Source organism: Ursus arctos, unplaced genomic scaffold (genome assembly GCF_023065955.2).
Source record: "Ursus arctos isolate Adak ecotype North America unplaced genomic scaffold, UrsArc2.0 scaffold_23, whole genome shotgun sequence".
NCBI lineage: Eukaryota > Metazoa > Chordata > Mammalia > Carnivora > Ursidae > Ursus > Ursus arctos.
In genome coordinates this window covers 32,788,006-32,860,094 of record NW_026622908.1, presented here as the reverse complement: position 1 = coordinate 32,860,094, position 72,089 = coordinate 32,788,006, and the positions used below count along the sequence as shown (strand labels likewise).

Here is a 72,089-nt window from a genome sequence, read left to right as displayed (position 1 = left end):
CCAACAGAACAAACCTTTTTTCCGCACTAACCCTCGCCCAATCCCGAGCACATTTCTCCTGACGGTTATCCCTGCTTCATGCGGTTGTTGCAAGGATGCAAGGGGTTAATACAGTCAAACCACAGAGACTCCGGTTCAGTTCCCACTTCGGGGGCTTGGAGGTCATCACTCCATGCTAGGTAAAAAAGCTGAACAGGCTGAAAAGTCAACAACTCCTCTTGGATCCAACAAGAGGGAGGACACAGGGCAAACCACTGCCCCCAAGACTGGGGAGAAGACAGGGGTCGCCGCTTCCCGGAGCAGAGACTCACAGGTAGAAATCATTGCCCACGATATCGTGAGATTTACCTACAGGAGTTCAACCAGCTTCCCACAGTAAATATCAGAGAAAAATCCCCTCGTGTTTCCAGCAGTTGCAGAAAAGGAACCACTCTTAAAAGTACCAGGACACCTGTTCTTCCCAAGGCCTGCGCTCAGGAGAAACTAGTTAACCAGCATCTAGCCTGCTGGGGTTTTACCAGAGACTAACCTGGTAGGAGGGAAACACCTGGCTCCGGTCAGCCACAGCCATCCCGTCCCATCTAAGAAGGGAGAAAAGAAAACCGAGGAACGCTTGCGAAGTTCACTGTCCAGAGACAAAGACTCACTAAACACACTTACAATAGTGTCTGGCATCCTGGAAGAATTCAGTAACTTTCATCCCACATGTACGTAGAAGCTTCAGGAGTGCAAGGGCTCCTTCCTCCCTCCCCTCCCTCCCCCCACCTTCCCAGCCAGGTGGAGCGTTTGGTCTCTCGACCTCCCTCCACAGGAAGGACACAGGGCAGAAAGGAAGAGGGGCTGGAGGTGGAAGAAAGCCCAGGACCTGTTCCTCGTGGACACCTTCACTGCCCTCTCCCCGCTGGCAGCCTGCTGGAAATAGGGGGTCAGAGGTGCGCAGCCAAGGCTGGGGGCCAATGTCTCATGTACACCCGCACCCCGCCCCAGGCTCCACCCTAGTCCACACTCTCATATCAGTGGCCTTTTTTTGTTCCCCAAGTTCAGCCACCTCTCTAAGGGCTGAGTGTCCTGCATCGAATAAACACAAACGCAGACGGAAAACACAAAAGAGCGTACTCACCACAAGCTAGGTGATCAATAAACATTTGAGGAGTGAAGGAATCCATCTGGTGTTTAGGAAGAGTATTAAGGTATTAAGCGTCTTAGGAGAAGGGCAGGAACACGGGGCGGGGGGGGGGGGGGAATAGGTAGACAAAAAGGAAGAGAAGACAAGGGCCTAAGGAGTGTGGCAGCCACCTGCACAGGAGACCCTGACACAGGATGTGAGCAAGCAACCTTCCCAGCTGGTATTGTTACTGTCTTTACTGATAAACATGGAAATTGAACGGTTGAGGAGGAGGGGGTCATTGAGAGGTCATGGCCACTGGTTGGCCCTCCAGCTAGATCCAGGCAAATGCAGGCTTCTCACCACCACCCCCCTTGGAATGTTTGATCTGCCCACCTTCCCACAGCCGCAGCCACTTCCAAGCACTCACCTTGAGAGAGTTAGTGATACCATCTGGACTGAACCCGGTTATGGCCTCCGTGTAAACTTTTTAAGATTCTCACAGCAGGTGCACAGATCTACTGGCCTGGATGCCACTCAAGGCAGCCTCGTGTGTAACATCCCTTGCTCATTAAACCTGCCACCAACTGATCTGGAGCGGCCTCTTTCTTCCGTCTCTCCCTGCCCTCCATTTACAATGGCCCGTTTGCAAACCAACATTAAGTAAGCAAGACATTCAGTGCAGCTCTCCTATTTCCACCCTGCATAAACTTGGTTCCCTCTAGCAGCAAAAATGAAGGAAGACAGAGGGGGATTCATGGAGACCACAGTCCCTGCTCTGCTGGAGGGAGAGAAGTGCTGACAACTTAGCTCTTCCTGGGTATACTGTCCATCCCCAAGGTCGCCACCAGTCCTTGGTCCATCAGAACCTCCTGGTCCATCCTACTTAGTGTCCATTCACTCAGTTATTAACCTTGAAAATAACTGCCAGTTCTCTTGCCAGCAAAAGTGGGTTAACTCCTATGGAGCAGAGAATTGCAACCGGACATAAAAACGCTTTTATAGAGGAAGGGGTGGGGCGGCTATTATAAACACAAAGTTCATTAGAGTAAACTGGCAGTTCTAAGCATAGTGTCTTTTCATTGGCTGGGCTGTGACCTCTCTCATTGGCTGGGCTGCTGCCACGGGAGAGGGAAAGCCTTTCTCCTCCTTCTGGGATAGGGAAGTAGTAGTGATGTGTTTTTGGAGTAGTGCTGGGGTCTGCAGCCGCTGGCTAAGAAAGAATTCCTGAGACGTCTTTGGTGCAAAAAAAAAAGTGATTTTAGAAAAGCAGGTGAACAGGACCCATGGGCAGAAAGAGCTGCTGCGGCTTGCTGCCCCGGGATTGTGAGGGGAAACTGAATATATACTTTGGGGATGGAGGCAGTAAAGACAAGGGAAGTTACAAAAGTATTTTCATATGCTAAACAAGACTCACAGAATACCAGAGGCCTTCTATCTTCCCACCACGGTTATTTTTCCCTCTAGCAAGGCATTAAGACAGTTGGGAGCTTTCTGGAGGAACTATACTCCACCTGCCTCAAGTATTTGTCAAAGAGTCGCAGGTTATAGGGACATTTATATTATCTATGTTTCCTTCTGCCTTGGTTTCCCCCATCAGTGTTGGCATGCAAGATGGTCTTTTCCTGTGGGCATGGTGTCGATGAGATACTCAACCTTCCTAGACGTTCTCTCATTTGTAGACCTCAGACGCTTCCTGCATGAGCCCTTAAGTATCATACTAAGAACCTCCTGGACTGTGACCCCCTTGAGGGTAGAGAGTACATCTTGCTCTTATTTGCATCCCCAGTGCCTCACTCATTGCAGACACTCAATATTTAATGAATGAAGGGTTGAAGGAGTATGTGGGATTATTATTGTTATTATACATTGGTCATTACAAGCATTAATTTGGAGATGCTACAAAATGGGAGATTTCCCAAGTTCCAGGCTGGTTGAGATTCCCTGGACTGTCACTTCTCCCCCATGCTCCCCTCTACTCCAAACAGTTTCCTCATGGCATTTTTCACCTCATTGTTCCTCAACGTGTAGATCAGAGGGTTCAGCAAAGGTGGCATGACAATGTTAAAGAGGATGACAAGCTTGTCAGCAGCCAGGGTGGTGGAGGGACGAATGTACATGAACATGGGGGGCACAAGGACCAAAAGGACAGTGATGATGTGTGAGCCACATGTGGACAGAGCCTTGCGCCGGCCCTCAGATGACCGGCTTCTCAGGTTCAATAAGATGACCACATAGGAGATGACAAGGATGATAAAGGACACCAAAGAGATCATGCCACTGTTGGCCACCACAATGAGCCCCACCACATAAGTGTCTGCACAGGCCAGCTTCAGCAAGGGATGAACATCACAGAAGAAGTTGTCGATCTCATTAGGCCCGCAAAAGGGCAGCTGGACTGTGAGAAGGGTCTGTAGGATGGAATGGAGGAAGCCAGCCACCCAGGAGGCCCCGGCCAGCAGGCCACACTTCCACCGATCCATGATTGTCACGTAGTGCAGGGGCCTACAGATGGCCACATAGCGGTCATAGGCCATGGCTGTCAGGAGGAAGATCTCAGTGCCACCAAAGAAGTGGGCAGAAAAGAGCTGGGTCATGCAACCATTGAAGGAGATGGTCTTGTGCTCCACGAAAGTGTCAGCAATCATCTTCGGTGTGGTAGCTGATGGATAGCACATGTCGGCAAAAGACAGGTGGCTGAGGAAGAAATACATGGGTGCGTTGAGGGTCTTGCTGGCATTGATGGTGATGATGACCAGAAGGTTCCCCAGGACAGTGAGCACGTGGAAGAGGGAGAAGACCACAAAGCACACATGCTGCATTTCCCTACTCTGGAAAAGGCCGAACAACACAAATTCAGTCACGTTATTCTTGACTCCCATGGCTTCTCTGCCCTGAGCACCAACAAAGTAGTTAGCTCTGCAAGGACACAAATTGTGTGATATAAGAAAGTTTCCCAAATTCAGGGAATCAGAAAACTGTATTCAGGTCTCATAATGGTTCTAACACCAAACTGCAATTGAGGGAGAAGAGATCGCCACACCTACAAGCAATTCTCAGAAACCACATGAGTGTCCTACAATTCAACTCAATTCTGACACTACGTACCTGGAGATAGTTTCAGATCCCCCAGGTTAAGAGTTCAGGCCTACAAGACTGGCCCCTGCCCCGCACTTCAAATGCCAGTTGCCACCCAGGTTATCACCTGTGCTTCTGACCTTATGGCTATAGAGCAAAGATTCCAATGATCGTACTCCTTGGGTTTGATTAATTTGCTAGAGCAGCTCACAGAATTCAGACAAAGATTTATTATTAAAGGATATAACTCAGGAACAGCCAGATGGAAGAGATGCATAAAGCAAGGTTTGCTGTAAGGGCATGGAGCTTCCATGCTCTCTAAGTGCATCACTCTCCCCAAATCTCCACCTGTTCACCAATCTGGAAGCTCTCCAGACCCCAACATTTTGGGGTTTTTATGGAGGCTTCATTATTTAGGCATGAGTGATTAAATCATTGGCCATTGGCCATCATTCAACCATCAGTCCCTCTTCCCTCCCCCATGTTCTAGGGATGGAATTGAAAGTACCAACCCTGCTCTGAACATTGGGGTGCAATGTCCACAATAGCCAAACTGTGGAAGGAGCTGAGATGCCCTTCAACAGACAGATAGATAAAGAAGATGTGGTCCATATATACAATGGAATATTACTCAGCCATCAGAAAGAATGATTACCCAACATTTGCACTGACATGGATGGAACTGGAGGGGATTATACTAAGTGAAATAAGTCAAGCAGAGAAAGACAATTATCATATGGTTTTACTTACGTGGAACATAAGGAATAGCAGGGAGGACATTAGGAGAAGGAAGGGGAAAATGAAGGGGGGAATCAGAGGAGGAGACGAACCATGAGAGGCTATGGACTCTGGGAAACAAACTGAGGGTTTTAGAGATGGGGGGGGTGGGGGAATGGGTAAGCACAGTGATAGGTATTAAGGAGGGCACATATTGCATGGTGCACTGGGTGTTATACGCAAATAATGAATCATGGAACATGACATCAAAAACGAAGGATGTACTGTATGGTGACTAACATAAGAAAGAAAGAAAGAAAGAAAGAAAGAAAGAAAGAAAGAAAGAAAGAAAGAAAGAAAGAAAGAAAGAAAGAAAGAAAGAAAGAAAGAAAGAAAGAAAGAAAGAAAAGAAAGGAAAGAAAGAAAGAAAGAAGAAAGAAAGAAAGAAAGAAAGAAAGAAAGAAAGAAAGAAAGAGGAAGGAAGGAAGGAAGGAAGGAAGGAAGGAAGGAAGGAAGGAAGGTAGAAAGAAAGAAAGAAAAGGAAGAAAGGAAGAAAGAAAGAGAAAGAGAACCAATCCTGCAATCCCAGAGTTGGTTCCCCAGGCAACCAGCCCCCATCCTTAGGGGACCTAGGGGCATTCCAAAGTTCACCTCATTAATGTAATGAAAGACACCCTTATCTCTCACCACTCATGAAATTCAAGGGTTTTAGAAGCTGTGTGCGACAAATGGGGACAAACACCAAATAACTATTTCTAATTATAACCCACAATATCACAAGGTCCCAGCTATGCTATATGCTAACTGTGAACTTTGGCAAATCAATTAACTTTTCAGGACCTCAGTTTCAAAGTTTAAACAAAAGGCAGCATTCCAGTTCAAGATGGTGACATAGGAAGACTGAACCCACCATCTCCACAGAACACACCAAATTATACCTATTAATAGAACAATTCTAGAAGAACTGGGGGCTGACTGAACAGCTCCTGAACAACCGAAGATAGAATGGCAAGAGAGACAGAGATGGGGTTACAAAGAGAAACCCACCCCTGACGCTGTAAGTGGGAGTGGGGAGGAATAGTAAGGGCCCGGGAACAGATTCCTCTGTCCTTGGGCACAGAGAAATCCCTTGGTTTAAAAGAGCAACTAGTGTTAGAGGCAGTTAGCTAGGTTCTAACAGGACACCCGGAGGCCAGTAAAGAAGTCCTGGCCAGGTACTGGGAAAGTCAGAGGCCAGTCTTGGTAGCTTTCCAAAACAAAGCCACAAGAAGCCAGATCAAACCAGACTGACTCAAAACTTTCTCCTACAAACAAAAGGTAAAGGAGTTTATCATCACTAAAGGAGCCTTACAAGAAAAGTTAAAGGGGCTTCTGTAGGTGGAAAAGAAATGGCCATGATTAGATATTTAAAGACTATGAATAAAAAGATGTAAAATATGACAGTGCCACATAAAATATGGAGAAGGAAGTAAAAATAGAAGAGAAGGGAAGAAGAAAGCATTTTTTTCTTTTTAATATAGAATGTGAACTGATGAATTACTGAACGCTACATCTGAAATAATGATATACTGTATTTTGGCTAGTTGAATTTAAATTAAAAAATAAAATAAATGTAGAATGTGTTTGAACTTAAATGACCATCAAATTACTAGGCACTGCTATATACTTAGGATGCTATCTATGAATTTCATGATAACCACAAACCCAACACCTACGATACAGACACAAAAAAATAAAAAGAAAGCCAAAAAAAACAAAATAGGTATTCATCAATCACAAAGAAAAAGCAAGAGAAAACAAAAGGAACAAACAAATTTTTAAAATAGCAATAATCACACACCTATCAATAATTACCTGCAATGTAAACTGCCTAAGTGCTCCAATCAAAAGACATAGAGTGGTGGAATGGATCAAAAAAACAAGATACATCTATACCCTACCAACAAGAAACTCACCTCAGGCCTGAAGATGCATACAAACTGAAAATGAAAAGCTGGAAAATATTCACCATGCAAATGGAAGTGAAAAAAAAAAAAGGCATGAGGCAATACTTGTATCAGACAAAATACATGAAAACAAAGATGGTAACAAGAGACGAAGAAGGGCATTACATAATGACAAAGGGATCAATCCAACAGAGGGTATAACAATTGTAAATATACACACACCCATCACTAATTCCTCCAGAATTACAGAAGACACCAAAGAAACAAGGATGGTCATTAACTCCAGACCCCAACTATTCTTCTCCAACCTGAACATCTTCAAACACCTCCCTCCTCTCCCCCAGGAACTCATTTTGTCCTTGTTTCCTCTTCTCTCACACTGTCTGAATCCCTCATGCCATCCTTAAATCATGAACACACTCTTGGACCTCATAGTTGATGAGGTCGTGAATCAGACCAGCAGAGTATGGAAGGGGCTCCCCCCTCCTGCTAGCACGTCCCCAACACCATTACAGAGCTGCCGCAGGCCAGACTCAGTCCATGAGCTTCACACATTCTCCCAGTTCCCGCTCAGCACAACCCTTTAAGATAACTATGATAATATGCTCACTTCAGAGATGAGGAAAAGGAAGCTCAAAAAATTAGTGTTTAAGTGACTTGCGAGATCACCAACAAGTGGAATTACCGTGCAGTCTGGGAGACACTGCAGATCTTCTTGTCAGAGAGCTCTCAGCGCTCTCCCCTCCCCCCCTCCCCCCCCCACCCCCCCGCAATGCTGGTGTGCTGCACCTTCCTCCCTTCCCTAGCCTCCTACTACTGGAAAACTTCAGAGATTCACGGTGGACTTAATATTGTCCAAAGGAGGTAGCGGACCACCATGAAAAAGGCACTGCTCTGGAAGCCGAAAGACCCCAGTGTAAGTCCCAACTTTGTCAATGGTAGCTGAGTGACCCTCTCTTTGTGTTCTATTTCCCCACCTATACATAAAAAGCTGGACTAAGTGCTGTGATTCTAAGCTGGAAACATAGAAATAACCCCAAAAAATTAATTTCACTGACAATGATAATCAATATTTGATGAGTTAAAAAAAAAAATAGCAGCACCCAGGTGGCTCAGTTGGTGGGCATCCAACTCTTGATTTCGGCTCAGGTTATGATCTTGGGGTCTTGAGATCAAGCCCAGCCTCAGGCTCCCTTCTCAGCATGGAGTCCACTTGAGATTCTCTCTCCCTCTGCCCCTGCCCCTCCCCTTGCCTGTGCTCACTCGAGCGCATACTCTCTGTCTCAAAATCAGTAAATAAATTTTTTTTTTTTTTAAACTAGAAAAAGCAAGTAGGTAGCTTTCTGTCATTACTAATTCCTTTCACTGCTTTGCCTGGGATTGGTTGCGTGTTAGAGGTCCAAGTTCCACGTTTACCATGCCCTGGGCTGAATGAGATCTCTTACCAGTTTTCAGATACATTGTCTGTCTTGAAAGAGAAAGGAAATTTGTAACGCAATCTACAAACATTCCTACTTTAAAAGATTAAAATGTAAATAAGTCTTTTAAGAGTCCCTCAAGCTTCGGGTATCAGAGGATTCATTTACAGGGAAGAACACCTTGCCTGGGGGCCTGGGCTTTGGGAAAAGCCTGCCAAGACCGCACTGCAGTGAAATACACCCTGGAATTGCTCCATTTCCAAAAAGTTAAGTGGTGTCAGGGACCACATACTAGGACAGCCTGTTTGAAAGCCTGGGGAAGTGGACCAGCTCTGTGAACTCTGACCCCTCCACTTCCCTGAGCCATGAACAGTAACCTCGCCCTGGTCTGGGCATTCCTATGGCAAGCCTCTAAGGAATAAGACTTGTGAGGACACACTCTGAGCTTCAACTTCCCACAAGCACAGGGAACAGTAACCATAGCAGTCAGTATAACATGTGCTTGCATTTATCGAGCAGGACTGTATGCCAGGCCCTATACAGCACGCTTTAAAGGCATCATCTCACTTAATCAACCAACATCACTCTGAGAAATTGCTGTGATTGTTCCTATTTTTTCAAATGAGGAAAATGAGGGTCAGAGCGAATAAGTGACTTGGCCATGTTCTTGCACTAGGAAGGGTCAGAGGCAGCAATGCAACCCAGGGTGCCTGACTTCAAAACAACCTTCTTAATCACTAGACAACACTCCTGACTAGGGAAGCGGGAGCATCTGATCACCCAGAGAGGACACGGCCTCAGCAGCTAAAGTGTGAACAAGAAAATGGCTGATGGAGAAGGATTCCAGAGATACCACAGGAATCTGGAAAAAAAAAAAAAAATCAACTCACACTTGGTGCATGTGGAGGCAAAAACCTGAGAAATACTAAGAGACTGGCAGCAGGACTGTCATCTGGACACTGAGAACAAAACAGAGAGAGCCAAGCCAGGGAGGACATCTGTTTTCTACAAGGATCCTTGGTCAGTTCAGGCTTATTCCAGCCAGAGAGTCCCCCAAACACCAACACTCCATGAAAACTGACCTTAGTGAGCCCCAACCCTCCTCAGAGGAGCACTGGAAGTCAAGAAGTCAAGAAGTCAGAGAAGTAAAAGGCTGCAGTAAACTTTTAAACACAGAAGGTTCAGGGAAGCTCATGTGGAATCACCCCAGCCAAAGCCATGGCCAGAGTTGAGCTCCTGTTCTTTGGAAGCCACAGCACATTCATGGTTAGCAAGAGTACCTTGGGACGTGCTAATGAGACCCCACGGGCATTGCATCCCAATTAGAGGAGTGGGCCATAGAGACAGCCGTCCCCCTTGTCACATTAACTTAGTGGTTCAAACTTTACAGGCCAAGGGAGCTGCTGTTTTTATCCTGACTTTGGATGTCTATGCTGAATCATCCCAAATTCATTCATTCAACAGTAGTTATTAAGCAGTTACAATATCTAGGACATGGTTTTATGCCATCTCCTACATGGGGAGGTATCAAATATAATATGTACATATAAATAGCCGGCATTAAATAGGAACTGATCTGTTTTTTATTGTTGTTTATTAAGTAACAGAGACAAATTTGAACTAAACTAGCCCTTTGACTGTTGCCTTATGTTAACATAGCATTTTGAAAAGTATTTCCACCCTGTGAGGATAGTAAGACAGACAAGGGGCAATATTATAGGGTGTTTCAAAGCATGAACTAACGAGTCAAGCTGCCTTGTCTAAAGGCTGTCTTTGCCACCTGGAGGATATATAACCTTTAAGTGGCTTACCATCTCTGGTATGCCAGTCTCTCATCTGCAATGTTTTCTTTCTTGGGCTTAAATAAATCACTATACAACTCCACAATAATAGCAAGAGATGTTAACACCACCACCAACAATCCCCAGCAAGTGGAAGTAGGATTCAATTTTTAAAATCATTAAAAACATGGATCTGAACAACCTCATATGAACCACCTTAACCTACCTGATATTCGTAGAGCCCAACAACTTAAAACTGAATACTTACTCTTTCAAGCATACATGTTCACCAGGACAGACCTTATGTCAGGCCATGAAACAAAATGTAAAAAGAATGATGTCATTCACAGTGGAATTAAACTAGAAATCAGGGAGTACATGCACCCCAATGTTCATAGCAGTAATGTCCACAATAGCCAAACTGTGGAAAGAGCCGAGATGTCATCGACAGATGAATGGATAAAGAAGATGTGGTATATATATACAATGGAATATTACTTAGCCATCAAAAAGGATGAATAGTTACCATTTACCTCGACCTGGATGGAACTGGATGATATTACGCTGAGTGAAATAAGTCAATCAGAGAAAGACAATTATCATATGGTTTCACTCATATGTGGGAATATAGGAAACAGCACAGAGGATCATAGAAAGGAGGGAAAGCTGGAAAGTCATCACTGAGGCAGAAAAAACAGGAGAGGCTATTAACTATAGGAAACAAACTGAGGATTGCTGGAGGGGACGTGGGTGGGGTGATGGGGTAATTGGGTGACAGCATTAAGGAGGGCAGGTGATGTGATGAGCACTGGCTGTTATGTGATGAGAACTAGCTGCACACAAGTGATGAATCACTGAACACTACATCTGAGACTAATGATGAACTACATGTTGGCTCATTGAATTTAAACAAAAAAGAAAAAAGTGTAACTAAGTCTGTACCTTGAAAGATAAAAGATATAAGAGAAAATTTAAATACGATCAAAGTAGAAGGAAAGAAAGAAGATAGAAATTAATCACATAGAAAACAAAAACAGAAAACATTTTTGATAAAAACCAGACAATGATTCTGTGAAGATATCAAGAAAACTAAGAAATCTCCAAATGGGCTTTGAATTTTAAAAAAGACAAAAATAAAAACAAAAAACCAAGAAAGTATAAATTTTTAATTTGAGAAAGGAAAAGATGAGCACTACATACACCTCAGAAAATAAAGGATAATGAGAATATATTTTTAACCTTAAGTTTCAATATTAATGTCATTTGTTGATTTAAGGTCATCAAATTCTACAGCTTAGGTTAAAGTATAAATTCCCCCCCAAAAAATACAACTTATATAACTGACCCAAAATGAGACAGAAAATCTGAATAGCCCTATATCTGTTAAATAAATTGAATTCACAGTTTAGCAACACACACACCAAAAAAATTCCAAGCCAGGATGAATTCATTGGTTTCATCAACCACTTAAAGGAGAAATAACACCAAACTTACACAAATGTTTTTAAAACTAGAAGAGAAGATTTCCCCAGTTATTTATCAGACCAGCACAATTCTACCACCAAAACCTAACCAAAAAAAATGCTTTAAGAAAAGAAAATCACAAACATCACTCATGAACACAGATGCAAAAAATCCTGAATAAAATACATTTAAATCAAATGCAAGAACGTATACAAGGGATAATAGATCATGACCGAGTGGGGTTTATCTCAGGAAAGCAAGGTTGTTTCAACATTCAAAAATCAGAGAGGTGATAGGGCACCTGGGTGGCTCAGTCAGTTGAGCATCTGACTCTTGATTTCGGCTCAGGTCATGCTGGGTCATAAGATAAAGCCCCACATCAGACTCTGCCCTGGGTGTGGAGCTGCTTAAGAGTCTCTCTCTCCCTCTCCCTCCGCCCCTCCCCTGCTCGCTTGCATGTGCACACTCTCTCTCTCCTCTCTCTATTAAAAAAAAATCAGAGAGGAGGTTCAAGACAGCAACACAGGAATATCCTGAACAACTCGCCTGTGAAGAATTCTGGACTCTGAAACAGAGTTGGTCAACAGCTCATGGGGACAAAACATCAAGGGCTTTGGAAGAATCCTTGACCTGCATGCTCCTCCCCTGCCAACTGAACACTGTAGCACCTACGGGGCCGCACTCTCCTGAGATTTAATTTTAGGAAATGTATTTGTGAGCTCTCAATTCATATAGATTTTTTTTAAGATTTTTTATTTATTTATTCGACAGAGATAGAGACAGCCAGCGAGAGAGGGAACACAAGCAGGGGGAGTGGGAGAGGAAGAAGCAGGCTCATAGCAGAGGAGCCTGACGTGGGGCTCGATCCCATAACGCCGGGATCACGCCCTGAGCCGAAGGCGCTTAACCGCTGGGCCACCCAGGCACCCCGACAATTCATATAGTTTTTGGACTCCTATTTCCCATTTTCCAACCTGTATGATATTCTCAAGAACGGTGCTTCTTTCAGCATTGTCACTAGAAAATAAGTCTCTTTCTGGCCAGCACGAGTTTTGATCCCACATATCACGTAACTCGTGCAGCTCAATGCCCGTGTTTTGCCTGCCTGAGAAGAGGAGCCTGAGCCGAAAGCACCCTCCTATCTTCCTGCGTTCCACCCCCCACTTCCAGAGCCGGCATCTCAGACCCTGCTTTTCTACGGACCCAGAAATCCCTGGGAACACGCCTCAGGCAGTTCGCGCTACGTAGTTTTTAAAAAACACTTTTTATGTACTCTGCAGTGATCCCGGAGGGAAATACCGACAATAAGGAGATGATCAGCCCTCAGATTTGGGATTCAGAGATGCGGAAGTGTTTATGTTCTGGTGATCTCTAAAGAGAAGCGGAGGAATGCACACAGAGAGCAGAGGCTTAGAAATCAGGCAGACCTGGGTTTGAACTCAGGCTGCGTGACCGCAGTCAAAATATTGATCTCCCCGAGACTCAGTCTCGTCATCTATAAAACAGGAGAGTCATACCCACCTCACCACAGTGTTTTAGGATTAAATGAGATAAAATAGTAAATAGTAAATAGTAAAATATACACATACATACATGTTCCGTTTTATTTATAAATATTATTCTCAGAAACAATATCAAGAGTGAGTGTTTGTCTTCAGTGATAAAATATTGCGATCTCAATTACATAATTGAGAGGAAAAGAGAGATACAACAACCACTTTTATATCTAAAGCACTAAAGGCATCCAGAAATTTAATTGGTCAAATGTTTATTGAGCTTTACTATATGTCCCTTAAGGCAAGATACAAAGGTAAGTACAATCCAGGCCACATTCTCAAGAGAGTGACAGTCAGGGGTGAGAGGAATAAGCACTGAAATATATGAAGTAAAAGCCTTAAAGGACTCTGAGTGCTGTGGGAATTCAAAACAAAGCAAAAGGGCATACCTGAATAGGATCATTAGGGAAGCTTCCTAAAGGTACCAGCATTTCAGACAGGCATTGGAAGATAGGTAGAATGTTAACAGGTAGAGATGGGAAAACTATTTGAGGTGGAAGGCACAAGGTGATGTTCAGAAAACAGTGAGTGCAACAAAAGTGTCATTGAAAATAAATAAAGAACATTAAGAGAGGGCCAGGCCTTGAGGGTGCTGCATATCAAGGAGGATTGATTCAGAAGGCAATGAGGAGTCATAGAAGATTTTTGAGGGGGAAAAAAGATAAAATAAGGGAATTATTTCCAAGTGATGAATCTGGAAGTATATGGGGGAACAAATCATGTGCTGTGAATTAGGGTCAGTGTTGGGGTTACGGTTTGGGAGCACATGACCATGTTGTGTGGTGTAGGACTCAAAAAAAGATCAAAATATCATACAACAAACAGGGAGGACTCAAGGGCAGTTAAACCATTAATCAACAGGCATGCCCAGAGTGAGGACTGGGAAGGAGTTAGGGGGCTCAGAGATGCAGAGTGACAAGGTAATATGGTGGTACAGGAAAGTGGGTTATCAGGGTGCTTTGTGGGAATGGACAAGAAGCACAAGAAGTCAAGAGGCTGAAGACAGAGAAAACTAATGGGCCAAACAAGAAAGGCATCAGGAGGGAAAATAAGAGAAAAAGGACAGACAGGTATGAACAGAAGAGAATATCAGACACCAAAATGTTAATGATATGTGGAAAACAGAGCTTGTGCCTACAAGTAGGTATCATTATCTAGTGCTTTCAAGTCACTTAAAATGGAACCTATGGTTCCATTTAATTTTTTGAAGACATGAGTTTAATGCTAATGTGAGCTCATGTGAATCTGCTGGGAGGAGTCAAAATGCCTTCTGCTCTGTGGACTAAACCCTTCTAGGTCAGTTGGGCTGCCCAGAACCCACTGGGCAAATCTTCAGTATATCAAGTTAATAGAATTTCCAAGCATTTGAGTGACTTCTATTTCTCTCCCTACCTTCCTCCTCCCCAAATCCAAAGGTTCAGGCTCTTCCAACACAAAAGACACAGGGACACTGACCCCCAAGGCAGCCCTCCTCCTCTTCCACTAACCTCCTCATTATTCCCAGAAAGACCCTGGCTTTCTGGAAGAGTTCATTCTTTCAAAACCAGCCAAGCTGCCTCAAGGTCACGGTCAAATGTGGAAGTGCAGCAGCAGAAGACCCCTAGACCTCATTCTAGAGGCTCCTTCAATCCTGTCCAATCTCATAAAGATGAGAAAACTGAAATTTAAAGAAAAAAGGTGACTGGCCCAAGGCCAACCCATCATTTAAAGGTAGAGGCAGAGTGGGATCTCACTGCCCCAGCTTCCCATCCCTTACTCCTCCAGTTTCCCCTAACTTAATCATCTATTTCTCTCCCCAAATCACTGTTCTCCTCATCAGTCTCCTCATGGCATTTTTCACTTCAGCATTCCTGAAGGAGTAAATGAAGGGGTTTAAGAGAGGCGTGAGCACTGTGTAAAACACAGCGACTATCTTATCTGCAGAGAGGGTGACACAGGGCCTCATGTAGACAAAGGAACAGGGAATGAAGAACAGGCCCACGACCGCGATGTGAGAGGCACAGGTGGACAGAGCCTTGCGCCGACCTTCTGAGGTCCGCGTCCTCAGGGAGCACAAGATGACCACGTAGGAAGCAAGCAGTACCATGAAGCTGATCACTGAAATGGAGCCACCATTGAGGATGATGAGCACACCAATGAGGAAGGTGTCTGAGCAGGCCAGCGTCAGCATGGGGTGGACATCACAGAAGTAGTGATCAAGGACCTTGAGGCCACAGAACGGCAGCTGGAAAATGAGGAACGTTTGCCCAACAGAATGCAGCAAGCCCCCACCCCATGCTGCACCCACCAAGAGGCCACACACGCGCCGGTTCATGATGACGGTGTAGTGCAGGGGTTTGCATATGGCCACGTAGCGGTCATAGGCCATGACTGTCAGGAGAAAGATCTCAGTACCACCAAAGAAATGGAGGAAAAATATCTGAGTGATACAGCCCTTGAGGGAAATGCTTTTCCTTTCAATAAAAGAGTCAAGGATGAGCTTGGGGGCTGTGACAGAGCAGTAACAGATCTCCACAAAGGACAAGTAGCTGAGGAAGAAATACATGGGGGAGGTGAGCACTTTGCTGGCCATGATTGTTGCCACAATGAGGCCGTTACCCAGGACAATGGCCGTGTACATGAGGAGAAATACCACAGAAATGGTCTTCTGTACATCCTGGTTGGGGGAAAACCCCAAAAGAATGATTTCAGTCACATTGTTTTTAGCTGCCATGTCTTAAAGCACAGGGGCTAGCAGCCTAGAATCGAGAATCAAAGAACTCTCCTCCAATAATTATAAAAATCCTTCTCAGCTGTCGAAGACAATTGTCATTCTCCCCATCTTGAGTCCCCTCTCAGCCTCGGGCTCCTACAAAACATGTTCTCCTGACACAAGTAGACAAAACAATCATGAAATGTTTGATATCATTCTCAAAACAGGACTGAGTTGGTACTAATGCTGCCTCGAAGTGTTTTCTCTAATGCAGGCAGGTCTACATTAGCTGATGAATCCGCACAACAAAAATGAGAGGATATTTTCTACACAAGAAAATTGAGCCTCAGAGAGTCATCACTCCTTCATTGCCTCACAGCTCATACCTGAATTGAGGTCTGAATCCTTCAAGACTTAGATGTTTCCACTATATCTTATGCTCCTGAAGTCGGTCTTATACTGGTTGTATAATTTAGATTCCAGATCAGGCTTGTCTTTTACCTTCATGTGGAACCAATTCCTTACAGACCTTGTATAGACCTTTTATAGACCTTCTCAACCTCAATTATCCCACAACCTATGGAACTAACCAGGCTCCACAGTAGGCTGGGGGAGGACAGTCACCAACTTCAATCACTGTCCATAAAGGGAGAGGTGGTGGAGGCAGATGTGAGTCACTTGCAGACTGCTTCAATAGTCCAGACCAATGGCTAAGAAACAATTCAGAAGCCACATCAGTCCCACTGCATCACAGTCTGTTGTTCCACGGGGATGTCCCAGCGGATGTTCCAGCATGCGAACTCAGGGCCTCAGAGCACAGCAAGTTCGCAAAGGGAAAGAGGCTGAGGTGGGAGCCAGGACTGCCTCCTAAGGCAAAGGTATGCTAGAGAGACCCCAACATGCATGGCAGCAGCCTCTAATGATGGACAGGGCGTGAGCAGACACAGACGACCCACGATCACGGCCCCCCAAGTGGTCATTCCCGCAGGGTGAAGCAAGCCTGCCAGCAAACACGAAGGCATCCAAAGTGGATATTCCCACACTGGACAGCCAGCTTGCAAGCCAGGCATGCCCTCCACGTGTGGGCAGTAACCGTGCCACTGTGACCTGGCCACAGAACCCTGAGTGTGGAGCCAAAGGACCTGGATACAATCCCAGCAGAGCTGCGTCCTAGCTGTGGGACACTGAACAGGTACAGAGACCCCAGCAAGCCTGGGATTTTCATCTGACAAACAGACATTATAATATCTTCCCACGGTGCTGTTTTGAGAACTGAATGACCTCACATGTTTCAAAACAAATGACAATTGTGTAGCAGTATAACTGATAAGAGTGTCAGAATGTAATTGACGATGGTTTAACTCTGCTTGTCACCCTGTTAGTGCAGTGCGTGATGGGGACAGGGAGGGCCCCCACCTCATAAGGCAGGCCTGACACCCACCTTTGCTTGGGTAATTTTGCAGCAATTCTGGGTTCTCAGTTGAGCGTCTTACAACAAGCCTACGAAACAAAGGGTGACATGATGAAATGGGACTGAATATGCTAAGCAGCATGGTAAGCCCATCACAGAAAGAGAAATACTACATGAGTCCACGCATGCGAGGTCCCGACAGTGTAAGTTCATGGACACAGAGGCTACGATGGTGGTGCAAGGGGTTGGGGGAGGGGATGTAGAGCTAATGGGTCCAGAGCTTCAGTTTGGGCCAATGAAAGTTGTTGAGATGGAGCGTAGCCATTGATGCACAACGTGAGTGGACCTGAATACCATGGAACTGGACTCCTAGAAATGATTTAGGTGGTAAATGTTTATGTTATATATGTTTACCACTATTAATTCATTAAACAAATACAGATGACTCACATTCCCCCTTCTCCATACCCACCTCCAGGACAATAGTTGAAGCTTGGCAACTTTGTTGCCCACCCACCTTACCTCTGTCTTACCCTATTAGGAAGCCTGGGTAGTTCCAAAGGATGTGGAATAATTGAGTTTGAGAAACTCTGACACTTACTGTAGAAAATTCATTCCACATGACGGGGTAAGGCAAGACAGATAGGACAGCCTTGTGTGGCAATCCACATAAGGCAGTCTTCAAGAGCAAGACAGACAGTGGAAGCACCTACATGTTGGAAAACACACACCTCAGTTCAAATATGAGCTGTGTGGCCTTGGGCAAGTGACTCAACCTCTCTGAGCCTGTTTCCTTATCTATAAAAGGGGCATAAGACTATCCTCTCACAGTTGTGTCCTTCCCTTCCCTCCCCACAGTCTCCACCGTATACTCACCTATCCACCCGCCAAGTGCCAATATTTCCCACTCAGATGTTTATGCACAGAGCAGGAATCATACATGAGCTTGTTTCACCCCAATGGCAAAAATGGCTCTATTACTAGGCAAATAATCCCTGTGAAATTAGATTGGAGAGTAAATGCTGTCTGTTTCTATAATTGCTTCTGATTTCAGGTATCAGAGAATTCCTCTCGGAGGATTGGTAAGGACAGCTTTAGATTTCAGATTTTCAAAAAAGAATAGTTGTATATTTATTTCCAAATCATGGAAGGTATCAGAGCAAGAGGTATATACAATGTAGACATCAGATTTTTCTCAAAAATGTTGAGGTTTTTAAGTCTTTACAATGGAAGAAAGAAAAGGAAATTAACATTTTCAAAGCTCTGAGTAGAAATGGAAAACATGTGAGAGATACCCTCATAAAGACATCGTCAGAGTGCTAACCCATCAACAGTGCAGTGACACCCACCTGTGCGGTGACTTTAATTCTGACTCTAACCGGCAGAGCCAAGGAAGAGACTCTGAAAGGTAAGTATGTGTTCTTATCAAACAGCAGCTTTGAGATTTTGTGGGTCAAAAAACATAATGGGGATGCACGTAGAAGCGTAAGACAGAGTGGCCCCCCGCAAAAAACTTCTGTGAACATTTTTCAAATCTTCACAATAAATCTGCCCTACCTTATGGTTTCTTATTATACCTTTCCTGTCATGGAACTCCTCATCCTGTGGTTTTCCAGCATCCTTTGCTTGCACTTTTCCTCCAATGGTATCCGTCACCAGAGGGGTCAAGCAGGGTCTCTCCTGCTAGTTCCCTCACTGAGCCACACAAGCTGCTAGATTTGGAAGGAAGCTCATGGATTCCTCCTCCCACAGAAGGGAAATCTGGACCCAGCACCACATGGCTGCTCAGGCAGAGCCTGGACTAGACCCACTTCACTCTCCTCTCACCCACCAGCTCCTCCCCTGCTGCCCACCCATAGCCGGCTGCCAGTACAGGAGCAGGGGGCAAAGAGAGAGGAGATTCCTACTTGTAACACAGGCAAAGCAAAGCTAGACCAAGATCTAAAAAATATACCAGAGGATAATGAACAATAATGTGGTCCGGCTCAGTTCTCCACCTTCCTGAGGTGTAATTTCTGTGCCAACAGCCTGAGGACAGCTCAGAGGCCCTGGCGGGAAGAGGATGTTTCCAGAGTCAGCCAAACTGGGCTGCCAGGGAAAGAAGCCTGTGCGTGCCAGACATGCCTCGGTAATTGGAGATCCTGACTCCAGCACTTTGTCAGCAAGGGTTATATAATTCTCGAGCAGTTTCACATGCCCCGGTCACATCTCTCCAACATGATAGAGGATGTAAGCTTTGAAGGTTTTTGAAGTGTCTCTTACGACCTGTGTCACACCTTCTTCAGAGTTGGGAACTCAGATGTTAAAATGAGTTTTTTATTTGATCCCTGAATCCTCCATCTGCTACTACATCTATTTCAAAAGCAAGTTATCACTGGGGGTGTCTTGTTAACAGCACAGAGGCTAAAGGATATGTAGGGATATTGAGTATATTATAAAAAATGTTTTTTTAAATAATTCCAAAGCATGCCTCATAGAGATGCAGTGAATGAACTTACCTTGAATATTGTTTACTGCCTTGATTCTTAACTTTACCTTTTGAATCTTTCATAGTCAAAGACTGATTCACTTCAATAAGTCACCCCAGGAAAACATATTTGTTTCACTAACAATCTCTACAGATAAACTGATCAGAGAAATAAAAGGAGAATGTTAACACTCATAGATCTAAAACTTGGAAATCTGGATTCAAGATGGTTCTCAGCGAAATACAGCTTCTGTATAGCCTAATCTCCATCCAGGCTCAAATGGGACTAATGCCCTCACTGCTACAAGAGAAGGACAGATGTGAGAATATTTCAGGCCCCTTGAATTTTTCAAAAGAATTCTCAAAAATGCATGAGTCAGTAGTTAATTAGAAGCTAGCCTTCCAGACTGGCCATGCTGCTAGTAGCTCTGGTGACAATCACTATAACGTCTGCTCTCAGCCAAGATACAGACTTACTTCCTCACCTCCCCTTTAAGTAGGCAGGAAAGACTTTAACAGGGCGATGTCTAACATCTGCCACATCAGCTGAAAGAGTGAGCAAATCTAAGAAAGTCTACCCTTACATGGAAGTGTGTGGAAGCCAGAGTAACACCGGGAAGGTGCCCATGTATATGTGAAAGACTCTGCCTGACGGTCTGCCCACCCACGGTAAGGACTCAGTGAATGAATGGACTCAGCATCTATTCCACACGTAAAGGTGCCACTAAATTCTGATCTTCCTCTGTGGACTCGCCAAGTACCATCAATGCTACCACCTCCGTGTGCCTCCAGCACTTCCTAACCTCCTCACTAAAATGTTACAGGGGAATGGAACAGGGCCAGTCGACCCTAAAACCCATCAGAATGAGGTTTGAGGAAAATATTTGCTGGACTGTGAAGCTGGGAGCATTTAAGGTGTAGGAGACGTTAGACTTCGATCAGAGAATTGAATTCCCTGAACTTTTTAACATCTCGTGTCTGGGGACTCTCTGAGAGGAGCAAAAGTCAACTTCCCAATTGCTTCCTTCAGAGGTTAAGGAACATATCTCTAATTAATCCAATTACGAGGTTGGTACTTCTACTTGCCCCACATGATTCACCCCTTCTTGGCTTGGCCCCTAGAGGTTTCCCTCTGCATTCTCAAGCAAGTGGCAGAGAAGAACTCAGTATGGCAACATCCGTCTGTCCCCACCACAGACTTCCTCAAGAGGCTCTTGGTGGCCTATTTTGACCTCATCCCTCGTTGGACCAATGATGCCAGTCGGTTCCAGGGAGACTTGAACCCAGTGGGCCTGGACCACTTCACGCACATACTCCAAGAGGTCACCTGATCAGAGAATGCTTGACATGTAAAGACCTTCCAGATCACCTTCTCCATATTATTCACTTCAAAGGTGAGAAAACAGCCAAAAAGGAAAAATTATTGTGCAGAGTTACCGCATGCACTGGCAGCATGGCTGACCCAGCTCCTTCATGACTCCTAGCACAAGGGTCTTCCAGCTGCTCATTCTTAAAGTTCTAAGTCTTTTACCACAAATTGTCCGCACATGGTTTTCATGTGAAGGGCTTCAGGAAGACTAGAGCTCCCTAACTGCTTGACTACTCTCTTAGAAACAACACATCACCCTTCTGTTGGGCAGTATTGTGTCTTTCAACCTTTCTAACATCTCACAGATAGAGTTAACAGTCTACTATAATAGCTATGAAAGCAATTCAACAGATTCAATAAACAAGGCTCAGAAAGCTTAGGAGAATGATTCAAACCCATGCAACTAATAAACTGTCCATCTTGGTTAAATGACTAGCTGTAACATTTCCTGCCCAAACAGGTACCCCATTAGGAAACAAAGAGCCCAGTGGGAAACCAGAGTAGGAAATGCCCCCCATGTGCTTCTGCTCTGTGTAGTACTGCTGCTTCATCATAGTTCCATCTCTTGGGGCAAACAAATTATGAATCTATGGTATACATGAGGTCTCTTCCTCCTAACCATAATCCATCTGAAACACTACAAATTTTTTTAAAGCTCCAGGAATTATCACTACATTAAGAAACCTATGTTAATTCCTTCTGCATATACATCAGAAACTCCCTAATTCATTAGTTTCTTAATAAATGACACTGGTTACTGTCATAGGCTCAGCCTTTCTCAACTTCTCACTAAGAAAATTCTGGAAAAGAAAATAACGTTGAAAATTCTCAATATCTTTGACAGCTGGCTTACAGTCAGAACCTGGGAAGGCTTCTAAGAGTAACAAAGGTTGGAGGAATGGAATAGAGAAATACAAATAGTGACCCATGCATGCATTTCTGCTGGCCTGTAGGACATAGAGAGAGAGCACTTCTTTCCTGCCTTACATCACACCTCCCTACTGCACACCCACACGTGTGCACATGAACACACACACACACACACACACACACACTGTGTGCTTAGAAAGGTAATAAAAATAACATTTGGTTTATTTTAATTTTTCCAGCTTTATTGAATTGTGGTTGACAAGTAAAAATTGTACGCATTCAAGGTGTACAACTGGATGTTCTGATATATGTATACATTGTGAAATGATTATCATAGTCAAGCTAACCAAACAGAAAATCTGCAGTTGTGTACTACAATGAATGAAAAGAAAAGAAAATGCAATAGAGAACATTGGCATCAGAATTGATCAATCAGAAGAAAGAATCTAGGAGTACAAGACAGGACTTTTGAATTTATGCAGTCAAAGAACATTAAAAGAAAGTCTAGAACTACTGCAGAAGGTAAAGAGAGGGAAAAGAGGCAGAAAGCCTATTTAAAGAAAGAATGGCTCCATATTTTGCAGATATGGGAAGATATTTGGACATCCAAGTTCATGAAGCTAATAGGTCACCCAAAATTTCAATACAAAATGATCTTCTCCAAGACTATTATAATGGAACTATTTAAAACCAAAGACAGAGAGAATTTTAACAGCAACAAGAGAAAAAAGAATCCTCTCACATAAGAGACTTCCAAGGCTATCACTGGCTCTCTTGGAAGAGACCTTCCAGGGCAGGGGAGAGTAGAAAGGTATATTCAAAGGGCTAAAGGAAAAAAACTGCCAATCAAAAATACTTGATCCAGCAAAGTCATCCTTTGAAATGAAGGCAAAATACAGACCTTCTCAAACAAACAGATGCTGGTAGATTTCATCACCACTAAACTGGGCTTAGAAGAAATTCTAAAAGGAGTTCTTCGAGCTGAAATGAAAGGATGCTAATTAGTAATGTAAAAACATATGAAAATGCACAACACACTGGTAATGATAAGGATAGGTCAAATTCTGAATACCCCAATACTGTAATGTGGTGGCATATTAACCATTTAACTCTAGCATAGGGTTAAAGTGACAAGCCCACAGCTAACCTCATACTCAATGGTGAAAAGCTAAAAGCTTTTCCTCTAAGATTGGGAACAAGAAAAGGATGCCCACTCTCACCACTCCTAGTTAACATAGTACTGGAAGTCCTAGCCAGAATACATGGGCAAGAAAAAGAAATAAAAGGCATCAGAATTCAAAAGAAAGAAGTAAATTGTCTCTGTCTGCAGATTACTTGATCTTATAAATAGAAACCTCTAAAGACACCACCAAAAAATTGTCAGAACTAATCAACAAATTCAGGAAGGACATGAAATCAACATACAGAAATCAGCTGTGTTACAATACAGGAAGAACAATTGAAATAGAAATAAATCCCATTCATAATAGATCAAAAACAACAAAGTATGTAGGAATAAATTAACCAAGGAACTGAAAGATCTGTACACTGAAAACTATAAGACTTTAATGAAAGAAACTGGAGAAGGACACCTGGATGACTCAAGCAGTTAAGCATCTGCCTTCAGCTCAGGTCATGGTCCCTGGGTCCTGGGATGGAGCCTCACATCAGGCTACTTGCTCAGCAAGGAGTCTGCTTCTCCCTCGCCCACCACTCCCCCTGCTTGTGTTCATGCTCTCTCTCTTTCTGACAAATAAATAAAATCGAAAGAAAGAAAGAAAGAAAGAAAGAAAGAAAGAAAGAAAGAAAGAAAGAAAGAAAGAAAGAGGAAAAGACTCAAATAAATGGAAGGATAGTCAATATTCATGGAAGAAATAATTAATATTGCAAAATGTCCATATTACACAAAGCCATCCATAGATTCAAGGAAGTCTCCATCAAAACTGCAATGATATTTTTCACAGAAATAGAAAAAAATCCTAAAACTCATATGGAACCAGAAACAACTCCAAATGACAAAAACATCCTGAGAAAGAAGAACAAATAGGAAGGTGTCACACCTCGTAATTTTAAACTATATTACAAAACTACAGTAATCAAAACATCATAGTACTAGCATAAAAACAGACACATACACCAACAGAACAGAATAGAGGACCCAGAAATAAATTTTTGCATGCACAATCCACTAATAGTTGATAAAAGTGCCAAGAATACACAATGGAGAAAGGACAGTTTTCAATAAATGGCCATAGGAAAACTGGATAATCACATGCAGAAGAATGAAATTGGACCCCCATCTTATACTATTGACTATGAATCATTGAACACTACATCAAAAATTAATGATGTACTCTATGCTGGCTAACTGAACATAATAATAAAAAAAATAAAAATTAAAAAAGAACTGCCCTGTGATCCAGCAATCCCACTTCTGTGTGTATATCCAAGAAAATTAAGTCAGTATCTCAAAGATATATCTGCATTCCCACATTCACATGGCATTATTCACAATAACCAAGATGGAAACAACTAAATATCCATCTATAGATGAATGAATAAAGAAAATCAGATATATATACCATGGAATATGAATTAGCCATGAAGAAGAAGGAAACTGTGCCTTTTACAACTTCACAGACAGCCTTGAGGGTATTATGCTGAGTGAAATAAATCAGAGAAAGACAAATACTGTATGATCTCACTTGTATGTCGAAGCTAAAACGCCAAACTCATAAATACAGGGTAAAGTGTTGGTTATCAGGGGCCAGGGTTGGGGAAAATGGGGAGATGTCAGTCAAAGGGTACAAACTTCAGTTATAAGATGAATAAATTGCAGTAAAATCATGTACAGCATGGTGACTATAGTTAATAAGGCTGTATTACATACTTAAAAGTTGCTAAGAGACTAGGTCTTAAATGTTCTCTCCATAAAACAGGTAATTATGTGAAGTGATAAAACTGTAAACTAACCTTATTATAGTAATCATTTTGCAATGTGTATGTGTATTGTATCATCATGCTGTACCCCTTAAACTTATGCAAGTTATACATCAATTATATCTCAAATAGCTGGAAATGAAAATAACACAGTTTTAAAATATTCTTTTAACTTTAAAACTCTACTGGAGAACACAAAAGAAGACATCCACAAATGGAAAGACAAAGCATGGTTTTGGATGGGAAAACTCACATCATTAAGGTCGTGATTCTTTCTAAATACATGGATGCATGTAATATGATCTCAATCAAAATAATAAGTTCTTGTGGGGATATAGAGCAGGAAGAGAAGTAAAACTAAATCTAAAGTTCATATGGAGAGACAGTATCCAGCAGAATTTTGAAAAAGAAGAGCAATGAGAAGGAACTAGCCTTTAAGATATGAAAACGTTTGTAAAGCTTCCATAAGAAACAGTGTGGTCCTGGCTATTCTAGAAGCCGTAAAGGAATATAATGATACTTAACTACACAGAAAGCAGACTTCTGTACATCAGAACACACACATAATAAACAAAGTCACAAAAACAAACGACAAATGGGAGGAGATCTACAATTCATATCAGAAAGGACAAATCTTTATTTATAACTAGTCCTTGGAACATAAGAAGAACTACAATCTAAATATAGGAAAATGATAGGAACAGTTTACAGAAAATACAAATGGCTTTTCAATATATAAAAAGATGTCCAACTTCAGAAATAAGAGCAATGTAAATTAAAATTTTTGGACCTGCCATTTTTTCAACTTTTACAGTGACAAATTTAACAAAATATTTTATAGGAAAATCAAAATTGTTGGTGAGAGTACAAATAGGTACACATGCTATGAAGGGCAATCCGATATTATCTATCCAATTACAAACACCCACATTTGAACAAGCGGTTTCATTTCTGGAAATATATCCTAGTTTGGTTGCTCATATTTAAATAAAGGTTAGTTACTGCAACACTATTTGAACACAGCCCAAATACTGACCAGCAGACTACTTACATAAGTGATGGCACATCCAATTACTGAATACCACAAAACTTTCTGAATAAGACTCAAAGCTAACTAAATATAAAATATTCCTATATACATAAACTCACACACACATACAACACAGAGTAAACGAAACAGTAAGCTATCTAACTTGCAAACTATTTTAATTTTATTTTTTAAAATATTTTCTGATTTACACAAAAAGTTGCAATAATAACACAAAGAATTATTGTATACCCATAATCCAAATTCCCCAAGTATTAATATTTTGCCACATTTTCCTTATCACTCATTCTCTCAATAGGTAGGTAGGCAAACAGAACTTTTTCTGAAATGTTTCAAAGTTGATGACCTAATAATGCTCACTTCCCCAATCCAAGGACATTCTCTGCCGTAAACACACTACAATTATCAGAATCAGGAAATAACTCTGATACAAGCCTATCATCTCATCTGTACAACTTGTGCCACTAACGACCTTCGTCTAGTACAGCATCCAGTCAAGGATCACAGGTTGCATGTAACTATCTATATCTGTAACTGGAATCCTCAATTCTTCAATCTCTTATTCATACTTTTGAAGAATGCAGGCTATTGATTTTGCAGAATGTTTTTCAATTGGGGTTTGCCTTTGTCATGGTTAGATTCGGATTATGTATTTTGGGTAAGAAAACCACAGTACTTTTATTATGTGCCTCTCCAGTCTCAATACTAATGATGTTTACTTAAGTAATTATTTAGGGGACTGTCTTCCAGTTTTCTCTACTGTAGACTTACATTTTGTCTTTTGCATTTAGTAACGATCTTGTGGGGGGATACTTTGAAACGATGTAAAATCTCATTTCCCATCAAGAAAACATTTAATGATAGCGTTCAATTTGTCAAGAGTGGTTTCACAAGGAAGGTTATTACAATCTTTCTAAGAACCAATTTAACACTACACATCAAAAGTCATTATACCTTTTCACACGCCAAATTTACTATAGCAAGTGAGTCTAATAGAATTTCAGAATTCCGTTCAAGAATACTGCCACAGCGGGGCTCCTGGGTGGCTCAGTCGGTCAAGCATGCGACTCTCGATTTCAGCTCTGGTCATGGTCTCAGGGTCCTGGGGTCAAGCCCTGCATCAGGATCCATGCTCAGAGCAGAGTCTGCTTGAGATTCTCTCTCTCTCTCTCCTTCCTATGCTCCTCCCCCTTGCTCGCTCTGTCTCAAATACATAAATCTTAAAAAAATACTTCCACAGTGTTATTTATAGCAGTAAAAAATTAGAAACAATTTAAGCATCTAATAGAAAATAGCTAATCAAGTTACAGTACAACCATAAGAGGAATTCTCCTACAAGAAAGTAGAATACAGTATTTGAAGATCAGACTATTAGAATTACTCTAGAAATAACAAACCCTGTGAACTTTCCTTCATCACATTCTGCTCCTTCAGTTTGGACTCAGCATCACTCTAAACCCAAGGATCAATACCAAGACTCGGCCTCTACTTCTCATCTAGCTTCGTTGTCCTGATCCGCAGTTTCTTCAACGCCTTCTTCACTTCGGCATTTCTCAAGGAGTAGATGACAGGGTTGAGCAGGGGGGTGATCACTGTGTAGAACACAGCCACTGTCTTGTCTATAGACAAGGTGGTAGAAGGCCTCAGATAGATGAAGATGCATGGTCCAAAGAATAAGGTAACCACGGTGATATGGGACCCACAAGTGGAGAGGGCCTTGCTGCACCCCTCAGAGCTTCGAGTCCTCAGATGGAGTAAAATGACCACATAGGAGGCTAAGATGATCACAAAACTGATCACAGACAAGGTCCCCCCATTGGCAACAATCAGCAGACCAATAAGCAAGGTGTCAGAGCAGGCAAGTTTGAGCAGGGGAAGCAGGTCGCAGAAATAGTGGTCAATCACATTGGGGCCACAGAAGGGCAAGTGGAAGATCAGAAGGATTTGGGCAAAGGAATGCACAAAGCCCCCCACCCATGCTATTCCCACCAGGACAGCGCATACCTGCCGGTTCATGATAGTGGTGTAGCTGAGGGGCCTACAGATGGCCACGTAGCGGTCATAGGCCATCACAGTGAGCAGGAAGATCTCAGTGCCCCCAAAGAAGTGCATAAAGAAAAGCTGTGTCATGCAGCCCCACAGAGAAATTGCTTTCCTTTCAGCCAGCAAATCCGAGATGAGTTTGGGGGCTACGGTAGAGGAGTAGCAGATCTCCACAAAGGACAGGTAGCTCAGGAAGAAGTACATGGGGGAACCAAGACTTCCGCTGCTCATGACAGTGAGCACGATGAGGAAATTCCCCAGCACAACTGCTATGTACAAAAGCAGAAACAGCACAAAGAAAACTTTCTGCACCTCCCGATTGGTAGAAAGTCCCAGAAAAATGAATTCAGTCACATTAGCCATGAAGTCACCATGGGAGGCAATACTTTGCGTGGGGTGATCTGAAATGATACAAAAGACTCCTTCATCACGTGCATGAATTACATAATAATCCCTTGAAAATCTGAAAAGTTAGTGAGCTGGGTACCGAAAGATGAGTAGAAGTTAATTAGTTAAGTACAGAAGGGAAAATCATTCCGAAAAGGAAGAAGAGTATACAAAGCCATGAAAATCCACCCACGTGTGTTTGGAGTAAAAGGCAGAAGAGCAAAGGTAAAACTAAAGGCAGAGTTTAGGACCAGTTCCTGAAGGTCACTTACGCACATGGGGGTTTATCCTGCAGACAGTGGGGACTCATCAGGAATGTTAGTCAACTGGAAAATGAAGCCACTTTGTCTGTGGAGGTTGGACTAGTGGGCGCAGATCAACAGGGCGGCACCTATTAGGAGATGAATGCCTCCCCGGATGATGGTGGCAGCAAGGAGAGTGGTGCTGCCTCCTTGTTAAAGGTCTCTCTATGGCTTTTGAAGGCTTTTAGTTGTCTTTTGCCTGCAGCTTCTCTCCCTCCCACTTCCTTTTGTTCCCTGTCCATCCTTGGTTTGCAGAACATGATTCTCACCTCTCCTCTCACCCTTCAGACTCTTCAGAAAAGAGGGTTCTTGACACAGCATTCATGCTTATTTTTGCTTCTCCTAATTCCCGCCTTCTACATTTGGTCACTTAGTGACCTCATCTCTTTCCAAGGTTCCAGTTCGAACCATACACCATTCTTCTCTTTACTAGTACGTCCTATCATACGTCCCTCGGAGGCAGAAGCACAAACACCCTCTGTTCAGACCACTCACTTATGCTCTGACACAACCTCTCCACTCCCAGCCTTCCAACACCTTGGGCCATCACCAAGATTGTGCACTGACTGATTTGTATATTGTCCTTGTTGAAGCTGGACTTCACCCAACGTGGCTGAGGTCTTTATGTATCAATACAGCCCCTCCTACAGTGAGGTTCCTGGGTTCTGAGAGTAGGAGTGACATGACATCCACTCATGCCACAAAGCTTTCTTCCTCTAGCATCTGGGGCAGGCTCAGCTGATGAAGGACCACCATGAGCCAGAAGGGAAGTAGCAATAGAGCTTATATCTTCAGAGACAAAGACAGTGGAGACCAGCACCAAACTCTCAGCTCAGCTGGGGAATTTTACCGAGAGGCCATTCATGGAAGAAAGCACTGCTAGCAGTCCAGACTCCTGGGTTTACATCAAGTTTCTTCAGGTGGTAGCTATGTGGTATCTAAAAAGTTCTTTAACCTCTCAGAGATTCAATGACCAAACTGTAGCATGGAGGTACTGCCTGCCTTGCAGGTAAAGCCCACTCCCAGCTCATCCCAGAACTTAAGTTCCCATCCTCTGTGCTGCCTTTAATTCTTCTAAGATAGGAAATCCACCTTCCAAATCCATAAACCCTTACAGTCAGTGTTCCTCTTCTCGCAGAACATTTTCCAATCCCAGCACTTTCCCACTAAGTTGTAATTGTTTTTGTGACCATCTGCCCCCCACTAGATTTTGAATTTCCTGGAAACAGAGATTATCGCTTGCTCACCACTCCTCCAGTGCTAACTGAAGCACTGCCAAGAAATAGCATTTAGTGAATGTAGATAGAATGCACAGGGCGGGAAGGGGGGGCACCTGGCTGACTCAGTACAGCATGCAACTCTTGATCTTGGGGTTGGAGTTCTAGCCCTCACGTTGGGGGTAGAAATTACCACCAAAACAACAACAACAACAACAACAACAAATAGAATGAACTGTGGGTACAGAGGGTACAGATATTCCCTAGCCTTTTTAGCACAGTACACTGTAGGTGGTCAGTAAATATTGAAAGAACAAAGATCCCCAAGAACCAAGACCATAGCTTCTCCATCCCTGAATCCCAGTACTTAGCACTTTGGCCAGCTTGTCTCAGGCAAAGACCAGAACTATGTGAGAACACTTTGTAAAATGCCATGCACTTCATGGTAACATCCCCTTTGCTTTCAAAGTGGAATTATAGGTGCTCCTGGGTGCCTCAGTTGCTTAAGCATCTGCCTTCAACTCAGGTCATGATCCCAGGTTCCTGGGATCGAGCCCTGTATCAGCCTCCCTACTCTGAGAAGAGATTGCTTCTCTTTCTCCCTCTGCCCCTCCACCCACTTGTGCTCTCTCTCACTCGCTCTCTCGCTCACTCTCTCTCTCTCAAATAGATAAAATATAAAATAAAATAAAAACAAAGTGGAATTACAATCATGACGTGCAAAGAAGTGCACACTCAGAAAACAAAACTCACCCCAATGTTTCTGTGGCTCTGCTATTCTCACCACAGTTCCTTCTTTCGTATTGAACACAGAGATGTAAGTAATGCCCAGAGAACAGACAGCTCTTGTAGGTTCCTCAGTGAGGTAATTGGATAGTATTAAGACCCTGCTACCAACCAGAGCTCATATCTTGCAGGAGTTTCCAGGATCTGCTCATCTTGTAGCCTCAGACTTGGAAATGCAGAGACTAAGCCTCTGAGTCTCAATTACACCTGATTTAAAGCGAGAGTGAAGTAGACTTGCCTCCCAGGTATTCCTGAATTCTGGCAGCTCAGCCTTGAGTTCACACTGCTTGAGAGATACCGGGGGTACGTCATCATGATCAAGTGAGAGAAGATTGCTCCCAGAGAGCCAGCCCTACCTTTCCTCTTCCTAATCCAGCAGACAGCCCCATGGGAAGCAGGACTTGGATAATAAAATCTCGAACATCCGTGTAGGTAACAAAAGTTCAGAATCAATGAGAAATGTAAAAAAATAAATTCACTTAGTATTCTCAGGGAACTTTCTCTATATAGGGCTACAATAGGAAATAATTACAAGAAAGCTCCAAATATTGAAGTAAAACATTTATTTATTCCCTAACAGGTCATCATGAAGTTGAGGTTCTGTGAAAATCTGTCAGCCAAAATATATTCAATACTGAAATACTCAGTTTAACAATCTAAGGGAGATCATTTTTTAATGTGAGTCTATGAATATTTGTTATAGAAAACACATTTGTTAAAAAGCATATAGTATAAAACAGTAGTATAAAACTGTTTATTCACCAAAATTGCATTTGTTATAAGAGGTTGCTTTTTTTTTAATGGAAATGTCAAAGAATGTGTATAGCAGCTTTTATTCATAATAAACAAAATCTGAAATCAAATTAAATGTCTACCAACAGGAGAACACATTTTCTTCTGTAGTGGTATATGTATACAATGGAATACTATTCACCACGCAAAAAGAACAAACTATTGTAACCCACAACACAATGAATCTTTAAAAACATAATGTTGAGAGAAAGCAGTCAGACACAATAGAGTACATGCTTTATGATTCTGTTTCATGAACTTATGAAGGGGCTAAACTTCCATGACGATAGAAATTCGACCAGTAGTTGCTTATTGGGAGTAGAGATTGCCTGGGAGGGGTCATAAGAGAAGCTTCTAGGGTGATGGAAATATTCTACATCTTGGTTGGGTCTTAGGTTCCACAGTTGTATAAATTTGTGAAAACTCATTGGGTTGTACACTTAAGATCTGAGCATTTCATCTAATATAAGTTAGATCTCAATTGAAAAAAAAAACAGTTGGAATGGGGAACCATAAAGGAAGAAATATCTGATTCTGGTGTCAGAATACCCAAGTTTGTGCTCAAGTCTTGTGCCTGATTTATTCAGAAGCAGACATTGCTGGTTGGTTTCCCAACATTTGTTTTTTCCTTCTTCCTTCTGTGGTTTTAGGGACTCTGAATTTTTTTCTGGGCACATACCCACCTGGAATAAAAATTAGATTACCCAGCCTCCTTTGCAACTTTAAGAAAGGGGACATGTGTTTATTTTGTCCCTTTGTCTTTCCTAATGCCAGGAATGCTGCCATTAGCCTGCTTCCGCAGTACCATCTTGGGCAATGAGATGGCAATGAAATCTATAAAGGATGGAGAAAGAAGACAGGCCATTTCCATCCTGAGCGGTCTAATTCTTGACTTCTATCTTGTTTTAGACTCTGTTCCTTACAGATAAATCCTGGTCTAAATGATGTTTCAAGCTCCAAAAATGTCCACTGGGGATGATTCAGATTTCACTGACCTAACAGGATTGCTATGAGATTCCAATGAAGCAAATGACGTGAAAGGGGGTGAAAGGCTGCAAAATATTCACAGGATGTGATGCAAATATAAACTATAACAACTGCTCTACTCATAACCCTAAATGTGGCTTTGGGGACTTTTCGTGTATTTGAAAAGCTGTTATACTTTCATTGCAAGGTAAAAGATTAAGATCACTTCTGTGTTGCAACTAAAATTCACAGAAAGAGCTTCTCTGGCTCCAAATTATCTCATATCTAGCTCAAGCCTTTCCCAAATGATAAAGATAGATAATGTTGACACTTTGATATATTTTGCTATTCAGTAGTTGTTGAGTGCCTGTCCTCTGTCACTCTACACGCTAGGTACTAAAGCAGAGTAATCCTCCTAAAATCTTTTCACCCAGTAGAAGTTTGCCAGTAACTGAATTACCAACGGTAAATTCAGAGAATTAACCAACTCAAAGATTTAGGTATTAGGGAAATGACTGATTCACTGAACTACTAATTTATCAAAGATATGCTTCCACTTCTGATCTATTCTACTTCTTTTACTATTAAATAAGAAGCTCTGAAAAATCTATATTGTAAACCATATAGAAAATCAACTATCAATGAATCCAGATCTACAAATCCATAAAACAGAAAAGAGAAATTGAGATATGTCAAATTGGAAATATTTTCAGACACTATTCCAGATAGTTCTAATCAAGAGTACAACCTTCAAGGTAACAGGGAAGGATGTCAATGCGCATGCTCAACAAAATAAAGAATGTGAGGTAAGCATGACTTTTCTCCTCTTCTTTGACATGTGTATTTGCCATTCACCTCTAGTGAGTTTGTGCTGGAACCAATTAACCACAAATCCTTAGTAGTGTGCAACAATGAGCATTTATTCTCACATTAGTGCAGTATGTCTGCAGGTTGGCTGGGGCAGCTCTGTCTCTGGCTGCAGTTCAGTGGGTCAGGTGAAGTTCTGCTCCATGTGTGTCATTCTGCAGCCCAGGCTGTGGAGCAGCTCTTCCCCAGCATCTCGTGATGGTGACAGGAACACAAGAGGCAAGAGACACATGAGGCCCCTTAAGTTTAGCCTCTAACTGGCACACTCATATCCATATACATTCTATTAGCCAGAGCCAGTCATATGAGTGAAGCCAAAGTCAAGGGATGGAGAAGTATATTCCATGTGTAGTGGAAGGAACTTCTAAATTACATGGAAAAGGGCATAGATACAAGAAGAAATAAAACACTGGAGTGGATAATTCCGGAAAGCTTGGCTAACACATGCGAAACATGCCCCGACACAATTACCTTCTTCAAGAAGGTAAATTTAAAAATGAAGAGATAGAGCAAAATCAGTTGACTACACTGACAACTCTGTTGAAAGAGAGAAACCATCACACATAAAATGCTTGATATTTATTTCCAAAAAGCTGAAATTCAAAATATACAAAAATTCTCCCCAAATATGTTGCTTATTGCAGGCTTCAGCAAAACATAAGTGCAATGAATTTTATAAAGGCTTAATAGAAATATGTTTCTGAAAAATCAAAAGTTCAGTGTTAGCAAATTGCTGCTTGGGGAATTAGCAAATTAGCATATTTACTGAAAATTAGCAAAATGCTGCTTGGTGACTTTATTTGCAGTGAATTGGCCCAGAACTCTGGGTGTAGGGATATATATGCAAACAAGACCCACTCCCCACCTTCACAAACTACAGGATGGTTTGGTTCCTATTCACAACCTTCAGGCACTCTCATTCCAGGGCTTCAGTCCTTCTTTTTCTAGACGGAGATGAAAGCGGATGCATTCACAGGAAAACTGTGACATTGTGGAAAAGGTTTCTCGCACTTGGCCCAAGTGTCCATGCCAAGGAATCTGGATCACAGAGAGTGATCAGTCACTTGCCTAAGGTTGAGCTGGATTTTAGTCACTCTGGCACCAAATTAAATCCCTGCCACTGTGTCCAGGTGCAGCACTCTCCAAGATATCCCCTCTACCAACACTCCCTGTGGCAGACATTTCTTCCTAATAACAACCCTGACCTTGTTCAAGCACCAGTATGCCCAGCCCAGGAGAACCACAGTGCTTATCTAAACTGATAAAATAATCCCATTCCCCTCTGCCACCATTCACTATCCCAGTCTCCTTTGCATCTAGACACCGACATGCAGTAAGAAATAATGAAAAATTTCTGCTCTCGTCAATAAGAGAAAAATAGGAATTGTTCCAAGGAGTCTCTAAGAAATATTTCCCAAATAAAATGAGAGCCCCTCCTTCCCATCACGTGAGCATAGAATACCTAGACCTGCTGTAGCCATCCTGTGGCCATGAGGGGGCAGCCAAGAGAACCGAAGATATACAAACCAGATGCTCTGGCATCACAGATTTAACAAAACCACCCTAGAACCGCTGGTCTACAAACTTTTTGTGGAGTGAGCAATAAATGTTATATGACTTAAGCCAGGGGTTGCCAAACTGTTTCAGAAAACAGTGACATAGTCAATATTTTAGGCTTGCAGACCATACAGTCTCCATCACAGCTGCTTGGCCATGCCACTACACCACAAAAGCCACCATGGAGAAACAGTAAAATAATTGGTATGACTGTAGTCCAATAACCTATTTATGGACACTAAAGTTTTACAGTCACATAACTTTGATGTATCAACAAATATTATTCTACTTTGATTTTTTTATTTAAATTCAATTAGCCAACTTATAATACATCATTAGTTTCAGATGTAGTGTTCAATAATTTATCAGTTTCGTAGAACACCCAGTAATCATCTCTACTTTTATTTTTCAAGTATAAAAACCATGTTGGTTTGTAAGCCATACAAAAGCAGGCAATGAGCTAGATATGGTTAAACAATACCTCAGTGACCAGATAGCAACTGTCTAGAAGGAAAAGGATCTTCTAAAATTGTCCAAATGGTTAATAATAGCTTCATTGTATTTCACATCCAAGAGACATTTCCATTCTAACAATATCCTATGCCTATGAAATAAAGCTCCTACTGTGGAATTTCAGGCATTAGAATCAGGTTAATAGGGTAGGGGTACCAAATGAAGTATTAAAGCCTTCCTGGGACCCCCACAAGACCCCACAACACTGAAAGACAAGGACAAAGCAAAACATAAACTTCTGTCTCCAAGTGCCACAGACTTTCCACACACCATGGCATGCTAACACCAAGAGGCAAAGTGAATAAACCCAAGGTTGCACAAGTAGAAGATGACAGGGTGGGAATTCCAGTCCAGGTGATCTTCTCCAAAATACAGACATCAATGAATTCGTGCAGCCATGATTAGTACAATGGAATATGAGGGGCTCAACTAAACACAACAGAAAAACAGGAACAGGTTAACTTTTCCCCAATTCCTCATAGTAGACTAAAATCAGAATGCATTTTTGGCCACCCTATACATGATCATTTTTTTGTGTGTTTTCATGTTTATTCCATCCCTGAGTTCACTTTCTTCCCCCACAACTTCCTCATGGCATTTTTCACCTCTGCATTTCTGAGTGTATAGATAATGGGGTTCAGCATGGGGGTGACAACCGTGTAGAACACGGCCACCAGTTTGTCCTCAGTGAACGTGGATGGAGGCCGCATGTAGAGGAAGATGGCAGGTCCAAAGAACAAGAGAACCACCATGATGTGAGAGGCACAGGTGGAGAGGGCTTTGCGCCTCCCCTCTGCAGAATGATTCCTCAAGTTGAAGAGGATGACAATATAGGAGGACACCAGGAGGAGGAAGGAGAAGATAGAAAATAATCCACTGTTGGCTAACACAATAACCCCCTCCACAGAAGTGTCAGTGCAGGCAAGCTTGAATAAGGGATGGAGGTCACAAAAGTAGTGGTCAATCACATTGGGACCACAGAAAGACAACTGGAGAGTGATAATAATCTGAACCATGGAGTGAAAAAAGCCCCCGAGCCAGGAGCCAGCCACCAGAAGGTGACACATAGACCGGTTCATGATAGTTGTATAGTGAAGGGGTTTGCAGATGGCCACATAGCGGTCATAGGCCATTACTGTGAGCAGGAAGATCTCAGTGACCCCAAAGAAATGGAAGAAGAATATCTGAGCCACACAGCCCTCCAGGGAAATGGTTTTAATCTTGGCAAGTAAGTCTGTGATGAACTTAGGGACAACAGTAGAAGAGTACGTGATCTCCACCAGGGACAGGTAGCTAAGGAAGAAGTACATGGGGGAATGCAGACTCTTACTGACATTGACTGTCAGCACAATGAGGCCATTGCCCACCACTGTGGCCAGGTACACGAGAAGAAACACCACAAAACACACTCTCTGCACCTCTGGATCCTGGAAAAGACCGACGATAATTAACTCAGTCACGTTATTTGTATTCGCCATGGAATCCAATCAGGTGTTCTGGACACAAGGTCATGAGAGACCTGCAATAAAACAAACATTGATTGTAACCAATTCACCTCATTTATAGCACGTTAGACAGTGTAACCCACTTTACAATACACTAACTACCAACTCATTCATTTAGCCCATATGTACTCATTCAGCATTAAATATTACCAATCTAACAAGTTTGTATATTAGAAAATAAAGGCTCAGGGAGATGGCAATTCACCCAATATCACACAGAAAGTGTTAAATTCTGGGCCTCAGAACCAGGCTTTCTGACTTCGGCCAGGATTCTTTCTAATTTACCAGATGATTTGAATTTGAGGAGCCATTCAGGTTCATAGCCTACACTTTTACCCTCTTCACTGCATTTCTCTTCTATCGGGGAATCCCCATGACACACCTGTACTCCTAAATTCCTTGTTTCCTTCATCTCTGTTTCAGGAAACATCTCCCCACTGATAATTCTTCCCTTTCCAAAAGGTCCTGAGTACAGTTTTCTTCACTCAGTTATACCAGTCTTCAACTCAGGTCAGATTCTTTCACCAGTCTGCAGCATCAATAACCATGTTTGAATGACAAGTGCTCAAATCCTCTGGAAAGGATTCAACTTATTAGCTTGTCTCCATCATTTCACTACTACTTTCCCATCTCTTACCCCACTAACCAAACTACTGGAAATCCTGAACTCAGAGCTTGTCCTCTGAGAGCATTGTTATGGCTGAGCAGCCTGCCTGCTCTGGTTCCAGGTTGGTAGTCAGCAGCCAAGTATATTAGAACGAGAGTTATCCCCTGGGACAGATCATTACTGAACATCTCTTCTACATCTATACACACTTTGGACCATAACGAAGATGCACAGATCACAATACACACTCATGCTAACAATGTCCTATGATGCAAAACAATATTCTCTAGATTAAGGTGCCATCTTCAGATTTTTTTTTTACCACATACGAGCCATGAGAAATAAGAAAGAAATAATATGAACATCTTGATTCTCTGCTATAAAATCTATCCTCATTGCATTTCCCTTTTTCTCTGAAATTTTCAAGAAATGCTCTTTTGAAAAAGTAAAAGTGTATCTGACCAGCAAGGAACTAAATCCAGAAAAAATAAAGATCTCTCTCTCTCTCTCTCAAATAAATAAAATCTTTTTAAAAGGGGGGAGGAGGGCACCTGGGTGGCTCAGTCAGTTCAGTGTCTGCCTTTAGGTCAGGTCATGATCCCAGGGCCCTGGGATCAAGCCCCACATCACGCTCCTTGCTCAGCAGTGAGTCTGCTTCTCCCTCTCCCTCTGCCCCTCTCCTCTGCTCATGTTCTCTTTCTCAAATAAATAAAATCTTTTTTAAAAAAGGAAGAAAACACAAATGTCAGTGACATTTAACAAATAAACAGATGGAAAGAAAGCAGTGTATGTCAGAAATCATCAGGTAAGGACACATACTAAAGTGTGAAATTTCCTGAGAACAGATACAGGAGTTCTCATCCAAAAAAAAAAAAAGTAACTAAATGAGGAGATGAATAGGTTAATTAGCTTAACTGTAGTAATCATTTCATTATGCCTATCAGAAAGTCAAGTTGTAAATATCAAGTAGGTATAATTTTTATCAAAGAAAAATGTTTAAGATTAAAAGTCATTGACCTGAAAACATTGAGAAACCTGTATTCAGAACAAGAAAATAGTAGAAAAAAAGACCATGGCATTTCAGAGATGCAGAGAGTATCCTTGATCCTTGACTTTCTGATTCAGTCCTTTCTGTACTTGGATACTAGAGAATGCCCCTTACTCCTCAGTTAAATTCTCCTCTTTGCTTAAACTAGTTTGATGGGTTTCTGTTTCTTGAAAGCAAAACGTCCTAAGACACGAACCTAGGAAAAAAAATTTTTTTAAAAACTGAAAACCATAGCAATAGTAAGAAAGTTCAAAATACAATTACTAGTTAGAAAACACTACTGAAAAATATTCCCTTTACAATTGTCATGTATTTTTGCAGAGAAAACCATAAAACTTAAGGGAACACAAAAAAATTCATGTATAAAAGAAAAAACATCCACCAAAAATAATTTTTATAAACTCATGTTTAAGCAATAAATGTCCACATAAAGATTTTGACTTTCCCTAAATTTGTCTACAAATTTATGCAACTTCAATCAAATCCAACAGGATTTTTCTTCTGTAATTTACATAATTATTCTAAAGGTCATCTGTAGGGGGAAAGAGGGTGGGAGGGGATCAGCCATCTATCAAAGCAAAAAGAAACTGCCCATCCAAGAGCTAGTTTCCAGGAATGGAAGTACCGCAGAGAAATTACACCAATACCCATGCTAAGCACAATCAGTAGTGCTAAATTCACCAGTTCAGGGCTCTTGCCAATAGGAGCAGTGCTGTGGGCACCAAGCACCCAGAATCATTAGGAATATCTAACACCATCTCAGCATCTTGGAACATAAAGTGAATGAATGGTTAGAAGACAAGATTGTGAGACTCCTCGAGAATCACCTTGCATCACATCCTCACTCATGAGCCCAAGAAAAGCATTTGGACAGAGATTAGGGTTGCAGCTGATGAGACTAAGCTATGGGAAAAAAGGAGACCTAGAGGCGAGTATGACTTGGAAGATACTCTGATGACATCCTAAACCTCCAAGCTGCCCAGGCTGTCATTCTGATATCACAACTGATCCATGCTTCCCCTTCATGCCCACATCAGTTATCACCACACCTCATGAATTTCTCATTAAACCACCCACCCCATGTGTGCCCTTTCTCTCCATTCTCCCTGCCACCCCTTCTCACATGCTACCAGCAGATGCCTAAATTACCAATGCCTCTTCCTCTCCAGATGCTCCTGTCATCCACCCCACACACTGCAGCCAGAAAACCGTGTCCTAGACCCTTCTTTCCTCGGATCCTCCCCTGCATGGGAACAGCTGGGGGCAGGAGGGACTCCTGAACTCCTCAGACTCACTTTTAAAGATTTTCACAGACCGAGTCACCTCAGTAATCACACTCTTACCCACTAAGCTTTGACTCACCTTTGCTCATGTCCTCTCTCCGTCCCACAGCCCAACCTGCTCTTTCCCATCACAAAGCCTCGCTTAGCCAGAAATGCCCTCTCCCTGTCCTTCCAACACTACCCACCTTCAAAGCCAGTTCCAGTCTTCTGTGTTCAGTGAAGCTTGCCTTTAATACTCCGACCCATCTGAATCTTCTCTTCCCTGAGCACTGGAAATATGTTGGTGATTTTCCTTATATGCCTATCAAATCATACCTCTACCCTGAAATCTACCAACACCTCCCCATTGCCCACAGCATAAATCCCAGTATTTTTGGCATGAATTCCAGGTCCTTCTGGAACTGGCCACTGCCTTCCTTTGCACCTTTATTGTCATTCCCAAATGACCGTTTACAGCTACTTCCAAAACAAAGATGCCCTTTCTCGCTTCTGTGTGTTTAGTATTCCTTCTTTCTAATTGCAAGAAGAACCTCCTCTAATAAGAATAATGTGTCCCTTGCTCTGTGCTCTTATAGTAACTTGACATACTTCTTTTTTAGCAATTAATAGATTCTTTATAATTGTGGCCCTGTAACTATATCTTCTACTAAGAAATATAGTATTCAAAATTATCTCTTAATATATTTCTTAAATTTGTATTATTAGTTACATTTTGGTTAATAATAATGGCTAATATTTCAACAGTACCAAGTGCCGTGCACTTTATAAGAGCTCCATATACATTAATTCATTCAGTTCTCAGAACAAACCTGTGATGTGGGTTTTACTATTATCCGTTTTTGACATTTGAGGAAACAGAAGCGCAGTTATTAAGTGAATTAACTGGCCTAAAGTCACACAGCAGTGGAGTCAAGATTTCAATCTCAGCAACCTCAGATCCTGTGCTTTTTAACCACTGCCCTATACACTCTCTAAGTACATAACAGATAAGTGATAGTGAAAATTAAATATGTTCTTCTGTTAGAAGTTCAAGGTATATTTATTTGCTGACAAATATTTCCTTTTTATTAAAGCGAAGTTGACATACAATATTAGTTGCAGGTGTATAACCGTGATTTACCATTTGTGTCTATTATAAAGGCATCACCATGATAAACCGAGCTACCATCTGTCACCATACAAACATATACTATTAATTATATTCCCTGTGCTGTACATTGCATCCCCATACCTTATTTATTTTATAACCGTAAGTTTGTACCTTTTAATCTCCTTAACTATTTTCACCCAGTCTCCCAACACTCTCCCCTCTGGCAACCACTAGATTGTTCTCTATATCTATGAGTCTGATGACAAATATTTGTTGATGAGCATGAATTCAATCTTTTTATGATCCACTAGAGAAATTAAGGAAAATATCCTAGGACCAATATGGGATCACTCAGAGATAAGAAAGGAATCTTATAGGAGGATCCAGCTTTTCCAGCCTTCATGCCTAAGAGAAGGAGTAACTGATAGCCTTCTTCCATGAAAACCACATGTTCCTTTCCTATCATCTCTGTCTTTTCTGCATTTATTCCTCTCTCTGCTACCTACCACTAGCCATTCCCACCATCTCTCCCACAGAGCTGGTAAGGAATACCTCCTCTCTCCCCACAATGCTGCCTCACCAAGGGGCATGGAAAGAAAATGTGATGAGCATGTCAAGTCCTAAATCGGCACGTGAGCATGCAGACTCCACATCAGGTGACCTGCTGGACTCTGGACCAGAGCCGAATGACAGAATGCAGACAACACCCAGAGGCAAAGGTAAGAGAGAGCTTGATGTACCAACGTGACTGATCTCAGATGACCTAATGAAATCTCCATCCCAGTCACACACTCCTACCTCATCATTCCCAAATGGTACCTCACAGAATCCCAAAACTGTAAATGAGTTTAAAACTACCAAATTTTATGTTTTGTACAATTTCACCACAGTAAAAATAAATAAGTAAATGGAATTCATTACCCCCCAAAATATATAGATTCAAAGGAAACCACCTCATTTACAAATGAACACTTGTGGCTTAAAGAGAGGAAGTGACTTGCCCAATATCCAGTGGCTGCTTAGAGACTTTGCAACTCGTTTCCAGCCATATCACCCACCTTGAAGTCAGAAAATCTGGTGTGGCTTCATTCTGCCTCGGAGCAAGGAATTGGGTCAGATGGATCTCAAATATACTCAAGTGCCTCCAATTCAGCATGAAAGTAGTCATTCTATTGGAATAGATCATTTTCAAGGCAGTGATCTGGTTGAAGAAACAAGGATAGGATGCAGCATTGGATTCCTCTCTGGGAATCCTGGTCCCTGGATAAGTAGGGTGCTTTGCCTAATATTCCCCACCCAGCTGATTTTTCACTGACGAGCCCAATGAGAAAAGTCCAAGTCACCCTCAGCTAAGCCCCTCTGAAAGTGGTGCTGAAAATATTCAGAGACCTTTTATTCTAACTTCCTCTATTTACAGATGAGATGACAGAGGCTCAGAGAGGTTCATTGTTTCCCAAAGCCACACACACACTAGATACTTGCCAGGCTACTAACTCATAAATCAGTGTTCTTTCAACAACACGAAACTACCTTCTGAAGGCACTGGGTGGTGCTACTGTGATTCAAGAATCAGATCTTGTCCCCAAGAACAAAACACCATGTTACTGGGGGCTTCTAGAAAACAAATAGATGGCATCTAAGATGAATCACAAAAAAGAAAAATTCAGAGGATCCGGATCTGGGTTGATATTTGGATTTATAATAGCCAAAAAAATAAACAAACGTCATAGGAAGTTAGCCAATTCAAAGAATTTAAGATCCTGATTTAGATGTAGAAAATGTACCCACCCACTGAGAGTCCAAGAGTTCTGAATAAATACTTAGATCCTTTTATTATTTAAAATAAATTAAGCCACACACTATAATCAAGGGAACAACTTCCCCATGGAATTTTTTCTCTTGGGTGTAACTGTCAATTAAAGTATAACTTAGGAAAGTTTCAAAATTTGCTTCAATTAGTTTAGTGAGATTTCCGTAACGTTTTGACACTCAATAATGAGGTAGTAAGAGAAGAAAGTTGAAGGAAGGACATAAAGGGAACTTTTTCCAGACTGAACTACTGAGAATGAAAAGGGACTGGAGGAGATTATGCTAAGTGAAATAAGTCAAGCAGAGAAAGACAATTATCATATGGTTTCACTCATATATGGAACATAAGAAATAGCAGGAAGATCCGTAGGAGAAGGAAGGGAAGAATAAAGGGGGGTAAACAGAAGGGGGAATGAACCATGAGACACTATGGACCCTGGGAAACAAACTGAGGGCTTCAGAGGGGAGGGGGGTAGGGGATTGGGATAGGCTGGTGATGGGTATTAAGGAGGGCATATATTGCAAGGTGCACTGGGTGTTATATGCAAATAATGAATCATGGAACATTACATGGTGCACTGGGTGTTATACGCAAGTAATGAATCATTGAACTTTACATCAAAAACTTGGGATGTACTGTATGGAGACTAACATAACATAATAAAAAACTTTTATGAAAAAACAAAACAAAAACTAAGGATATACTGTATGGTGACTAACATAACAAAATAAAAATTATTATTAAAAAAAAGAAAAGAAAAGGAGAGTGAATAGAGAGGAAAGCAAGGACTGGGCAGGGGCCAGGAGAGCTGGGCACTAGCTCGGGTCATAACTGATTACCTACTAACTTGAGCACGTCATTGATCTCTCCACTTCTCCCTCTCCCCTGGATCTGCTTCTATATAAAAAGACAGAGCAGAGCTGGATTATCTCCATTGTACCTTCCAATTCTAACATTAATGGATTCATGTACAAGTCACTTACAGTCCCCAGTGCCTCACCCTCTCCTTTAATAACGACAGTGGTGATAACAACATAATCTATGGGAATTCCCTCAGAAAGAGATGTCATCAATCTTGCCCCTGATCTGGAGAAATAGCTACAAGTTTGCAGCAGAAGTAAACACTGAAGTATGTGGACCCATGCTATCCAATGTGGTAGCCATCAGCCACATGTAGCTATTTAATTTTAATTTTAATTTTAAATTAATATATTTTAATTTAAACTTAAATTTAAAAAATTAAAAATTCAATTCTTCAGGATGCTAGGCATATTTCAAATACCAATTAACCACATGGAGGGACTACCATGTATTAGAATGGATATCAAATATTTCCATTATCACAGAAAGTTCTCTTTTTTTATTAAGTTCAATTAGCCAACATATAGTACATCTTTAGTTTTTGATGTAGTGTTCAATGATTCATTAGTTGCATCTACCACCCAGTGCTCATCACATCACACTGGCAATGCTGATCTAGACCACCAGCTTCAGAAAACAGAATGTTTACATCCATGTAGACAGGACCTTCTCCATCCTATATATCACTGTATATCCCTGGCACTGGGAGTAATGCATAGCACATAGTACATGCTCATTAAGACTTAGTGAATGAATTATTAAGGAAACCTAATAGTCCTAAAAGAGGTGAATGATTAAGTAAACTATGCTACAATTAGACTGTTGATATTATCAAGCCATTATAAATAACTTTTATGAAAATTTTTAATTGCTTAGGAAATTGGTATGTAATAGACTGAGAATATATGCCAATATTTATATCCATTCCCCCCTTCTCTATTTTTTAAGTTTTTATTTAAATTCCAGTTAGTTAACATACAGAGTAATATTAGTTTCAGGTGTACAATGTAGTGATTCAACACTTCAATACAACACCCAGTGCTCAACACAACAAGTGCACTCCCTAATCCCCATCACCTATTTAGCCCATCCCTCCACCCACCTCCGTTCTGGTAACTATCAGATTGTTCTCTGTTTCTTGGTTTGCTCTCTCTCTCTCTTTTTTCCCCCTTTGCTCATCTGTTTTATTTCTTAAATTCCACATATGGGTGAAATCATATATTATTTGTCCTTCTCTATTTCGTTTAGCATAATACACTCTAGCTCCATCCATGTTGTTGCAAATGGCAAGATTTCGTTGTTTTTTATTGCTGAATAATATTCCATTGTATATAAATATATATACCACATCTTCCTTATCCGTTTATCAGTTGGACACTTGGGCTATTTCCCTTTTCTCTTTAGGAACAAAACACTCTGATCTTAGCTAAACATAATTCAACTTAGAATAAAGGATTATACTTTTTGGTCTCCCTTGCAATTAAGGGTAACCATGTGATTAACTTCAATCAAATAAGATGAGAGCAAAATTGCTATGTAGCACTTTTGAATAATCTCATAAAAAAGAAAGTTATCAGGGGCTCTTGGGTGGCTCAGTCGGTTAAACATCTGCCTTCGGCTCAGGTCATGATCCCAGAGTCCTGGGATCGAGTCCACATTGGGCTCTCTCCTCAGGGGGGAGTCTGCTTCTACCTCTGCCCCTCACCCCACTTGTACTTTCTCTCACTCTCTTAAATAAACAAATAAAATCTTTAAAAAGAGAGAGAGAAAGTGATCAGTTCATCCTCCCCTTCTTCCCTCTCTTGCCTCCTGAGATATAGATGAAATGCTAAGAGTGGTGTTGTCCAATATGGAATCCAATAGCCATGTGTAGCTTTTTTTTTTTTTTTTTAGAGTGGCAGAAGGGGCAGAGGGAGAGGGAGAGAGAGAATCCCAAGCAGGTTCCAGGCCCAGTGTGAAGACCCATGCAGGGCTCAATTTCACGACCCTGAGATTATGGCCTGAGCCAAAATCAAGAGTCGGGCCTTAACTGACTGAGCCACCCAGGTGTCCCACCACATGTAGCTTCAAAATTTTAAATTCTTAAAATGAAATAAAATTTAAAATTTAGTTCCTTGGTCTCACTAGTTCATTTCACTGCTCAATAGCCACTACAAATTTGTTCAGCACAGACACAGACCATCTCCAGCACGACATAAAGTTTGACTGGACAGCGATGGTATGGAGCAGTAGCCACACTTTGAGGTCACAAGGTTGAAGCTGCGTGCTGACGATGGCAGAGTCTGGATTTCTGATAAGGTTGTCAGACCTTCGCAACCATGCTGGACTTTCTACCTCTGAACATTTGTACTTCTATCTCATTAAGTTGCCATTTTTTTTTCTGCTACATGCCGTGAAACCTATACCTTAAAAGATTAAATAATAAATGAGAAGAGTACCAAACTCTATATGCAGAGAAGCTTGCAACACTTTCCTAACTTTTATTTAATCTTTAAACTTTTCTTTATTTTATGTTTAATACATTTTTTAATGTTCAGACAGAATCAACAGTTGAGAACTAACTACATGTCTTCAGTGCTAAGTGGTATAATTAGACTGTTACACTTCTGTGAATTGAGAAGTTGTTTTTAATATTTCACAACATTCTCTGGCTCTTAAACAATGGGGGGAAAATGCTTTCCTTTGATTCCTATGTTTGTCCACTGAGACCAGAACAAAGCAGGTAATTAGCTCTCAATAGACCCACCAAGTCTCAACCCTCAGTAGGAAAGGTAATCCCTGAGAATTTTGGTGATTCTGTTAGTGTGGCTCTTATCCGTTCCTGCAGTATCCAATGTTTCTACTGATTGATGATGTTCTTTTCAAAGCTCTCAGCAAAGAACCCAAACATGCACATGAGTAAGTGGCTCCCATCACAGCCTACATCCTAATGTCTCAGCCTTCTGCGATACAAGCAAGGCATTGAGAGATAGAGAGGGGAGCTCCACTGAGCTTAGTTCTGTACCACACGCTTTAAAATATATATTAACAAAGTATAAGCACATTTAGCATAAAAGACAATGGGGAGGCTATGTCATAATCTTTTTTAATTGAAATACAGTTGACACACAATATAGTCAACATCTATTTAATAAACATTTATTGAGTACGTACAATGTGCCAGGTACTGTGCAAGACCCTCAAAGGCAATTAAGTGGCAGAGAATGTTGAGCCCAAAGAAGCCCCCCCTCCAAAAAAAAAGAATTGTACTGTCTTTAAATGTCTGAAAGTTTTGGTATGCAATCAAGGCCTATTCTCAGTAGTTCAAAAGAACTAAAAGAAGACCTATGTGTGGACAGACATGAAGTCATTCTGTATAATAAAATTAATGACCAGCAGCAATAATAATGAAATGATGACGAATATTTATTGAGTCCATGGTACAACTCTACCCTGTTATTTTCTAAAAGCTTTACATATATTATTGCATTTAATATTCAGAATGATCTTGGGAATATATGCTATTATTAATCTTATTTTAATTGTGCAAAAGGAATGTTCAGAGAAGTGAAGTAGCTTGTATCTTGGGTTGTGGCTATAGGCAATTGGAACGTCCTACTAAATTTCAGAGCTTGAGCTCTTAAAATTTTAATAGGAAGAGATATGCTCTTCACCACGAAAGTGTTCAGAGAGAATCAATAAGAAATAATAGAGAGAGGACAGTGCATGGGCCTAAAGGGTTAATTCAACAAGCACTTTTTTTTTTTTTTAACAAGAACTTATGATGCACCGGCTACAAGCATATATAGAACCACAAAGAGGGGAGAGTGAATAGTCTTGCCTATGAAAAAAACATGTATAAAATAATGATGATCAAAGTGATAAGGACAATGATAAAGGGACACAAACATAACCATGGAGAGGAGACACAAATTCAACACAAGGAGGAGGGAAGTCAGAGAAGTCCTCATAAAGGAGATGACTTTAACCCAGGTCTTAAAGGATGTATAGGATTTTGCCATATGGAAAAAGGTGGTAAAGTTATTCTGGGCAGAAGTAGTATTTCCTCAGGGTTTAATGATGATGTCATCCCTGGCCGTGATTATTGGGGAAGTGGGGGAGATTTCCTGGTGCCTTTAAAACCACTATTAACCTACATGTTCTGTCAGAACCTAAGGAGAAAGAGACAAGTCCCTAAGGCCTATAGCACACCCGTGATGCCCCATCCCTCTGCAAGGAAGCTGCCTGAATTCTTTCACCCGATCCTCAAGGAGAGGTGAGAGGACAGAGTGCAAATGCAAAGCCAGTCTTTGTACGGTATAAGTCAGTTGAGTGAAGAGGAATTTCAGAGAGGTGGAAGGATATATGAGGTCACCAAGATGAGGAAGGAGCAATTAAACCACTGTTGGCCAACACAATAACCCCCCTCCACAAAGGTGTCAGTGCAGCCAAGCTTGGATAATGGCTGAACATCACAGAAGTTGTGGTCAATCACACTGGGATCACAATAACAGAGGCACAGACTGTCTCATCCTATTTCACCAAGAAACACTAGTAAGCATGAAAAGAAGTGGAATGGGCATGGTCACTTAGAATAAAAGACAGAAGTCTGGAGTAGAAACATGCATGAACAGTATTTCCCTCCCTTTCATTCTTCGAGATAGGCCTAATAAGAATTTTCTACATTCTGTGTTTATTTATATTTGGATAAGCCTACATGTGATCTTCCCATTAAAATGTTGACTTGATCTTTCCCTACTGACAGCTAGAACCTATGCCATTTTGATATTTTTTTTTTAATTTATGGATGCTGGACATTGTGAAAGGGCTTGTGGAGATTGAAGAACTAACGTTTGTACATGTCACAAGAGCTGAAATTGCCCCGGAGATTTTTTTGGTACTTTTAATCAGATGGTCTATGGTACAAGACGCCAAGAACAGAAAAATTCTTGGACACAATTTTCAAAGCTATACTTCTCCACACTGGAAGAGAAGATCACATTGGTACCCTCTTCAAATATCCCATGGTAATTCCTGTCTTTGGTTTCCCTTCTTAATGAAATATAGGTTGTTATTAGGAGGTTGAACAAGGAAGGGAGAAGGGAGGGAGGGAGAAGGAGGTGGGGAGGGGGGAGGGAAAGTGAAAGTATGTAATAGAAGTACTTTAACTTACAAAATACCTGTCAAAATATTCTCCTTTGCATTTGCATTTAGTTTGGGTCTCAATATTACCCAATCCCATGACATTGCTGCATATCATAGAGCCAATCCAATCTCTGTCCTTGGAATATTACACCAGGATACCAGCCAAGTCTTTGGTTCTAAGGAGAACCACAGAAGCAGCAATATTAAGTCCTGACATTTGTTTCTGCCATTCCTGAATGTCCCACTGAAATCAAAATCCATTTCAAAAACAGAGAATAATAATAATAATAATCAGACATGTGTTTTTCTTTATCACTTTCCCATTTTCACTCCATTCCTGAGTTCTTTTTGCCCCACAACCTCCTCATGGCAATTTTCACCTCTGCATTTCTGAGTGTGTAGATGATGGGGTTCAGCATGGGGGTGACAACCGTGTAGAACACGGCCACCAGTTTGTCCTCAGTGAAGGTAGAGGAGGGTCGCATGTAGAGGAAAATGGCAGGTCCAAAGAACAAAAGGACCACTGTGATGTGAGAGGCACAGGTGGAGAGGGCTTTGCGCCTCCCCTCTGCAGAATGATTCCTCAAGTTGAACAGTATGACAATATAGGAGGACACCAAGATGAGGAAGGAGCACAGAGCAATTAAGCCACTGTTGGCCAACACAATAACCCCCTCCACAGAAGTGTCAGTGCAGGCAAGTTTGAATAATGGCTGAAGATCACAGAAGTAGTGGTCAATCACATTGGGACCACAGAAGGGCAACTGGATGGTGATGAGAATCTGTATAATGGAGTGAAAAAAGCCACCAAGCCAAGAGCCAGTCACCAGTACATGACACAGTTGGCGGCTCATAATATTCATATAATGAAGAGGCTTACAGATGGCCACATAGCGGTCATAGGCCATCACCACAAGCAAAAGGATCTCAGTGACCCCAAAGAAATGGAAGAAGAATATCTGAGTCACACAGCCCTCCAGAGAAATGGTTTTAATCTTGGCAAGTAAGTCTGTGATGAATTTAGGGACGACAGTGGAAGAGTACGTGATCTCCACCAGGGACAGGTAGCTAAGGAAGAAGTACATGGGGGAATGCAGACTCTTACTGACATTGACTGTCAGCACAATGAGGCCATTGCCCACCACTGTGGCCAGGTACACGAGAAGAAACACCACAAAACACACTCTCTGCACCTCTGGATCCTGGAAAAGGCCAGTGAAAATTAATTCAGTCACATTATTTGTACTGGATTCCATGCGGAGAGGAAGGATCTCAGAGAAGAGTCCTGTGACAAAACAAACAATATCACAACACCAATCTTTCATGCTTATTTAGCACTTGCCTGTTAAGAGAACCTTTCGTACATATTATCCTACTGGTTTACTTTACTTACTTATTTGTTCATATAACCAATGCTTATCCATTCACTACCCAACAGCCCACGCTATACAAGACACTATGCAATCTGTCTCACAAAAACTCCATGATCCCCATTTCATAAGTGAGAAAACCAAGGCTCAGAGAGGTTGTGAATTAGCAAAGCCTCCCAGTAAGAAGTGGATCCAGAAGAACCACATCATTTTATTCCAACTGGTATGTTATTTCAGATATATCACACTGCAAATAATAATCAACATTTCAGCACTAATAAGTATCCATATCACCAACAATTCTCCCATTCTCAACATTTCTTATCATGCCTTAGCGAGAGAAATTCTCAAGTGAACTTCTGCTCCTGAATCCCTTTTTCCTCCATTTACTTCTCAGAAATGCCAATCTCATTCATAGTTCTTCCTTTCTAAAGAGCGAATTCAATATTTTCCTTATGTGATATTATCGAAGTTTCTGAATTTTTCAGGCCCTATGGTTTTGCCCAGTCCCACATCTTCATGAATTTCTACAAACATTTTGAGAAAATTGTGACACCTGGGGCCAAAGTGAACATTTGGAAGCTGTTGAGAATATAGGTATGAAACAATAGTTCAAATATAATATATGGGGATTCACCAGTTTGCTTGATTCTGTCTTCCAGTTTTCTCACCTTCGGCAAACATTTTTTCAGCAGGAGGTGAGGATTTATTTCAAGCCAGTTCTTTGACCAAGTGTTTTATTAAGCACTTACCATGTGCCCAGGCAATTCAGGACATACCAAAGAAGAAAGAAAGATGGCTCTCACCCTCACGAAGCTTGTCACTTCATGCAATTCAACAGCACATTTATGCATTGAGGCAGAGGGAAACTCTCGAGATTTTCTCAGCTTTTGAAATTACTTTGAAGTTGTCAATCACTATGTTGTACACCTGAAACTAATGTAACATTGTGTGTCAGCTATACTTCAGTTAAAAAAACAAGTAAAATTACTTTGAAGTATTTCTTATTCCTCTTATTTTTCCTTCTTCCACTGTGCTTCCAAGCTGAAATACATTAAGTACCTCCCCCATCACCGATTTCTCTCATAGTAAAAATTAGAAGATACACACAAGGTGACAATATGCTGAGAGAATCCTCAGCAGGTTACCTAGCTAACACTGGAGAAGAAATGGGGGGTTACATGGCATGAAAGAAGGGCACCCAAGAAGAACCATTAGCAGGAGAGGGGAAGCAAGAGGAGGTCCCATTACTGGTTCAGAGGAAGAGAAACAAGGCAGGCATCAGAAACCACCACAGAGGATGTAAACCAGTCTGGTGGCCTGAGGGAAACAAAAGCGTGTGTCTACCTGATAGTCACCATGGTCATTGTCATTGCCATCCCAACAGCCACAGCAGCAGATACAGCTGACCTTTAGTTAGTGTCTACTGTGTGTTGGACTGTGGCAAGCACTTTACCGTTGTCCCCTCAATCAATTCTTCCTGTACCACTTTGAAGTAGCTAATTGATAAGTGAGTAAACTGGGACTCCGAGAGGTTAAGTAACCTGCCCAAATACACACAGCTTGAGAGTGATTTAAGCCAAAGCTGAAACCCAGGGCTTTCTAGAAAGGGAGGGAGAGCTACCAATCCTCAGCCAGAGGGGAAAGGGGTTAACCATTCCAGCACCTTAGAGAAATAACACCAAGACCTATCACTGATACAAAACTTATACGATTATGCCTTCCCTGTGAATAGCAGGAGCATTCCAGCAAACTCCAAGTTATCAGGAACGTTTCAATACCACCACCTCTGGAACAAGAGAGACCAAGAAGCTATGTGGGATACTGAGAGTGTGATACTTGGAGATGCCCCTTCCTCCTCTGCCCCCATGGCACGGCTTTGACCAGGGGTTAGAGCTGCAGCTAGTGATACTGAGTTGTGGAGTCAATGTCTCCTAGCAGGGGGCCCCTGCCAGACCCCTCTTCTCATCTGGGTCTTACAGCAGCACTGTCATTTCTGTCTGGTCTCCAGGCTTGAATATTTGGAGTCACCTCTAACTCATCCTTTTCTGCATTTCCCACATTTACAAATCCCCACATCTTATTGATTTCACCAGTTTCTTCCTCCACCTCGTCCTGCAGCCTCCATCTTCTGGCAGGATATAAGTTCATGTGAGGATCACCACAATTCCCCCATCCTCCAACTGTCTCCAGAAGTCCCAGGTCTTCATCCCCTCAATGTGTTCTGCCTACTGAAGTCAGAATTCTTCCTGAATGCCTCTGCTCAGATCACTCAGAAATGACCAATATTTCCCTGTTGCCTGGAAATCTGCCTTCAATTCCTCTACCTGACTTTTAGAAGCTCTAAAGTACTTCCTTGTGCTCCTTCAAGCCAACTTTACTGACCACTAAACAACAAATACTATTCTATTTAGAGGTCCCCTCACCTTCTCATGAAAGCAAGCTGATCGCCACCACAAGAGCATCTCTTACTTCTGGCGTGCCTGCCCCTCAGCCTCCCGCTCCAAGTCCTACCCCTTCTACAATTTCCACTGTCTAGGAAGTCACCCTGGTCACTTCCACACTAATTCATTCACCTCAGCTCTCGACTCTGGAAATAAGCTTAAGTGACCACTCTGTTAAATGCAGTAACCCATGTAGTACTCAGTTCATAGCAAGCCCTCAATAAATGTAAGCTGTTTTATTATTATTGTCACACTTCTAAAATGCAAATCTGGCCAAGTTATGCATTAACTTGAAATATAGCAACAGTTTCACACTGCCTACAAGATTAAGTCCAATAGTACTAGCATGGCATTTAAGCACTGGATCCTGTTCACCTTTCTAGCTTCACTTGCCAGGACTCCCCCTGGAGCCTATTTTCCAGCCATTCTGAAACATATATTCTCCCAAACTTGTTCATTGCCCGTATGCTCTTTACATTTTGTGTGGCATACACACCTTGGCTTTCTGACTCATGTTTATTCTTGCTTTAATGCTTCGATCAAACACAACTTATCATTCCACTCCAGCCAACACTTCTTTCATGTTTTTACATCTTTCTACTGGAGTATTTAGCAAATTTTATTATAATTATTGTTTCTGTATCTGTCTCCCTTACTGAGTTGAGCTTATTCATGTCTGAATCTTCAGAACTAAATACAGAGTAAGTGCCCAGTAAATGGTCCTTGAGTTGAATGAAGATACTCTCTACCATCTGCAGTTAGAACCATACAACTTATTACAATTGATTTTTATATTGACTTTTATTGCTTACTGTGGTTTTATGTTGCTTATTTGTCTTCAGTTTATTACTCCTTAAACCCACACAGCACCTAAGTGTCAATCTTACAGACGGTGCTCAATATATATGTAGACTTCTGATTGATGAGAAATTGACTAACCAGTAGATAGATTATTTAATGCTATTTGTCTACATTTTCCTTTCAGCCTATCTTGACCTCATGTAACAAAGGAGTGACTCTGTTTCATCAAATATATAAAGTTGTGAATAATATAGATCATTTCTATTTCAGAAACAGACATTTTCCTGCACTGGGTCAAAGCCACATGTGTTGCAACTTTGCAATTAAGTTTTCCATGACCTGGGTGGAGAGGATCCTAAAATCATTATGTTCCGTAGAAAACATTTGTTATTCTTTGTTTTGTCCAGTGCTGCATGGACATGAATCGTCTAATTCTCATTAAAGACCAAATCTCTTACACACTCATGTACATATCATATCTGAGTTTGTATGTTGAGAAGATTACAATTCGGACCACATGGTATGTACTTCAAAATGCAAACAAAAAACTCATTACGGAAATGTAAGACAGTTGTATCAGATCAGTGCATGGGATCATTGTGAGACACACAGGCAATGAATAGCTGAAGGTCAGAGGTGACCCGCCTTTTAGTGGAGGGAACAGTTCCAGGTTCATGGACCGCTAAAAGACTGGAGAAAACAAAACAAGAATACCTATTGAGCTGCCTTGCTCTCTCCTCGGACTGGTCTACAATAGGGGTTATGAGACAAGCACAGCCCATTCTTAGCTTATCACCCACATGTCACGTGTCCCTGTTAATAGGTTGGGTTTTTTTTTTTAATTTATCGGAATAGGGTAACAATTCATATTTGACATGGTTGTTGCAAGAAATAGACCTGAGATTAAATATATAAAGCACTCAAGAGGGTTGCCTGGCAAATAGGAAGCTCTCAATAAGTAGTAGAGATTATTAGTTCACACTTCCTGGTATTTATTAAATTTTTCTCTGCTTTCTCATCCCCCATTGCCCAAGAGAAAGACAGTTAGTTAGTAACAAATTACCTCCTCTTCCCCCCAGCACTTGACCAAATAAAACCCTCACCCTAGGATCACAGATTACAAGGTAATCATTTATGGATTACATGTAAGCCTAGGTAGGTAAATGATGCTCTAGACTCTAACCAGGTAGAATCTTATCCTCTAAAATAAAGCCACAATGAGAGAAATCTGACAAGGACAAAATAATATGTGATGGAGAGTCTGGAAGACCTATTGCAATGAACTTAAAGTCACATCACAAGGGCCTCCTTCCCACAACTCACTCTAGACCCCAAGTGGTACTTTATGGAATCCCAGAATGTGAATACCAAGGAGAACTTTAGGGCACATTCTGTCCAACCCCCTCCTTTTTACAGAGGCAGAAACTGAGGCTCAGGGAGGAAAAGTGATTCACTCTAGATCACACAATGATTTGGAGCCTCTTACCCACATTCAGTCAACCTGAGACATCCTTCTGGGTATGGCATTACCTACCTTGTTTGAGTAGTGTTCAGTTTTACAGCAAAGATTTGAGCATAAATGTCCTTCTCCTTAGAATTAGGAACAATTTCTCCCTCCGTTGCAAGAGCTCATCACTCACAGGGATGTCCTGGGCTGAAGAGACTGAAGGAGTGTGCCCTGGAACACAGGAGGCTCTCTTTGCAACAAAACTCTTCCACCGGGTTTCTTCCTCTGCATGGAAGGCCCCCAGTGGGTTAAGCCACTTCATCTCAGCTAAGGCGCCAGGTGAAACAGAAGAAACTTTTGAAGACTATTAGTACAATCTTCTTAGTGTACAGATGAAACAGCTAAGAGAGAGTTTAACTGACTTCTGAGTCACACAGCTAGTTACTGGTCAGGTTGCTGAGGCACTGTTTCCATGACACTGGAATGCCTTTCTAGTGACTTTGATTTTGTGATTGTTATTGCCACTCAGCAGTGCCAATCTTGCTTCCATACAATAAAATTCCAGTTCTATGATACTTTAGAAAATGAACAGCCTATGGGGATGCAGAAAAATCACAAAGAGAAGGATTCAGGAAATCATCCCTGTGGCCAGTCTTTAGATCATCTATTTAAAAACAGAAAAATAGGTACAGAGAACAGCTAGCCAATCCATTTAAGGTCCTGTTTTTTAGTTTAGAAAACCCACTCATTCACTAGAAGACCAAGGATTGTTTTTCAATTTTGAGATGCTTAAAGTATTTAAAATAAATTGAGCCTCACAATGTGATGAAGAGCCACATTCCCCATAGAATTTCTTGTCTCTAGTGTAAAACTCTACCAAAAAATTGTGAGTTAGGCAAAGGTTCAAGATGTTTTCAATTAATTCAGCTGGAGAACTTTGAGAAGTTACAAACACCTAGTTATTATGCTCTGAAAGAGGAAAGCTAAAGACATGACAAATATTCATGGATATGAAAATAAAATATTGCATTAGAAATACAAAATGTAAGAACAAAAAAAGATTTTTAAAATCAGAAAGGAGTGAGAGTTGATTAAACTCAGGAAAGAACAAAATAAAAAGATCAAAAAATCATATCAGAAATGAAAATTAAAGTACCAAAAGGAGAAGAGTCAAATTAAAATACAATAAAGAGCATGAAAGCAAATCAGATAATCCAAGGAAATAAAATGACATTTAAAAGAAGTTAGGGGCACCTGGGTGGCCAGTCAGTTAAGCACACAAGTCTTGATTTCTGCTCAGGTCATGATCTCAGGGTCATGAGATCAAGCCCCGCATCAGACTCCTCGCTCAGCACAGAGTCAGCTTGAAATTCTCTCTCTCCCTCTCCCTCTGCCCTTCCCCCTCTGCTCATGCTCAATAAATAAATAAATAAATAAATAAATAAATAAATAAAATCTTTAAAAACAAAAAGTTAAAAGGGCCAAAAGAGAGAGGTGGAAATGGAAGTTAGATCAAGGAGCCCTAACACACATATAATTGATGTCCTAAAAAAAATCAAAACAATAGAATAGAACCAATATTTAAAACTACAATCCAAAAAATATTTCATAAATTTAAAAACACCTGAATCTGGGGCACCTGGGTTAAGTCGTTAAGCGTCTGCCTTCGGCTCAGGGCATGATCCTGGCATTCTGGGATCGAGCCCCACATCAGGCTCCTCCATTAGGAGCCTGCTTCTTCCTCTCCCACTCCCCCTGCTTGTGTTCCCTCTCTCGCTGGCTGTCTCTCTCTCTGTCAAATAAATAAATAAAATCTTAAAAAAAAAAAAAAAGCACCTGAATCTACACATTGAAAGGATCCACTGGGTACTAGGAAAAATTAACAGAACAATCAACCCAAGATGTATTCTAGTAAAACTATTAGACATTAAAGATAAAGAAAGAAATCCTCAAGAACTCGAGGCAAAAATATGACATAACTTACAAAAACAAAAGAATTCCAGTGGCATTCATCTTCTCAAAAATAATACAAAGCAAGGCAACTGTGTAGCAGCATTTTCAAAAATATTAAGATAGTATAAACCAGAATATTCTATCCAGCCAAGCTGTCCTTCAGTAAACAAAGTTTTGCTCAGGTAATAACCCAGTAAATACTGTACATAAGCACCCTTTCTGAAAAATCTACTATAAAATGAGTTTCAGCCAACCAAAAGATGACTGGGAAAGCTTCAATAAAAGGACAGTCAGTTCTATCAGGTCTTTCCCTTGTGTTTCCAAGACTTAGTTGTTAGGTGCATATACTACTAGGATTATTATATCTTCTTGGTGAACTGATCCATCTATCATCTACGTAATATCCCTCTTTATTGCCAGTAATATTCTTTGTACTAAAGTCTATTTTGTCTGATATCAATATATTTGCTCTAGCTTTCATTGATCAGTGCATTTACTATACATCTTTTTCCATAATTTTACTAATATATGTATGCCTTCGTATTTGGAAAAAATGCCTTACAAGCAAGATAATTTGGGCTTGGTATTTCATACAATTTTAGTATTTTTTAATTAGAGTTTAGATCATTACATTTAGTGTAAGAATTGATTGGTTTAATTCAAACATCTATAATATGATATATATATTATATATTAAATATGATTGTTTTCTGTATGTTCCATTGTTTTTTGTTACCTTTTTCCTCATTCTCTGCCAAATTTTGAATTTGTTTATTTTTTATGATTCCATTTTACCTTACTATGTATTATTTGAGCTTCTTTTTAAAATATTTTAGTGGTTGTTAACATATAATATATATGCACATACAATAATACAGAGACTATATTTATATAACATAGCTTTCATTCATCAATGTCTACCTTTAAATACTTTTATGCAACTTCATATAGTCTAAGAACCATACAACACTCTACTTCCAATTCCTGCCTCCCATTTCTTGTGATGTTTTCAAATGATTTACTTTTACATACAATACAAACCCATAATGTATTGCTACTATGTTTGCTTTAAAAATCACTTAAGAGCAACTAAAATAAGAAAAACATAATTCTTTATATTTACCCGTTTTCAAAGCATTCTGAAGCTCCTCACTTCTTTGTATATATTCAACTTTCAATCAAATATTATTTCTGCCTGAAAAACTAATAATCTGGTAGTGCAGGTCTGCTGGTATTAATTCAGTTTTTGATTGTCAACAAAAACCTTTTACTTTCAATTTGGAAAAAATATAGTATAAAATAATGAGTTGACAAGGTTTTTTTCCAGATACTTTAAACCCATCACTTTAGTAAAGACATCACTCTATTGTCTTCTATCATGTACAGTTCCTGATGAGAAGTCTACTAACTCATATCTTTTTTATATAATCTTTTTTCCATTGTATGCCTTCAAGATTTTCTCATTGTCTTTTATTTTCAGCAGGTGGAATATGATGTGTCATATCATATTCTTTTCTTTTTTGTTGTTTTTCCTGCTCAAGTTTTCCAAGATTCTTGGATCTATAGTTTGGTATATTTCAAGATTTTGGGAAATTCTTGATCATTATTTCTTCAAATATTTCTTTTGCCACATTCTCTCTTCAGGATTCCAATTATACCAGTTTTAAATGTTTTATATTGTCCTAGAGATCCTGCATACTCTGTACTGGGGTTTTTTCCCTGCTTTTTTTCTGTTTATGTTTCAGTTTGGTAATTTATAGTGACATATTTTTAAGATCACTATTCTTTCCTTTGCTGTGTCAAGTCTACTGGTAAGCCCACCTAAAGCATTCATCATCTATTACCATGTTTGTTATGGCAGCAGAATTTCAAATTTGGTGGGTCAAGTTTGACAGATTTTACTGACCCTCGCCCAAGCAGAACGGACCTCAAATAATAATAGCATAGGGTTCTGGGTCTGGTCTTCTCTCCTGCTCCTCCTCAAAGATGGAATGTTCTTTTCTTTTATATTTCACCCTGCCCTAGTGGATCTTCACATGCCCCTGGGGGCTTCTTCCCCACCCCACCCCAGGTCTAAGACTGTTCTATAAGAGAGAAGGGTCTGAGAGAGGCTTTGTGCTTTTCCCCACAGTGGCAGCTTCTATCCTCATCCAAGCTTGTTTCTCAGTCTACTGCCCTGTCTTCAGTGTTTCTCATGAGCATTCAGTGAAGGCCCCTATAGAGAATATCTTACAAGTGAGCATGAACTCCCCTTATGTCTGTGGCTCTCAGGCATTCTATACTCTCATGCTAGCCCACATTTGGCTTTTAAGCAATTCACTTTTTTTTTTAATTTAGCTGTATTTTTCTTACCCACTCATATGGCTCTTGGCATTTCTTCCTTTAATGCTCCCCAGTGAAACAGTGCTGTTTCATCTCTGCTTGGAGGGGTCTATATTTCAGGATATTTGGTTGCTCCAAAACCTCAACTTTCTCATAAGCTCCCAAAAAGTTACAAATTTGTGATTTATCTAGATTTTTCCTGTTCATAGGCTACAAACAACCCCCTTTCCAGTTTTCTACATTCTAGGCAAAAGTAGAAAACCTACAAATAAACCTATAAACCTATAAATAGAAACCTATAAAAGTAGAAAACCTATAAATAAACTCTCCAAATGTTTGTAAGACCCCCAACACTGAAAATTAGAAAGCATTTAGAAAAAATAAAGAAGACCTACATAAATTAAAGGATATACCATTTAAGATTCAAGATTATTAAAGTGCCAAATACACCGACTTCATCAATAGATTCATTGCAATCCCAAATAAAATCCCAGAAGATATTTTGTGGAAATTTACAAGCATATTTTATAATGTACATGAAAACACAAAAGGCCAAAAATAGCTAACCCACTTTCAAATTATCAAAGTTCGTGGACTTACACTACTATTGATCAAGAATTATTACAAGATTACAGTTAGTAAGACAGACATTGATGCAAAGATAAATTGACCAATAATGTGGTGTACAACCAGAGGCAGACATGCATATGTGGACATCTGGTTTATTGCAAAGGTGCACAGAAAAGCCATGGATAAAAGACAAGCTTTACAGTAAATGGTGTTAACTCAGTTGGATTTTCATATTAAAAAAATCTGTCTTGGCCCCTCCCTCACAAAATTAATTCCAGATGGATTTTAGATCTAAATGTGAAAAGTAAAACAATAAAGCATCTAGATATTAATGTAGGGAATAACTTTATGAACTTGGAATAGGGAAGGGTTTCTTAAAGAAGACACAAAAAGTACCATTGTCTTAGTCCATTTGGGCTGCTATAACAAAGACTAGTAGATAATAAGAGAAAATAAAAATTTATTTCTCATATTTCTGGAGGCTGAAAGTCCAAAACCAAGGCTCCAACTGATTCAGTGTCTGGTGAGAACGCACTTCCTGGTCCAAGGAAGGCATTTTTTGTTGTGTCTTTACATGGTAGAAGGGATGTGTGGCTTCCTGGGGTTTCTTTCATGAGACTGCTGCCCCTATGACCTACTTACCTCCTAAAGTCTCCACCTCTTACCATCATCTTGGGAGTTAGGGTTTCAACGTATGAATTTTGGAGGACACAAACATTCAGTCCATAACAACTATCATAATAGAAAATGCCAACAAATTAGATATATTAAATCTAGGACTTCTAGTCATCAAAAAATATCATTAAAAGAGAAAAAAGAAACTACAAAATTAGGAGAGGAGATGCTATAAATGTACAGATAGAGAGAGAGAGATGACAAGGGACTTTTACCCAGATTATACAAAATCCAGACTACATAAAGAGAACCTCTACAAATCAATATGAGATAGATAACACAAAACTGGAACCAAAAAAATAAGGCACCTTATACAAGAAACTATCCAAATATCACTCATTCACAAAAGAATGTTCGACCTTAGCAATATTTGAATTGAAAGCACATGAAAATACACAAATTAACAATATTTTTAACCTCCTGACATTCAAGGATGGGCAATGGGCTGAGCTAGGGAATAGCATACACAGGTTGATGTAATTTACCCATAGTGTGTAACACTTGGATTACATTTGGTTTATAGTTATTTATTCATTAAATTAATTAATACTGAAGTATGGCATGCATAGAACAATGGTGATAGTGAACCTCAAAAAACAGTCACGATTACTTCATGTCAATTCAACTGAGGCCCTAAATATAAAAGAAACTGTGGAATGCATATCAACTGCTTATAGTAATGGAGGGCACATGGTAAGTGCTTAATCAATGGGATCCACCGTTGTTGGATTAAAGGGTGGGTATCAGACAGGAAATCCAGGATGATGCACTTCCACTGGCCATAAAGACAGAGGAATCCATTCTAAAAAGCCCTTTCCCAAGTGGTCCCCAACTTGGCCAATGCAGTGGGGAAAGTTACTCGTACCTCTGGCAAGAACTTTCAACAGGGGAAGCAACTCAAAGGCTCACAGGAGCTCATTACTTATGACAGTGACGCAAAACACAGTATCCTCTGGGTATCAGGGGGCTTTTCTTTCTCTTTCCCAAGCCATAGCATTTGGATTTGAAAAAGCCTTTGGCTGAATTTACATGAAGCTGGAAGACAACTCTGGATCTCAGGGAGAGAGTAAGTTAACCTTCAGGATGATCCCCAAAGGCACAAGTTTCTATCATGCTCTGAAACCTGCCAAAACCTTAATGTGAACTTAGGTTTGCTTCAGGCTCCAAGACAAATAACTTTGTTTTATGACCCAGGCAGCATTTCCACGGAATAAACAGGGGGACAGACTATTTTCCAAAAAACATACATGCCCAGACTACAGAAATCTAAGACTATCGGAATAGGGATGGTGTTTGGAGGGGTCATAGCTGGGTAGAGGATTCACAGGACCCAAAAGTAGGAAATGATGGGAAGGAAGAGCTCCATACCCTCCAGGTAAGTGTAATCACTTCTATCACCTTTCTTCTTTACTTTGCATTTCCCACATTTATGATGTGCAGGATAAAAATTAGAATAACTAGGGGGCGCCTGGGTGGCACAGCGGTTAAAGCGTCTGCCTTTGGCTCAGGGCGTGATCCCGGCGTTATGGGATCGAGCCCCACATCAGGCTCCTCCGCTGGGAGCCTGCTTCTTCCTCTCCCACTCCCCCTGCTTGTGTTCCCTCTCTCGCTGGCTGTCTCTATCTCTGTCAAAAAAATAAAATCTTTAAAAAAAAAAAAATTAGAATAACTAACATTTCATAAGTATTTCTTGTGGACCAGAAACTCTGCTAAGCTTTATATGCATTCACTATTTTAATTCTCACACCAACTCAATGAGGCAGGAACTAGTTATCCCTATTTTGCAGAAGAGGACAACGATTAAATAGCTAAACTTACTTGGTTAAAGCCACACAGCTGGCACTGGTGTGCCTGGGGTTTGACAATCCAGCTCCAGCTGATAAGAGTTTGAGCTTTTGAGAGACTGTGGACTCTGGGAAACAAACAGGGCTTCAGAGGGGAGGGGGGTGGGGGACTGGGATAGGCCGGTGATGGGTATTAAGGAGGGCACATAGTGCATGCTGCACTGGGTGTTTTACGCAAATAATGAATCATGGAACATTACATCAAAAACTAGGGATGTACTGTATGGTGACTAACATAATATAATAAAAAATTATTATAAAAAAAAGAGCTTGCGCTTTTAACCGGTATTCTATGCTAGACAATAGGTAGTCTGAAGCCACACCATCTAGAAAGATTCATAAACCAGTAACTCTCATTTCCTTTCTCCCTCTCTCTCCTTCCTACAAAATTTACTGAATACCTAACATACGTGCCCGGCCCTGGGTCAGGTCTTGAGGAAGGGTCTCTGCATTTACGTGACACACAATCGATTGGGGGAGACATGCAAGCAGTCTGAAAGACAGGGGTTTTAAATACTATGATAGAAATAAACAGAGGACATGTACAGGGGTCTGGAAAAGCCTCTACCACAGACTTTTAGAAAGCTACCTCTTTCAAGAAATGTCCACGGACAAATTTTTTCAGCGAGTCAGCATTTAGTCAAGGCATTGAAATTTAGCATTTGTTGAAGCCTAAACCTTCATCAATTAGATTTTGCCTCCGTCCTTATCCTACTACAGGTTAAAAGGTACTAATGTGTTCCAGTTTGTGGAATGATCCATGTCTAGGCCCAGGACCACACGGGGCAGGGACAGGGGGACAAAGGATCCTACCGAGTCCCAGACTCTAGAAGGAGAAATGGCAGAGTTTGAATATGCTTTGCCACAGTCTGCTCCATTTTCTGAGACTGTGCCTATCCTGTAGCAGAAACTAGTTTGCTGATAAGGCCAATGGGGCTTCCAACAACACAGACATCAGGACTCTACTAACTTACCAGAGTATTGGTGTCTTTCTTGTTAATTAAGTTTCGTTTGGAGTTAATTAAAGTAGCAATTCATATCCCAGAAATAGTAAAACAGTAAAGAAGATCCCAAAGCTATTATCAATATTTTTGAAATAAACACCAATGGAAATTGTACATTGATGATATCAAGTAGCATAGGCTAAGAGAATGTATCAAGGTTGAATCTGTGTTTCATCAATGACTAGCTACGTAGGACTATAGAAAAAGCTAGTTTACCTTTCTGGGTTTTGTTCCTTACATGAATAATGGGAATAATTCTACATACCCTACATAATTACAAGAAACAGTATGATTAAGCACTTAGACCACAGCCTAATCCCCAGTACAGCACATGTGATAGAAACATTATACAAGCCACACTGTCATTTTAAATGTTTTGTAGCCACATTAAAGAGCAAACAAATAAGTGGAATTAATTTTAATAATATTTTATTTAACTCAATATATCCAATTTTGTTATATCAAAATATTTTACATTGCTTTAATTTTTTATTTCAATAAATTGAAATAATGTAAATAAAGTTGAAACTTCAGTTTCTTAGTCCCACTATCCACATTTCAAGTACACAGTAGCCACAGCGAACTGCCCTAGCACATGGCCCAGACACTGCAAGCACTCACCTAAGCACTATAAGGAGAGATGGGAACCAAACATGGCTCCAGCAAACCAGGAATGGGTTGATATTCGGCAACTCCTGGGAATTTTGTTAGATGTGATCATGCCTTTTGCGCACACAAGAAAATTCCTCAGAAATACAAATAATGAAGCATGTAAAGTCTGAAATGGCATCATGACTGGAAATGGCATTAAAAAATGGCCAGAAAAAAAATGAAAAATAGAGATGCATGATGCAAATATGGTAAAACATGGATCATTTTTTAATCTGAGTGATCAACATATTAAAGCTTATACTATTATCTCCATTTTCTATTCATTTGAAACTTTTCACTATAAAATGTGTCAAGTACTGGTAACCTAGTTGGAAAATGAAAGGGCATAATTCACTGGGTGCTTACTATATGCTAGGTTTGGTACTTAAAATAATTCTCCGTAGTAATCAGTAGTGTTTCCATTTGAAAGATGAAGAAATGGAGGTTTAAATGACTTGCCAAACTAATGAAAGTAGTTTTTGTATTCAGGCAATACAAAGATAAAGATACACATTGTCCCCCACCTTGACACATCTTTTGGTTCAAAGGAATACATGGATAATGAAACAAAGGAACTACATTCAATGACGATGACCCATTGTGCTGAAAAATATCATCCCAAAGCCTATGACACAGGCCAAAGCAGAGGAAACCCTCGTTTCATGCAGAGGCTATACCAATAGCCAGAGAAACTGGGTCTCCATCAATGTAAGTAACTTGCCCCAGAACACAGTTGGTCACTGTTAAGATCTAAAAGATCTAAACCTACTCGAGAGTAATTTTCTCCCACATTTTATAACAACTAATGTCAACTAGGATCTGAAGTCTTGAGCATCTTGCAGATGGTAGCCCCTTTTCATGAAGACTCTACGCATGTTTCCCAACCTTTAGACATGTGAGAAGGGACAAAGTGTGAAGTCCTGGAATAATCTAAAATATGACAAAGCCAGTCAGTCTGTCAGGAATTTGGGAGGCCAAGGGGTCTCATAAAAAGGCTAATTACATCCTAGGTTTGACTCAAAGTGCACATTTTAAGACTTACATACTTATGATCACAAATGTGTACGTGTGTGTGTGTGTGTGTGTGCTTACTTTTGTAGATTACATACACGAACTGGCAAATGGATGAAAAGCATCCTCAAGTAAAGAGACTAAAGGTTACCACTTGAAACCTTGATTTAACAGAGAGATTTAATTTAAATTCTGGACCAACGGTGATTCGGACATTGACGCTTAAGAAGAGAGCCAAGACTACATTCCTAAATCTGTTTAAAGCCTGAGAGACCTTTTTTTCCTTTCTCTTTCTCTCTCTCTCTCTTTCTCTCTCTCTCTTCACCTGCTCCCCCATATCTGGTAATTTTAGGAAACAGACTTTACCCAAACCAATACATTAAATGATAAATTTGGAGAGTATTTTTTTATAAAATAACAATGTTATGGTATCATGTGCCCTAATCTAATTGTCCTTTTTTTTTTTCCTATAGATAAACTCACACTGTATTTCTCTCCTGTGAACTTCAGAGGTTCCATGGAAAATAATGTTACCGAGTTTATCTTCATGGGTCTTTTCCAAAATGAGAAAGTACAGCAACTATGCTTCTTTTTGTTCTTATTCTTTTATATGATACTCATGACTGGAAATTTTCTCATTATAATGACCATTCAAAGGAGTCCAAATCTCAACTCTCCAATGTACTTCTTCCTTAGCTTCCTTTCCTTTGTGGACATCTGCTATTCCTCTGTTACAGCCCCCAAGCTGATTGTTGATTCCCAAGCCAAAGTCAAGAGCATCTCTTTTGCTGGTTGTATGGTGCAGCTCTTTTTCTCCCATCTGTTTGGCTGCACAGAGATCTTCATTCTCACGGTGATGGCCTATGACAGGCATGTGGCTATCTGTAAGCCTCTACGCTATATGACCATTATGGACCGGAAGGTCTGCTCTGTAATGGTGGTAACCTGTTGGTTAGGAGGGTTTGTGCATTCCTTCATCCAGACCATCCTCACTGTACAACTGCCTTTCTGTGGCCCCAACCTGATTGACCACTATTTCTGTGATGTCCACCCCTTACTGAAGCTGGCTTGCACAGACACGTACGTGGTGGGGCTCATTGTGATAGCCAACAGTGGCATGATTTCCCTGAGCTGCTTTGTCATTCTTGTGGGCTCCTACATTGTCATCTTGCTTTCCTTTAAGACCCGTTCATCAGAGGGGAGGCGCAAGGCCTTGTCCACATGTGCTTCCCATGTCATAGTAGTGATCTTGTTTTTTGTCCCCTGCCTCTTCATCTACCTAAGACCTTCCACCACTTTCACTGAGGACAAGATGGTGGCTGTGTTCTATACCATCATCACACCCATGTTAAACCCTCTGATCTACACCCTGAGAAACATGGAAGTGAAAAATGCCATGAAGAGACTGTGGATAGAGAGGTTGTTGGACAGAAAAAAGAGAGATTCTGGTGTGAAGCTCAGTGGGATTGGTGTAGCTTCAGTTGTACCAGTTTCCACAAGGGTTGCTGGGAACAAGTCAACCATCATCCCTTAAACCTTATCCCATGAGATACAGTGTAATATAGCATAGTCTTGGATTTGAAGTCGAAAGACCTAGTTTGAAGGGCCTGTTCCACCAGTTACTAGTAGTTTGACTTTAGGCAAAGTGATATTCTCATTGCCCTGATGAGAAATCTGACACCCAAACACAGTCCATTTCATAACATATAGTACTGTTACCTGTGAGCAGTAGCTCTAACTGATGTGGAATGTCAGGCATATGTATTCTAATAAGGGAATATAAAGAAATATTATCACAATATTGGAATGATATTAAAACATAAAGGAATGGGGGCGCCTGGGTGGCACAGCGGTTAAGCGTCTGCCTTCAGCTCAGGGCGTAATCCCGGCAATCTGGGATCAAGCCCCACATCGGGCTCTTCTGCTATGAGCCTGCTTCTCCCTCTCCCACTCCCCCTGCTTGTGTTCCCTCTCTCGCTGGCTGTCTCTATCTCTGTCAAATAAATAAAATCTTTAAAAAATAAAAAATAAAATAAAATAAAAAAATAAAAAGTAGCATGTTTCTAAAAAAAAAAAAAAAAAAACATAAAGGAATGATACCAAAAACAAATGTTGATGTTGATCTTGCTATCCTTTGGTCTGTTTTAAATCTCATTTTATTTATTTTTTTATTTTATTTTTTATTAGTTTTTATTATGTTATGTTAGTCACCATATAGTACTTCACGAGTTTTTGATGTAGTAGTCCATGTTTGCATATAACATTTATTGTTTGCATATAACACCCAAGTGCTCGTTACAATACGTGCCCTCCTCAATACCCATAACCAGACCAACCCATTTCCACAACCCCCCCCCGAAACCCTCAGTCTGTTTCCCAGAGTCCATACTCTCTCATGGTTTGTCTCCCCCTCAGATTCCCCCTTCATTTTTCCCTTCATTCTCCTAATGTCCTCCATGCTATGTTCTTTATGTTCCACATATGGGTGAAACCATATGATAATTGTCTTTCTCTGATTGACTTATTTCACTTGGCATAATCCCCTCCAGTTCCATCCATGTCAGTGCAAATGGTGGGTACTCATTCTTTCTGATGGCTGAGTAATATTCCATTGTACATTTGTACCACATCTTCTTTATCCATTCATCTGTTGAAAGGCATCTCAGCTCCTTCCACAGTTTGGCTATTGTGGACATTGCTGCTATGAACATTGGGGTGCATGTGCCCCTTCTTCTCACTACATCTGTATCTTTGAGGTAAATACCCAGTAGTGCAATAGCTGAGTCACAGGGTAGCTCTACTTTTAACTTTTTAAGAAACTTCCACACTCTTTTCCAAAGTGGCTGCACCAACTTGCATTCCCACCAACAGTGTAAGAAGGTTCCCCTTTCTCCACATCCTCTCCAACATTTGTTGTTTCCTGCCTTGTTAATTTTTGCTATTCTAACTGGTGTAAGGGGTATCTCAATGTGGTTTTGATTTGAATTTCCTGATGGCTAATGATGTTGAACATTTTTTCATGTGTCTGTTGGCCATTTGGGTATCTTCTTTGGAGAAGCGTCTGTTCATGTCTTCTGCCCATTTTTTGACTTATTTGGTTTTTGGGTGTTGAGTTTGAGAAGTTCTTTTTTTTTTTTTTTTTTTTTAAAGATTTTATTTATTTGTTCAACAGAGAGAGACAGCCAGCGAGAGAGGGAACACAAGCAGGGGGAGTGGGAGAGGAAGAAGCAGGCTCATAGCGGAAGAGCCTGATGTGGGGCTCGATCCCGTAACACCGGGATCACGCCCTGAGCCTAAGGCAGACGCTTAACCGCTGTGCCACCCAGGCGCCCCGAGAAGTTCTTTACAGACCTTGGAAATGAGCCCTTTATCTGTAGTGTCATTTGCAAATATCTTATGCCACTCCATGGGTTGCCTCTTTGTTTCATCGACTATTTCCTTTGCTGTGCAGAAGCTTTTTATCTTGATGAAGTCCCAAAAGTTCATATTCACTTTTGTTTTCCTTGCCTTTGGAGAGGTGTCATGAAAGAAGTTGCTGTGGCCGATGCCGAAGAGGTTGAGGCCTATGTTCTTCTCTAGGATTTTGATGGATTTCTGTCTCACATCAAGGTCTTTCATCCATTTGGAGTTTATCTTTGTGTATGGTGTGAGAGAGTGGTCAATTTTCATTCTTTTGCATATAGCTGTCCAATTTTCCCAGCACCATTTATTGAAGAGACGTAAATCTCATTTTAAAATGGAGATAAACTACATTTCCTACCACTTCCCAGGGTTATATAGAGAATTACATGAGATGGAATCGAAGGTAAATGCATTTTGTCAATGGTAAGGAGATGTGAAAGCCTACAAGGCTTGCATCCATGAGACCCCAAAATTATAGCAAAGAAAGAGTTCTTAATGGGCTCATGAGAACACAATGTGACTATTCCCCCAAGGCTCAGCCAGAGGAAGCAGACAGAAATGCCTACCTCTAATTCTGTCCCTGAAAGAGGCTTATCTGCATACTTTAAAGTCTGATGCCTAAGGGTCAAGCTTCTAATTTAGCACAGTAGGGGCTGACAGCAATATTCCCCAGAAACCAAGAAGGCCAGTGGACACCATCTCCACCTTCACCCTCTGGCCCATTCCAAGTCATCAGTGTCTCCCTGGCAGGAATTTATGCACACACTTGGTGCCACAGGTTTTGTGGCTGTTCCCCAAAGTATGCCCCCCTCAGTCACCTGACTTTGGTGGGCAGCAGAGCTTTAATTCACTGGTCCCATAGGATTATAGTAAACAAACACTTTTTAACCAGCTAACCCCCCAAAAAATGCCCATTTCCCAGTCTTTCCCTGAAAGAGCTCTACTTACATACTTTAAAAGCTACTTCCTGACAAGGGAAATAAACGCAAAAATGAACCCCAGGGTCTTCACCTGGATAAAAAGCTTTTGCACAGCAAAGGAAACAATCAACAAAACTAAAAGGCAACCTATGGAACAGGAAAGATATTCACAAATGACATATCAGATAAAGGGCTAGTATCCAAAGCCTATAAAGAACTTCTCAAACTCAACACCCAAAAACCAAAGAATCCAGTCAAGAAATGGGCAGAAGACATGAACAGACACTTCTCCAAAGAAGACATCCAAATGGCCAACAGACACATGAAAAAATGCTCCACATCACTTGCCGTCAGGGAAATACAGATCAAAACCACAGTGTGATGCCCTCACACCAGTCAGAATGGCTAAAATTAACAAGTCAGGAAATGACAGATGTTGGTGAGGATGCAGAGAAAGGGGAACCCTTTTACACTATTGGTGAGTACACAACCTGGTATAGCCACTCTGGAAAACAGTATGGAGTTTCCTCAAAAAGTTGAAAATAGAGCTACCCTATGACCCAGCAAATGCACTACCCCAAAGATACAAATGTAGTGTTCTGAAGGGGCACTTGCAACCCAATGTTTATATCAAATCAATGTCCACAATAGCTAGACTATGAAAAGAGACCATATGTCCATTGACAGATGAATGGATAAAGAAAATGTGGTGTATATATACACAATGGAATATTACACAGCCATTAAAAAATGAAATCTTGCTATTTGCAAGGACATGGATGGAACTAGAGGGTATTATGCTAAGTGAAATAAGTCAATCAGAGAAAGACATTTATCATATGATCTCACTCATATGTGGAATTTTAGAAACAAAACAGAGGATCATAGGGGAAGATAAGAAAAAATAAAACAAGACGAAGTCAGAGAGGGAGAAAAACCTCTTAATCATAGGAAATGAACACGGTTGCTGGATGGAGGGGGATTGGAGGATGGAGTAACTGGGTGATGGGCATTAAGGAGGGCATGTGATGTAATGAGCACTGGGTGTTATATAAGATGAATCACTGATGAATCACTGACCTCTACCTCTGAAACTAATAATACATTATATGTTAATTCACTGATTTTAAATTAAAAAAATAAGCAAGGGAACTTCCATACATGGTTTGTCTTGGGCAGTTATAATACAAAATCTCTACCACCACCTACCAAATCTTTTGTTTAGATAGAGGCCTTAACTAGGTTCAGTCACATATACTGTCCAGGTGGCCTCAACACCATGTCACTCTCTCAAAGTTGTGTCCTTGGGCAGCTTCTAGCTCAGGAAAGGCAAGTAGAGCACACACTCCCAGGACAGGGACACTGGAGCATCTTCCAATATCTGGGGTCCAGCTCTCTGTCTGACCATCCAGAGTCACATCCTCTCAATGACCTCCTTCAACAGTTGCCTTTCAAAATTCCCAGTAGACTGCATCAAGATGGTGACATAGTTTATTACCAACCTCAGTCTCCCTCACGAGAAGATCAGCTAGCAACTATCCATAGACAAAACACCACTGTGTAAATCTCAGAGCTCAGAAGTGAAGCTGAAGCACCCCCACCATCAACAATGGAGGCCAGGAAGAACTGCCATAGAATGGTAAGATGAGCAGTTTAACCTAGACTGCATTGCCTCCTTCCCAGTCCAGCTCAGCTACACCAAGAGGGCCCCCCGGGGCCTACAGTTTTTCCAGCAGGAAAAAGAAAACCCAAGGTGAACATGCCGCTTCTGAAGTATTCTGAGACACTTCTCAGGAGGCCCACTTGGGTCTCAGCTCATGGGGAACACTGTGTGAACCTACAGAGCTCAACCACTGGAGATGGCACAGAGACAGGGAAGGGAGTGGGACTTACAGCAACCAGCATTCAGATCTTGGAGGACCAAGTTCCTGTTTGCAGTAGCCCCAGAGATCCCAGCCAGCAGCCCTGACTGACCAGGAAGTTTAGTTGGCAGTTCTGCCTAATTCAGATCCCTAGCCAATGAGCTACACCAACTACAGAGCTCATAATATGACCCTACATGGGCAGGTGAGCAAATTCCCAGTCCCCCCAACTGCACAGCCTAGTCTCCAATGACCCTTCTGGATGCAAGGCCATGGATACCCAGCAGTGGTGGAGAACATACTCTGGATCACCAGGGCAAAGGAGCAAATTCATAGTCCTTCCCAACTACTGAGCATAGCCTCCAGTCCCAACCCTCTGGGAAGAATAGGCACAGACACCTGGCAGCCATAAGCACATCCTATGGCCTTCCCAGGCAGGGAGCCAAGCCAGAAGTCCTATCCAGTTATTGAGTATAGCCTCTGGCCTTGCATAACTAGGGACCTGAACAGTAACCCTGAGCAGCCTCAGAGCCCAGCCTATAGCACCGCCTAACTATAGAGCCCAGGCTACAACCCCATTCAGCAACAGAGTCTAGCATAAAGGCCATCCAAGTCCTACCCTCACTACAATGTCCACTGTCTAGGAAGCCACCCCGGTCATTCCACACTAGTTCATTCACCTCAGCTCTCGACTCTGGAAATAAGCTTAAGTGATCACTTTGTTAAATGCAGTAACCCATGTAGTACTCAGTTCATAGCAAGCCCTCAATAAATGTGAGCTATTTTTATTATTATTGTCACACTTCTAAAATGTAAATCTGGCCAAGTTATGCATTAACTTGAAATCTATCAACAGTTTCACACTGTCTACAAGATTAAGATCAATAGTATTAGTATGGCATATAAGCACTGGAGCCTGTTCACCTTTCTAGCTTCACTTGCCAGGACTCCCCTGGAGCCTATTTTCCAGCCATTCTGAAATATATATCATACCCCCAAACTTGTTCGTTCCCCATATGCTCTTTACATTTTGTGTGGCATACACACCTTGTCTTTCTGATTCATGTTTATTCCTGCAAGGACATGGAGAAAGGGGAACCCTCTTATACTGTTGGTGGGAATGCAAGCTGGTACAGCCACTCTGGAAAATGGTATGGAGGTTCCTCAAGAAGTTAAAAATAGAGCTACCTTAT

At 41.1% G+C, this 72,089-nt stretch overlaps 6 protein-coding genes across 7 annotated transcripts; 1 reads left to right on the top strand and 5 right to left on the bottom strand.

Annotated features, from left to right (window-relative positions):
- Nucleotides 1-3,057: 3,057 nt before the first annotated feature.
- LOC113264877 (olfactory receptor 4S1) lies at nt 3,058-3,987 on the bottom strand. Its single transcript, XM_026511854.3, has one exon. It carries the CDS (start codon nt 3,985-3,987, stop codon nt 3,058-3,060), a length of 930 nt encoding a protein of 309 aa, XP_026367639.2.
- A 10,861-nt stretch (nt 3,988-14,848) lies between these two features.
- On the bottom strand, nt 14,849-15,778 carry LOC113264878 (olfactory receptor 4X1). The gene has a single exon (XM_026511855.2). The coding sequence runs from the start codon at nt 15,776-15,778 to the stop codon at nt 14,849-14,851; it is 930 nt and encodes a 309-aa protein (XP_026367640.1).
- An 11,569-nt stretch (nt 15,779-27,347) lies between these two features.
- On the bottom strand, nt 27,348-28,268 carry LOC113264879 (olfactory receptor 4X2-like). The gene has a single exon (XM_026511856.1). It carries the CDS (start codon nt 28,266-28,268, stop codon nt 27,348-27,350), a length of 921 nt encoding a protein of 306 aa, XP_026367641.1.
- A 7,572-nt stretch (nt 28,269-35,840) lies between these two features.
- Nucleotides 35,841-36,770, bottom strand: LOC113264881 (olfactory receptor 4B1-like). The gene has a single exon (XM_026511857.3). The coding sequence runs from the start codon at nt 36,768-36,770 to the stop codon at nt 35,841-35,843; it is 930 nt and encodes a 309-aa protein (XP_026367642.2).
- Nucleotides 36,771-44,879: 8,109 nt separating this feature from the next.
- Nucleotides 44,880-49,876, bottom strand: LOC113264944 (olfactory receptor 4B1). 2 transcript variants are annotated; one of them, XM_026511896.3, is made up of 2 exons: nt 48,966-49,876; nt 44,880-44,907 (listed from the first exon to the last, which is right to left on the bottom strand). In XM_026511896.3, exons 1-2 carry the CDS (start codon nt 49,874-49,876, stop codon nt 44,880-44,882), a joined length of 939 nt encoding a protein of 312 aa, XP_026367681.2. The 2 variants fall into 2 exon arrangements, with proteins under 2 accessions (XP_026367681.2, XP_044244998.2); XM_044389063.2 differs by lacking the exon at nt 44,880-44,907 and having other exon boundaries at nt 48,947-49,876.
- A 15,353-nt stretch (nt 49,877-65,229) lies between these two features.
- On the top strand, nt 65,230-66,246 carry LOC113264943 (olfactory receptor 4S2-like). The gene has a single exon (XM_026511894.3). The coding sequence runs from the start codon at nt 65,230-65,232 to the stop codon at nt 66,244-66,246; it is 1,017 nt and encodes a 338-aa protein (XP_026367679.2).
- Nucleotides 66,247-72,089: the final 5,843 nt, after the last annotated feature.

Bases quoted from the DNA above. Each gene is read 5' to 3' on its own strand.
- LOC113264877 (XM_026511854.3), bottom strand. From the start codon at position 3,987: ATGGGAGTCAAGAATAACGTGACTGAATTTGTGTTGTTCGGCCTTTTC.
- LOC113264878 (XM_026511855.2), bottom strand. From the start codon at position 15,778: ATGGCAGCTAAAAACAATGTGACTGAAATCATTCTTTTGGGGTTTTCC.
- LOC113264879 (XM_026511856.1), bottom strand. From the start codon at position 28,268: ATGGCTAATGTGACTGAATTCATTTTTCTGGGACTTTCTACCAATCGG.
- LOC113264881 (XM_026511857.3), bottom strand. From the start codon at position 36,770: ATGGCGAATACAAATAACGTGACTGAGTTAATTATCGTCGGTCTTTTC.
- LOC113264944 (XM_026511896.3), bottom strand. From the start codon at position 49,876: ATGGAATCCAGTACAAATAATGTGACTGAATTAATTTTCACTGGCCTT. The intron at 44,908-48,965 runs GAACTCAGGAAT...AGATCAGAGTGT, and splicing joins AGGAGGTTGTGGGGCAAAAA to TTTGTTCCTAAAGAGAAAAG.
- LOC113264943 (XM_026511894.3), top strand. From the start codon at position 65,230: ATGGAAAATAATGTTACCGAGTTTATCTTCATGGGTCTTTTCCAAAAT.